Source organism: Leptinotarsa decemlineata, unplaced genomic scaffold (assembly GCF_025532065.1).
Source record: "Leptinotarsa decemlineata unplaced genomic scaffold, Ldec_3_MD MMD2_tig00026347_RagTag_RagTag, whole genome shotgun sequence".
Lineage (NCBI taxonomy): Eukaryota > Metazoa > Arthropoda > Insecta > Coleoptera > Chrysomelidae > Leptinotarsa > Leptinotarsa decemlineata.
In genome coordinates this window covers 3,867,930-3,940,018 of record NW_027412698.1, presented here as the reverse complement: position 1 = coordinate 3,940,018, position 72,089 = coordinate 3,867,930, and the positions used below count along the sequence as shown (strand labels likewise).

The 72,089-nt window shown below is 33.2% G+C and overlaps 4 protein-coding genes and 1 long non-coding RNA gene across 6 annotated transcripts in view; 4 read left to right on the top strand and 1 right to left on the bottom strand.

Annotated features, from left to right (window-relative positions):
• The first annotated feature begins 34,538 nt into the window (after positions 1 to 34,538).
• Positions 34,539 to 35,009, top strand: LOC141486214 (uncharacterized). Its single transcript, XM_074183942.1, has one exon. It carries the CDS (start codon positions 34,554 to 34,556, stop codon positions 35,007 to 35,009), a length of 456 nt encoding a protein of 151 aa, XP_074040043.1. The 5' UTR covers positions 34,539 to 34,553.
• Positions 34,593 to 37,921, top strand: LOC141486213 (uncharacterized). The gene has a single exon (XM_074183940.1). It carries the CDS (start codon positions 35,193 to 35,195, stop codon positions 36,156 to 36,158), a length of 966 nt encoding a protein of 321 aa, XP_074040041.1. The 5' UTR covers positions 34,593 to 35,192; the 3' UTR covers positions 36,159 to 37,921.
• A 4,902-nt stretch (positions 37,922 to 42,823) lies between these two features.
• LOC141486210 (uncharacterized) lies at positions 42,824 to 44,804 on the bottom strand. The gene is made up of 2 exons (XR_012467703.1): positions 43,550 to 44,804; positions 42,824 to 43,077 (listed from the first exon to the last, which is right to left on the bottom strand). It is a non-coding gene; the product is annotated as an uncharacterized lncRNA (long non-coding RNA).
• Positions 44,805 to 47,217: 2,413 nt separating this feature from the next.
• LOC141486111 (uncharacterized) lies at positions 47,218 to 51,060 on the top strand. Its single transcript, XM_074183830.1, has 2 exons — positions 47,218 to 50,038; positions 50,099 to 51,060. The coding sequence occupies exons 1-2, from the start codon at positions 49,944 to 49,946 to the stop codon at positions 50,475 to 50,477; spliced, it is 474 nt and encodes a 157-aa protein (XP_074039931.1). The 5' UTR covers positions 47,218 to 49,943; the 3' UTR covers positions 50,478 to 51,060.
• Positions 51,061 to 67,077: 16,017 nt separating this feature from the next.
• The window catches only part of LOC141486110 (uncharacterized), an 11,090-nt gene continuing 6,078 nt past the window's right edge, over positions 67,078 to 72,089 (top strand). The window contains exons 1-5 of one of the 2 annotated variants that reach the window (XM_074183828.1): positions 67,078 to 68,018; positions 68,150 to 68,418; positions 68,474 to 69,487; positions 69,774 to 69,824; positions 70,031 to 70,257. In XM_074183828.1, coding sequence (XP_074039929.1) covers positions 69,292 to 69,487; positions 69,774 to 69,824; positions 70,031 to 70,257 — 474 coding nt within the window. In that variant the 5' untranslated portion in view covers positions 67,078 to 68,018; positions 68,150 to 68,418; positions 68,474 to 69,291. Of the gene's footprint in view, positions 68,019 to 68,041; positions 68,419 to 68,473; positions 69,488 to 69,773; positions 69,825 to 70,030; positions 70,258 to 72,089 lie in introns of those variants that run through there. The other variant, XM_074183829.1, reaches the window with a different exon arrangement.

Here is a 72,089-nt window from a genome sequence, read left to right as displayed (position 1 = left end):
TTTACCATCCTTTCTCTATCATTCCCAGGTAAGGAATTTGTTCTGACATGTCCTCTCTTATTTGGATTGTACTGTCTATCCCTATTATTATTTCCATGATTATTATTGTTTTTATCATTATTGTTATTATATCTGTTATTATTGTTGTTATAGTATCTGTTATTGTTATTATTATTGTATTCATTATATCTATTATTATCACTGTTATTATTTCTATGTGGATAGTTATTATAAGTTCTGTTATTAAAATTTTGATTATTATTGTTTTGATTATTAAATTGATTTGTATTATTACTCCTATATGCCAATGTTCTTTCTAATCTTAGCAAATATTCACAAAGCCTATCCATTGTTTTAATTTCGTACATATTAATAATTTCAAAAATCTCTTGTCTAAAATGTCTGCTTATATTACCTACTATTTCCTCTTCTCTCATGTTCGGTTTTAAATATTGTGCAATGGCATATAATTGAATAGCATAATTATTAAAATTCAAACTTCTATTTCCATCAAATTTTCCAAATTGTAATTTATCTCTAATTTTGAGTTGCGCATTTTCCCCCCAATATTGTTTTATAAATAAATTCTCAAAATCTTGGAAAGTATTGATATTATTTTCTTGGCTGTTAAACCAGATAGAAGGTTGATTTAATAAATATTGTCTAATTACGTCTTTTATTTCATCTGTATTCATTTGATTTGATATTTCATTTCTAATTATTTTCATAAAACTTATCGGATGTAGTTTTTGTATATTACCATCAAATTTGTTATTTTCTTGAACACTTGAACACGTACTAATGGATCTAGTCTCTATTCTAGTCTGTCGATGATTTTCTTCTGTCTTTAATTTCATTTTCTATATTAATGATTTTATTTTTATTTTGTTCATTATTTACATTAATTGAATCATTTGAATATATTTTGTGGCTTCCTATATTTTCCTTGACTTAATTCATTTTTCCTATCATTTCCTGATTGTTTGTATTTAATTCTTCTCTAACTTCTTGAATTTTTCTACTATTATTGAAAATTGAATTATTAATATCTATGATATCTTGCTTAGTATTTTTATAAAATTCCATATTTTGTTTTTCTATTCTTTTCTCAAATTCCTTGTATAGATCCACCATTTCTTGTTTATAAGACTCTAATTTTAACTGTACCCTTTGTTCCAGCCTGTCCATATTTACTGTTACACTCTCAATACCCTCTCTCACACTGTCAATATTCTGTCTCACTTCATCTTTCACACTATCTATATTCTGTTTCACACCATCAATATTTTGTTTCTGATTCATTTCTTCTTTCATCCTAACCATAAACTGCATTATCATTTGCATTTGGTTATCCACATTCATTTCTTCTTGCATACTACTTTCACCTTGATCTCCACTCTGTCTCACTTCTTCTCCCTCACTCACTCCTGTTTCCTTTACATGTCTCAAATCCATTCTTTCTCACTCACAAAATTTTACTCTCTCTCACTCTGCTTTCGGACTTTCCAAATGTGCCTCACGTTGTTGGCGACAATTGTTATGTTGTTAGGAGATGATGGTGTTGATAATTTATAATTTATTTAATCAAATTTAATATTATTCCTCAGGTAGATACCTTATCTTGAAGATACTTCTTACCTTGATTAGCTCAGTCGGATTTCTCTAAGCATGCAGCGCCCTCTCTCTCTACAGGTAGAGTTCTTGGAAAGGTCTTGTTTGTTTTCAAAAATATTGTGCCAAATAAATTTTCAAAAAAAAATATATAATATTGAATTCCAAAACTATGGCACTAATACAATCAACCTTAACCTACCTATACCTGCGAAAATTATCTTAAAATTTAAATCATGAACATAATTACACCACAAAGTACCACTCTATAATAATTGCTGTTCTGTGGTATAACCTTGTTGAAATTAAATTGCTACAACGTTCTCTGCCTTATGACAGATTACTAAAATGACTGCTCAGTGAATGTTTACAAATTAATCATTATTATCAATTTTACAAATGGTTATCGTTCTCAAAGTGTTTTAAAATGGTAAACGAATATTCAATGAGTTTTCAAACACTGAGAAATTGAAATGTCTCTCCTGGATTCCTTCTATCAGCAAACAGGTTCAGTGATGGCGGTTTGAGTTTTATAAATGGTTTTAAATTCCTTGAAATTTTCCTTTTGGTGCAGTGAATTGATCTGGATGTTTCTTCTTTCTACTGCAATTTTTCCAATTGATACTATGGTAAGTTCAATTCTCTGCTTTCCACTATATTTTTATTTATAATTTATTCTATATGTATATTAATAATTTTGATTTATCAATTCACAATTTTAATTCAATTTTCAAACTTTCAAAAATTGTACGTGCTTCTCGTTCCAGCGTTGATCATCGTCTCCCTTGGCTTCACCTTTCAACAAACTCCACATCTCCTTGGTAACCAATTTTTAGAAAATTCTAGATGCTGTCAAAACCTTCTGATTTGTAAATTTTGGCACTTCACTCAAACTACACTTAGTTTATTTACCATTTGTACTCATAAACAAACTCTAATATCTAATATTTACAATATTAGTTGTTTTATAACAATTCATGTTCTGTATTTTACAAAATTAATTTTTGAAATTTGCATTTGGCAAAATTCATGAGCTCCTTTCCAATTCTTTCACCTAGTAGGCTAGACAATATTTTAGCTACATGGTTTTTTCATAAACTGAGTGTTTTTCCTTACACAAATTGAAACTCTTTCAAAATATTGATTTGGATAATTTGAATAAATTGTAATGTTGTTTTGTTTTCTAATATTGATCTGAATGGTTTTATTAATTTGTTTTTGCGTTTCAGGAAAATATATATCTGGTGACTGATCTTTTAAATACTGGATTGTGACATTTGAATTTCAATGGAAACCAACTAAGGAATGATTTAGTTGTTACATTGTGTGCATTACCATTTTACTGAGAACAATATATATATATATATATATATATATATATATATATATATATATATATATATATATATATATATATATATATATATATATATATATACACCGCCAGCTATCAAAGTAAGGACACAGTTCAGTCCTAACCAAGTGAGGACCGGGTGAAGGAGTTGGCTGGGAATGTTCTAACTTTCAACCTAGCCGCGGCCTCTGTTTTCCAATAGAAAATTGGAAAATATACTCGTAATAGAAAATTATTTATTTTTCTTCAATATACATCTACAGAGTGAGGACAGTACTATTCTCCTAGTGAAGTGAGGTCCGTATATATTTTTCAAAGATCCTAACAATGTGAGGACATATATACACGTACTAATTCATCATAAAGGCAGAGTGAGGTCCATTAAACGTTGCCGAGTTCTTCAGATGTGAAACAGATGGATGCAAGGTGGATAAGAGATAAATGTATATTAGCGAAGATTCATGAAAGTTTGATTGTTGCGTCGTGGAAACTACTGCGTAATTTAAGTTAGTTTTGATCAAAATAAACTAAAAAATACATGTTGTTCATGTTTTAAGTATTTCAGTTTCACAAATACATTTTTCAGAATGGACAGAGAAACATAAATAACGAGGTTTTGGACCGGTTGTGGATTCCAAAATATGAAAGTACCAAGGGACTTGGCAGGAATGAGATCAACAGTCTAGTTCATGTACCATTTTCTTCCAAAATTTTTATATAGTCTCCGAAATTTACGATCAAGGTGTCATTATATTCATATTGTCACGTATAAAGTTTAAGGATGAGTTCGAAAAGGCACTGAAACAAATTACGAAAGTCATAAACAGATTAGTTAAAAAAAATTGAGGTTTATTTTTTTTTAATATCTCGAATAGTACTCAAAATTTTCGAATTAAAAAAAAAGATCAAAAAAGATCATCGAATAAAATTTCAACTCCCGGAGCAGTACCTCTATTATTTATAATTTTTACAGAGCCCTGAAACTAGAGCCAAAAACGGCTTTCGCCCGCGGGGCGTCAATCTGACACAGCAACAAACCTTTTTTTTAATATATTAAATATGAAAATTGAGAAATGAAAAAATTCATGTAGTTAATGAAGAATAATCCGCGATAAAAAAATTGTATCTCAATTTTTCCATTAATTATGCATTTTTTAGTTAATAATTTTTTATGAACTGAAGGTTAACATAAAAACCCTATTAATTAACAAACTCAAACCCTAGAATTGTTTTCACTTCGTGAAGGTATTCTCAATAGGCTAATGAATAGATCGCCGCGCGCCGTCGCAAAAATTACAAATGGTTGAAAGCTACTCTGTAGCTAGCAGAGTCCAATTGGACTCTGTATATTTTTTTCAACCATTCGATCAGAAATAAAATTCTTTTTTCAACGATAGAACACATGTGGCCATTTCTATTTGAATATGGCGGTACTATGAAGTCAAACAACTCGATATAAAGAGAAACTAACGACGAAATTTTCTGTTTTTGAATAAAAGTCAACTATTGAAATTTTTCACTTATCAACGAACTCTTTAGGGGCTTTTGTTATATGCAAATTTTCACTTCATTGATCTCAAAAATCTAAATAGGAAGTGGTATTTTCTGAACTTCGACATCGAAGTGTACCTCTTTCACTACTAAAAATTATACTGTGCTGTCCATTTATCTGTACCGGTGAAAAGTGTAATTTTTATGAAGTTATTATCCCATAATGAGAGCTTTGACACTTTCACTTTTTCATTGGCAGAGAAAAATAAACAGATTACTATCTGCGACACCTGTTTGTAGTATAACAGAGTCATTTCGAAGTCGAAGTTCAAAAAATACTAATTTCTATTTAGATTTTCGAGATAAATGATATAAACAATGGCGTTTAAACAAAATTGACAAAAAGTACGTGGGTGAATCAAAAACTTCAATTTCAAAACTTTTATTCAAAAATTAAGCAAACTTCGACGTTAGCATCCTACATCGAGTTTGACAATATTTCTGTATGTGACGTCATGCTATATTTGATAGAAATGGCCATATGTCATTTTAATTGAGCTGAATTTTCCATTTATCCATATATTCGATCCATATATTCGATCACTTATTCAACACTCAAATATTCTTTGAAGTGAGAAATTTAACATACTCAACTGATGTGAAATATTATCAAAAATTACAGCTAATACAAGTGGTGAAACGGCACAGCAATAGTGTGCCAGCAGGTCTTGAATTCGAATCTGCCTGACTTCATATTTTTTCTCGAACGTCACTGATGCCAAAACAAAAACAACAAATGGAATAGAATGAGTTGAATCAGTAATTTCACATTCAAATACAAGACCATTTTGTTGTCTCTTTAATTTCACAATCATTGGTATCAACTGTAATCAATCATTTAGTCTGGGCTTTGTTTAGATTCGTATTGAATGGTCATCCTTTTAGTAAAATTAAGTGGTTAGGCTCATTCAATTCGGAGTATTGTCAAAATCATTGTGAAAAAAGAAGTAAATTAGTTCATAAAAAATTCTAAAAGTTATAAACAATTAAAGACCCTAAAAAGCAGTGTTCGGTTTTGTTGTTTATAGTTTGTTAACTATAAATATTTTTGAATTTTGAGAAAAAGATCATTGAATAGGAGGAAATTTACTGAAAATATAATCCCGACTCCCGAAACGGTATCTCCATTATTTATAATTTCAATTTGACGCTGAAAATAGCTGTCTGTGCACCATTTTTAGGTTGCGCACATGACCTCTAAGCGAGTACGTAACTTAAATATTTTTTTTGAGGTACTTAAAGTAAATAGAAAAATTTTAAAAATTTATGATATAATCTAAACACCATAGAGATCTGATTCCTGTTGGAATTTTTCATTAAAGTAATTTTTTCAATAATTTAGACAATTGTTAATTAACAAAATTTTCTAAAACTTCCTTTATCGTTAAAAGTAAAATAAATATTTAAATAATTACCGTGGAATTATTTCGCCTCTTGGAGCCCTTCTTAGATACATACAAAAAAAGATTGCATGATAAAACTTCTGAATATTTCATTACTTTATTAATAATAATTTTTTAAAGTAAACAAAAAAAAAACACAATAATGTTGTGAACATTTTTTTCCTAATTTATCATTATTTAATCGTTCTTATGTCGATAAAAGACATTTATAAACTGAAACAAATAATTTGTTTATAAATCTTTTATAAAGAAATGGACTATTTCAATATTAAAAAAAATCAACTTCATAGAAAACTGTCAATTATGATTTGAAAAAAAATTTCTCAATAATAATATCAATTGTTTAAATATTTTTTTTATATGTCTACTGTATCAGTTAAGACATTTTTTTTTTCTAAAATTATAACAGTTTTCTACAAAATAACAAAAAAAAATTCTATTAAAAATTTCATTGTTTATTTACTCAATAATTTGTTATAAACAAATTCGCAACAACCAAGAGCACAAAAATATCGAAGAAATTTTTTTTCCATTATTTATTCAATTTTGTAAATACACGTGCTGCAAAAGTTGCACCAGCTGATCCATTTGTTGACTTTAATGCTTATATAACTTTCAAACTATTAGAGATACGACAATAAACATTCAGATCATTTTTGTAGATACCTAATTAAATTATCTTTCAAATGTCATCTTGGATATATTTTTTAGTAATTGTTAATTTGTTGTTTTAGGCATTTGTTTATAAAAATTTCCTCAGGTTTTTACAAATTTTCAGGCTCACAGCTCAGTAAATAATGCGAATTCGGATATTGAACTTCAGACCAATTTTGTTATCGCGATGAAGATGAAAATAATGACTCTGATGATGGAGATGAGGATTTCGAATACGGCATGGTCACTGATCAACAAAATAGAATTATTAACGGAATCTTCGGAGCAGATTCAGACTCCGAATCTGAAGAAAACACAGAGCCAGATGAGACACGAGAAGAAGAATAAGAAATGGAAGAATCTAGAGATCAAGAAGAAAAAGATGAAGCAGAAGAGATAGAAGAGCAAAAAATCGAAAATCTCTCGAGTAACAAAGGAAAAAGAATAGCACGTTCACTTTCAAACCGAGATATTGCAAGTACATACTTCAAAAATTTCCCACCCAAAAAACAAAGGAAAAGACGAAATTGATAAAATAAATCGACTGCTTTATTATTCTTGATATAATAATAAAGAATATTATCGCCGCTAATTGTAATATTACGATTAAAATTTTATATTTGAAAGAAATAAACTGCTTTCAGTTATATAAATATCACATCTACTCAACAATATTGTTCTTACCTCGTGTTCTTATATTTTTTAATGAAATTGTTGCATGTCCGAAGCATTTTTTCGATTACAAACTAGAATTCAGTGAAATAGAAGTATTCAATTAGGTGGGAATTATAATAATGCACAAAATTTATCGAAATTTATCAATTGCTTATGAAAAAATGAATAAATAAACAAATAACCAACTGCAACTGTAAGATAATTTATACTTTAACAAAATTGCTCTGAAGTTCAAAATCCGAATTCGTATTATTTACTGAGCTGTAAGCCTGAAATGTTGAAAAAACTCGAGAAAATCGTTAATTTTCATAAACAAATGCTTAAAACAACAAATTAACAATAAAAAAGAATGATTTGAAGGGGTTATATTTTTAGGAGTGATTTACCAAATAAAGAATATATGCAAGATGACATTTGAAAGATAATTCAATTATCTATAAAAATTATCTGAATGTTCATTGTCGTATCTCTAATAGTTAAAAGCAAGTGTATTTTCAAAATTGAATAAATAATGGAAAAAATTGTTTATGGTATTTTTATGCTTGTGGTTGTTTTTGTAACTTTTATAGCTTTCAAAAAAAATAAAGCTAAGAGTAGAATTTGTTTATAACGAATAGTTAAGTTAATAAACGATGGAATTGTTAATGAATTATATTCTGATATTTTGTAGAGAACTGTTGATTATGATTTTAGAAAAGAAAAAAATGTCCTAACTAATAATTTAAACAGTAGATATATAAAAAAACGATTATAAACAATTAAATATTATTATTGAGATTTTTATTTTATATCATAATAATTGACAGTTCTCTATGAAGTTGTAAATTATTTTTTTAAATTTTGAAGTAGTCTATTTGTTTATAAAAAAATTATAAATAAATGAAGATAAAAATTATTTGTTTCAGTTTATAAATGTCTTTCATTGATATAAAAACGATAAAATAATGATCAATGAAGATAACATTTTTTTACAACATAATTGTGTTTTTTCTTCTTTTGTTTATTAAAAAAATTATTATAAACGAAGTATTAAAATTTTCAGAACTTTCATCATGCAATCTTCTTTTGTATTTGAGAAGGGCTCCATGAAGCGAAAAAATTTACGATAATTATTCAAATATCTATTTCACTTTGAACGATAAAGAAAGTTTCAGAAAATTTTGTTAATTAACAATTGTCTAGATTATTGAAAAATCAACTTTAATGAAAAATTTCAACGGAAATCAGTTCTCTATGGTGTTTAGATCATATCATAATTTTTTTAAAATTTTTCTATTTACTTTAACTTGAAAAAATCTGTTGAAATCTGTTCTTTCCGTTAACCAGCTGTCGCACCCCTACGAACGACAACCCTCAGAAGCCCAAACTTGTGCGAGCTGAGGATTACCGAGGTCTTACCTTTTAACGTGTGATTCCTAACACGGGTTGGACGATAGCAAGTGAAGATCGATCTTTCAGACTAGGGCTTGAACCACCGACTAATACGGCAGTCAATTCGAGTGAGTGAACAAAGCACCCACGCCGAATCGCTTGGCTACCGACCGCTTTTGGCTACCTGTAAAAAAATATTTTCAATTACGTACTCGCTTAGAGGCCATGCGCCCAACCTAAAAGTGGCGCGCGGACAGCTATTTTCAGCGTTAAATTAAAATTATGAATAATGGATATACCGTTTCGGGAGTCGAAACTCTCTATTAGTAAATTTCCTCCTCTTCAAAGACCTCTTTTTCAAAATTCAAAAGTATTTATAGTTCATGAACTAACCAACAAAATCGAACACTGCTTTCCAGGGTTTTTAATTGTTGATAACTTTTAGAATTTTCTATGAAATAATTTACTTTTTTTTCACAATGATCTAGACAATATTCCGGATCGAATCAGCCTAACCACTTAATTTTACAAAAAGTATGTCCATTCAACACGAATCTAAACTTAAAGCCCAGACTAATTCATACTAACGTAAGTATTTCTGAATTCGTGAACTCATATACTAACAAAGTCACCGACAAAGAAAGGACATCGCTATGTTGCGACATCTCCGGGTCTCACTTTGCACGCAGCAAACAAATCGAAGGCACCTTTGGAAGACACGAATGAAAATATACGGGAGGAACAGCGACCTCAAGCGTCCAACCAATGAACTGAAATATATGCGGTGAACGGGTGAAATGAGGTCCAATTTTTTTTTCGCGAAATGACAATATCTTGTGGTGAGACACTCATTAGAACTATTTAATTCACGAAACAAAGTGAGGTCCGTATATTGGTCCTCACTTTGTCGCGGACCTCACTTCAACCGTAATTTTTCAATGAAAGTGGCTCACTTCCTACTCTATATCTTGTGTTTACAAGAAAACTATCAAGATCTATTAAGTGAAACCACAAATGTGCGGCTGGCTCCTGCTGGTGGCTCCGTGCATTTGTATTTATTTCGTCTGGTAACCAAGTGTTGCCCATCCTTACACTTGGCTGCACCATACTGATGATGGGCCAAAAGCCCGAAACACGTGTCTATGGTTTGCCACTTCCTTGAGTGCTATGTCCGATTGAAAAACTCCTTTATCTTTATCAAGACACTAGATAACCTTCGTATTTATATTATTTCCTGGACCCGGATGTCACGCAGGTAGCTAAAGCTGCCTCCGTGGTGATTTTGATAGTTTTCTTGTAAACTATATATATATATATATATATAATATATATATATATATATATATATATATATATATATATATATATATATATATATATATATATATATATATATATATATAAAGGAGTCCCACTTGGTAGTGGGAGTAAAACTTTACAAAAGTATTATCTATACATTCAATTAGCCTAATAGGGGATTTAGTCAAAGTAGACAAAATACCAAAAGGCGGACCTTGACTATAGAGAAATTGTCTACGTAGATCCAGAATCTAGAAATCATATCAGGAAAATTAAAAGAAAATACGAATTTTAAATATGAAGTATAAAGTGTCTAAAATATAAAATTTTGTTGTAAAAATAAAATTCAAAATAGTGTTGTGAATTTAGAATTTTAAAAATAGTGCTGTAAATATAAAATTAAGGATAATGTTGTATATATAAAATATCATGGAAAGAGTATCGGAAGAGTAGTAAATAGTGCTGTTGATATAAAATTCAAATATGAAGTCTAAAGTATATAAAATATGGAAAAAACAGTGTTTTATATATAAATTGTAAAAATGGTGTTGCAAATATAAAATTAAAAGTAATGTATATATAAAATATCATGGAAGAAGTTTTGAATGAAGAGAGAATGATGTTTTATATATTAAATATGAATACCAAAGAAACAGTAACGAAAGAATACTTATAATGAAAGAATACTTATATTATAGAGCAATAATTTCTATGTGATTTTTTTTATAACAAATTGTAATATATGTTTTTTATATCAATATAGTGATGGATGGAAAGGCGTGACTGGGCGCTTATCCATTCCTTAATTTTTGCTTTAAATAAATGATCGGAATTATATTTTTTCATTTCATGAGGGATCAAGCTATATAATTTGGGTCCCAAGTAGACATAACTTCTTTGTAGAGTGTTTTTTTCTGGTCTTGGTATAACAGAAGAATTGATTTTGTGACGTGTACTGTAGTTATGGTTTATGGCTATCAGTGTATTTCTGTGAGTATGCTGTCGCATTATTGCTGATAGAAAATATAGTTGTCGAAGATCAAATAACTTCGTTTCGCGGTATAAATCATTAGTGAAGTAAGTGTATGTTTTCTTAAATATTATTTTGATGATCCACTTTTGTATTTTTTCCAGTTGTTTGGTATAATTATTTGTTGCCGCTCCCCACGCTAATATTCCATAATTTAAGTGTGGTTCAACTAGGGCATAATATAATATCCGTCTTGAACTCGTCTTGAAAAAACTACTTCGTAGTTTTTTCGATATGAATGCCCCATTTCAAATTACAGTCTATGAATACTCTCAAATATTTAATATGTTGGACCATCGATATTGTTTGGTTGCCATCTATTTGAAGGGTGTCATATTCTGGTAAGTTCTTCACGTATGAGGTGAAAGGTATGAAATGTGTTTTCTCGATATTCATTGTTAAAAGCAGATTTTTAAACCACTCTTGGATTATTTTTAAGTCTCTTTCAGCTTTTTTTTAAGATTGCCAATCCTCGTCTACATATATAATTGCTGTGTCGTCAGCATAACTCACCACATCTCCTTCCAAATTTAGTTTCAGCAAATCGTTGAGATAAACATTGAAAAGTATAGGCCCCGGGACTGTGCCCTGTGGGACACCATATTTTACTACTGTTTCTTCACTGAGGCTATCATTTACCCTAACTCTTTGAATTCTTTCTTGTAGATAGTTTTTTATCAGATCGTATGTTTTTCCTCTTATTCCAATACTTTCCAATATCTTTAGCAATGTATGATGGTCGACGGTGTCGAACGCTTTAGCGAGATCTATAAATATGGCCAATGTTGGTTTGGCTTTGTCAACATATTTGGATATTCTGGAAGTGACGTATACTATGGCGTCTTCCGTGGATCTATTTTCTCTAAAGCCAAATTGTTTTTCCGATATTAATTCTTTTTTTTTAATACTTTGTTAGACACGTTTTCAGTAACATTTCGAAATTTTTGCAAAATTAGAGATCAAGAAAATGGGACGGTAATTTGAAACATTTTCTTTGCATCCATTTTTGTGCAGTGGTTTGATTACAGAAATCTTGAGAGCGGATGGAAATATGCCAGTTTGTATAGACCAATTTATGATATAGACCAAGGGTTTGATGATATATTCAGCAATTAGTTTTATAATCTCGGCAGTCACGTTGTCAAGACCTGGTGCTTTCTTTTTTTTCAATTTATCCATATATTTCATCATCATTTGTCTCCCCTAGGAAAAATGAGTTCATCGATTGATTTAGAGCCTGTGGATGTATATTATTATGTTGTTTTATTGCTTCTGCCATTTTTTGTCCTATACTTGAGAAGAAATTATTAAATTCATTAGCCATCTGTTTGTTATCGGTGAGAATGTCAGCGTTTTCATCAAATATTTTATTTATAGCTTCGTCTTTCTGTGTTTTCGCTGTTATTTCATTCACACACTTCCATAGACTCAATGAGCTATCTTTATTTTTTGAAATTTCGTTCGGATAGTATTTTTTTGCCTCTTTCATTATATCATTCAATTTGTTCATGTATTTTTTATAATTTTGTATATTTTCATCAGCTGGGAATTTCATTTTTATTGCATATAATTCATGCTTAAGGTTAACTGATTTCAAGATGCCATCTGTCATCCATTTTTTTTTTCCTAAATTGAGAATTTTTTATTTTGATATTCGTTGCATTTTCTTTTATGTGTTTTTTTATTGTGTCTGTAAATATGTTGGTGGCAGTATTAATGTCACTGCATAGATACACTTCTGAGAAATGTTCTCTTTTTATAATATCAACTAATTTATTTTCATTAATGTGTTTCCGTATTTTTTTATTAATATCTTTATGTTTTATTTCAGATGATCTGAGTCTAACAACTTGAGCAAAGTGGTCCGTTATACTGGTTTGTAGAACGATTGGTATTATATCAATGACGTTTCTGTCATACTTAATGAACATATGATCTATGCAGGTCTTTGAATCTCCTTGTATTCTTGTGGCTACATTTATTACGGAAGCATAATCGTACTCACTCAAAATATTGAGATAATCATTCTTATCATCACCTAAGATATTTAGATTCATGTCCCCAGTTACGATTTGTGTATCAGCTTTTGGACAATATTTGAGGTACTCTCCCAGTTTTTCAATGAAAGATTGTATATTTGTTGAAGGTGGTCTGTATAGAGCTAGAATTGATAATTGTTTGTTGTTTGATTTCGATATTATTTCAATTCTCGTTATTTCCCCCAATTCAATCGTTCTGGATATAAAATCAATGTTTTTTCGAACATATATAACAACTACATCATTTTGGTTGTAGTGGGCTTCGTTGTATATAATATGATAGTTGTCTATATTACAGAGGGTAACATCTTCAATTTGCCATGTTTCTGAGAGAATGATAAAATCAAAATCCTGATCACACTGATATAAAAGCGACTTCAATTCATCTAAATTTTTGTTCAAGCTTCGAAATAATTTGAAATTTTGGTGAGTTTCACATTTGAAGAGTTTGTTTATTTGTTGTATATTTTCCAAACAAATTCAATTTCATCAATTTGAAAATCTCTGAGATATTTGTCCATGACTGTACTTATATTTATCCTAATTTAAACATAGCAGAAGAACAGAAAAGAAATGTGTAGTAAAAATAAGTGATCCAAAAAAAATTCCTTTAAAACGTATGATAATTTTTAGTTGAGATATAAAAAAAAATTACCCATTTTAAAATTTGTTCAGCGCGGAAGATAGTTTGAAAATTTGGTATTTTGTGCACTGAAACAGTCGTTTATTTGTTCATTTTCCTGTTTCTTTCGTTGAATGATTCCTTAATTTTTCTTTGACTGAAGATGGTTTCACGTTGATGTTTTCTTGTCTATGGTTTTTTTTTTTGTTTTGGAGGTGTCTTGTTTCGATGTAAGCTTCTCAGTACCGAGCGAAGGGATTATTTTTGTTTGTTCTTTTGTTACTATTTCATATATGTTGCTACGGTCCACTACCGGTGTCTGTGGTGCACTGTTTGCTCTTTTATCAGGCTCCTCTTCTTCTTTTACTTGCAGTTCCAATTCTTCGATGGTATATCCAATATTGTTCACGAAACGTTTATTTCCCTTTATGTAGGCCGTGTTTCTTGGAGTTTCCCTGGCTCTGCTTAGATATTTCCGCAATATTTTGTTCTCCTCTCTCTGCATGTATGCAGAGAGTTCTCAAATATCAATTTCTTTTTTATTTGGGATACCAACTCTATCAGTGGACTTTCAATCTTTCGACCAAGAGGATCGATATCACTTTCAGTTTGAGTTTTTCGTTCTCTTTCTCCAGTTCAGATACTTTTTTGTTCAGTGTCTCCAGATCAAGTCTTACTCTAGTTTCACTAGCTTGAATTGCAGTTCTCAATTCATTTTTGCTCTGCACTATCTCATTGAAAATTTGCTGCGTTGTTATTTCTCCATTTCCTAACATTGTAAGTAATATTTTTCGAATATGTTATTCTTGTGCAAAGAACTTTCGGGTTTACACTAGGACTAAGAATTTCGAGCTGGGTGCATCCAATAATGCTCTTGTAATCACTCTATCTACGGATTTTCCTGTTTGAGTTTGTCTCTTAGGCAACGGTTTGAAATACACACTTTTTTTTTACGCACACACAGATCAAAAACACAGCTTTATTGCCAGTACTTTGTATCTATCAAAGAGAGTCAAAGAGAGAGCATAGCAACGTCCGTCCTCGTTCAATACAACTCACAGTTTTTTTAAATGCCGGTTGTGTTTGAAATACAATTTACAAGTGTTATTACCTGAAATAATATTTTTATTGATAACTAATGGATATTTTTTCTGAAATAACTTTTTATATTTATATATTATAGAAAATTATGTCTGGGTTGGAAAAAACACCCTCTTCAAAAGTACCGGATTTGCAAGTTTTATAAAGTATTCTGAAAACACTTTATTGTGTGATTTTCACTAGTCTAGTGTTCTAGTAGATCCAGTGAAAATCACACGTTAAAGTGTTTTTGGAATACGATAGTTATGGATTTTCTTTTTGGCATTATTCCATGAGTTTTAATCACCTTTTCGCGGATACTTTTGACAAGGGGAGATACTTCATAGAAATAAGAATTTATTTCCTGTTTAATTTCGGAAAAAGTAATTACTGAAGTTTCACATGGACGAGAAACAGAATAAGATACGTTATTTGATTTGGTTGAATTTTGAAATGAAATGTTTGTGTTCAATGCTTGAGGAGAAGAAATATTTTCTTTGATATTATCTTGTGTGGAATGTAATATATTTTTAGATAAAGTGTTACAAAAAGTTTCATTTTTCACTAATTGCTGACACATTCTCTTCTGATATATATTTCACCTCAATTTTATCACTGTTTCGACGTACAAAATAGAACATTTTTCTACTGTTTTTCTCCGTGTTTTTCAAGTTAATATATTGACAGATTTTAGAATAAATTTATTTTTCGGAATAATGTTTCATATAAAAGATTTTTTTTAGAAATTCCATTCTTCAGAACTATATTGTTTGAAAAACATAATTTTATTCTTTTATTACTCTTGGTAAATTTTCTTCCAACACGCTTATTATTCTCATCAAGTGTTTCATATTTTAGATGCCTTTTCAACAGTTCACTGATTTGACATATATCGCGATGAAAAACATTAAAAATATATGTACAAGTTCTTACAGTGTCGATAAAAAAAATGAATAAAAATGAATTTCTGATGATTAAGTCGTTACTTTTAAGAGTTTGTAGAGAATTAAAGGACACCTGCGGAAAATTCTCATTGAGATATTCAGCTAGTTTAACTACTGGAAACTTAGTAGGTCTTCCCGACATATTGTTGTAATGAGGTGGAATGATTATAATGAATTTAAATTGTTTCAACTCATCATTGAACGTTGCTCATTTGTAGAAGGTTAGATTTCAGGTTCTTCTATTCCCGCCAGAAAAATGATCGAAGACACAAAACATCAGTTTCACTAGTCGGGTGAAGATCAATGTTTCCAATGTTACAAAACATTTCTCACGCCCTGACAGTAAAAGTGTTCACAAGGAATGAGGCTTTCATCACTCTATTGATTATATAGTAAGAAATCATTTCATTGTCGTTCCAAGATGAGTAAACATTTATTTTGTAAAATAATATGTGTGTTATATCAAACCGAGAAAAACTCAAAGGATCGAATATTTTATAAAGTGGTTTGAGAAACAATCACGTTAATGAAAAATATGAATATTTGGATATTTCATTACAGATTCTGAATATGATTTTACATTTCTTTACTATATTCTGATCTCACATAAAGCTAAACATGGACATTTTCTGCTACATGATTATCTCAACTGCATTATGACATTTATAACTATTTAGAACATTTTTAACACTCATTACTGTGGGTGGGAAAACTGTGGATTCACACTTATGAGTGTGACTTTACAGTTATGAATAAATTCACAGTTACAACAGTGAATTGTAAAATTCACATTCATTACTAAAAATTAGAGGCAGCTACCTAAAAACAGTAATCCTTTCGCACATACACATTCAACACAGTACAATAGATGTCGGTAAATGAAACAAAATTCAATGTATAACCTGACCTAGCCTAAACTTTATTCAAATAATGAGTTTACAACACGTTATATGTTTTTCAACCTTTACTTGCAATAGTTGAATATGACTTCAGTTAATATAGGTTACAGGTTAGTAAATGGTTAGAAACTGGATAGTGAAAATTGATCAACGATCATCTACTGACATGTAAGCAAAAACATGTAAAAAAATCAATTTTTATTTTTTCCACCCTTCAGTGAAAAATTAATCAACGGTCATCCACTATTAACGGAGATATAAGAAAAAAAGTCGAAAGATCATTCACCATTAATGGAGATATAAGAAAAAACATGTCAAAAAATTTCAGTTTTTATTTTTTCCACCCTCCCCGACGGCACTGCAAATTGATTTGATCTCGCACATGATATTCATGAATAATCTGCTATATTCCAGTGGAAAATTCATCAACGATCATCCACTATTAACGGAGATATAAGAGAAAATATGTCAAACAATTTCGGTTGTTATTTTTTCCACCCTCCCCGACGGCACTGCAAATTGATTTGATATCGTACATGATATCTACGAATAATATGCTATATTTCAGTAGTGAAAAATTCATCAACGATCATCCATTATTAACGGAGATATGAGAAAAAATATGTCAAAAATATCAGTTTTAATTTTTTCCACTCATATTCTGCAAATTTTTTGCAAGAAATTAAATAATAAAATATTGATAAATTATAAATTTTTCATTTCTATTACATTTAGGGCGCCCGTAGAATCTATTTAAACTATTATTTCCATAATATATTACAATCTGGAGCATACAAAAGCGTGGCTAGAAATTATGTGAAACTTGGCAACAGTGGACGTATATTCTTCTCTATCCCGATGTCGACTGTCTACACGCCAAAAAGCGTGGCTGGAAAAGCGTGGATAACTTCACACAAACACTTCGTTCCTAGTATAGTTTCAGACGAAACTCCCAATTTGAAAATCAGGTAATGTCAAAAATTGGCCCATTACCTGTTGAATGCAGAGTTTCAGCATTCGATTTTTACTTCATGTAATAATGATTACTTTATATATCATAGATATTTATTCAAGTAATAATTTTCTGCCATATTACATTTCACTTAACAGTGACATATATATTATAGAACAATAAAACTGACAATTGGCATAGATTTGAAAATCATGTTCCATCAAATCTGGGCCCATAACCTGTTGAATGCAGAGTTTTAGCATTCCACGTTCACTTCATATAATAATGATTACTTTATATATCATAGATATTTATTCAAGTAATATTCTTTTGCCATATTACATTTCACTTGACAACGACATATATATTATAGAACAAAACTGACAATTGGACTAAAATTGTACTCTAACAGTAATGAGGATCCTTGCTTTTCCTCAATCATAACCAAGAAATGTCCAAAATCAGTATTGGTGTAGGTAATTTTTCTTTGTTACTTTAGGTGCAATTCATTGATTTGTGCAAGCATAGCTTGATCATGTTTGAATTGTCCCGATAGAATACTGAGTTTTTAATATAATTTTCCTATTGCCTGGGACTGCGTAGAAGATAGTTGATGTAAGGATTTTATGAATGTTTGTGAGGAAGGAGATAGAAGATGATTCAATATAAAGTTTGAATTGTCTGCTGCCATGTTTTTGTCTGAGAAATTGCTCCCAGGGGGACCGGGGAAGTCGTCCCCAATCGACTGTTAAACTACAGAGGGCTAGCAAGCGAGAGTTTCGCTACGTAAAGCACTAATAAAAGTTATACATAAAGTTTGACTCACTGATGTTTTTCAAAGTAACACTCACACAAAATTAGCATAGTAAATGGTAACAACAACCGACTATCTAATTGTGGTTTGGTCACATTTACAATGTATCTAACATTAGGAGGGGCAGTATGGAAAAATCTGGAACCTCAGATTTTCAAATATGTCAATCAAATTAGAAAAAGTTACTGATCTTAATTTTTTTTAAGTAACGTTTCCAAATTCAGGATATTACGATTATGTGTGATAGGTACAAAAAGGAGTTGAATAGGAGAGTACAATGTGTATTATGAAGAAATGAATATTAATCATAAACCTTTCGTGTGAATTGCCTAACCCTCTTTTCATTCTAAAATTGTTTCGTAAGTGATTGAAATTATTATGAAAATCATTTTAACTTTGTGAACATGGATATGATTCGATAAATATTTATCAATTCTCGTGGATAAATGCTGTCACTGAACACTGGAAATTGTTGATCCAACTGCTATCTTGCACTGCTTCATCATTATTTATATGTACTTCATGATGAGATCTTATATAGGCTAGGTGAAGAATTCTGATGGCATTCATTATAAGATCCTTAAAATTGCTGAAGACAAAATTTGAAGTTTGAGGACTTTACTGATGAATGTGTTTATGTGGGTGGTGAATGAAAGGTACACATCAAAGAGTATACTCATATATCTTGTTTCATTGAGCTGATTTATGTATCTGAATGGTATCCCAACGATGGCTTAATCCTAAGGTGTGTGAATCCGTGCCGAGAGGAGCCTGGATAGCGAGTTTACGACTACAACTGACGTCCTTGTAAATTTAGTTCAGGAGCGACTATACAGAGGAGATGGATGTCGAATTTACGACTCCACTTGACCTCTCTGTGAATTTAATTCAGGAGCGAGTCTACAGAGGAGATGGATGTCGAGTTTACGACTCCAACGAACCTCCCTATGAATTTATTTCAGGAGCGAGTATACATAGGAGATGGATGTCGAATTTACGACTCCACCTGACCTGTCTGTGAGTTTAGTTCAGAGGAGATGGATGTAGAGTTTACGACTCCAACGAACCTCCCTATAAATTTAATTCAGGAGCGAGTCTACAGAGGAAATGGATGTCGAGTTTACGACTCCAACGAACCTCCCTATAAATTTAGTTCAGGAGCGAGTCTACAGAGGAGATGGATGTCGAGTGTACGACTCCAACTAACCTAACTATAAATTTAGTTGAGAAGCGAGAGCTCCTCAAATCCCCAACTCCTTATCCAACAACTGTACCTTAAAAAAAGGTTTGGTGGTGCAGCCAGGAACCGACTGAGTCGTCTCCTCAAGAACGGGGTACCTCATAAGACCACCTTGCACAAAAATCTTGAGCGTGGGGGGGGGATAGGTGGGGGATAGACACAAGATTTTTCATGTCTGATTCCATGTTTCCTCAAAATATCATCCAACTCTCGGTTGGCGAATTCCAGGCCATTGTCTGTTCTCAAAGTTTCAACTTCAAAGCCAGTTTGATTAATTTCAAAAATCTCTCAATTTTTGTTTTGTTTCTGACATGTTTTTCAAGAAATGTACTGTTCTATAGTTTGAGAAATCATTTTATAACAGCAAAAAATACCTTTCTCCTTCTATATATTCTGTCTCAAAAGGTCCACACAAGTCGACATGGATAAGTATTCCTATTTCTGAAGCTATACACTGTGTCCGTAAAGTATGGAACAAATTTATTTTTAGTTAAACAGGTCATTTTAAGAAATAATCCTGAAACACGTCGATTTTTGATGTGAATTTACCGTATTTTAAAATAATAATCTAATATACAGGGTGAATTACGTTCGAGTAACGACGTCACCGTCATTTTTTTTAAATGGAACACCCCCATTTTGTCTCAATTTTCGGATTACTCTAGCTGAGCTGATTCCAAAAATGTATCACATGTTGATTCCAATTGGTACAGGGTGGACAAAAATACAGTAGTTGTGTGTGTGCTAATAAAGTAACGCGTAACATTCTTTATTAGGTAAATCAACAATATTATCAAAAATACTTATTGTCTAGCGGCAATTGGTTAAAATGTAACACCCCATAGTTTGCTACATGTTTAGAGTAGGTAATAAAAATGAGCTGTTTCCAAACATGTTTGGTACTTGTGGTCTAGCAGACAGAATATGAAAGAAATAATTTCTTATCTACATTTATAAAAAACATATTCGTCTAGTTTTTTGTGAAATATCATTATTTGTTTAGTAATTTATTGATGTTCAGTGACAGTTTAGTACTACAATATTTTTGCTATTCGTGAATATTCGAATGATTGCTTAGATTTAATTGGAAGTAGAAATGGAGTTAAGTGTAAAACAAAGAATTGAAATACTTATGATGATTGGGTATGGAGACAGATCGCGAACTCAGATGGAAGTGGCAATTTGTTTAATGATAAATATCCAGAAAGATCTATAACGCGTTCAACAGTCAGTAAGCTGGAAACGAAATTTCGAGAAACTGGTACGGTTGCAAATGTACGCAAATCAGGTCGTCCCCCTGCAAATGCTGATACAGCATTAGATGCTTTACTGAGTTTTGAAGAAGATGCGCACACTTCTGTTCGTAAAGTTAGTCGCGAAATTGGTGTTGGCAAAACAACGGTACACAAACTACTGAAGCTTGAAAAATGGCATCCTTATAAAATCAAACTTGTGCAAGAATTAAACGAAGATGATCCCGATAGACGACTCCAATTTTGAGAAGAAATGATGGATAAATGTCACTGAGACCCTCTCTTGATACAAAACATTATTTTTTCTGATGAGTCCACTTTCACGTTGAATGGTGAGGTTAACCGTCAGAATTGTAGATACTGGGCAAAAGAAAACCCCCACTGGATGCGTGAGCATCATACACAATACCCTCAAAAGGTAAATGTATGTGCTGGAATTGTACGAAATCGAATTATTGGACCCTACTTTATCGAAGGTAATTTAAACGGGGCAAAGTACCTTGAGTTTTTAAGGGGGTATCTCGTACCTACTTCACGTAATTTATTTCCCAGCAGACGTAATCCTGGAGGTTTTGATGAAAGTTTATGGTTTCAATAGGATGGTGCACCTCCACATTATGCTGTAGATGTTAGAAGGTTCGTAGATGAAATTTTTCCGAACAGGTGGATTGGTAGACGTGGACCCACTTAATGGCCAGCGAGGTCACCAGATTTAAATCCTTTGGATTTTTTTCTGTGGGGTCATCTGAAGAATGTTATTTATAAAACGAAACCAGCAAATATTGAAGATGTACAAGTGAAAATTCGAACAGAAATAAACAATATTACGCAAGAAACCATACACAAGGTTCAACAAGAATTTGTACACCGTTTGGGTTACTGTCAAATACAGCAAGGGCTGCAGTTCGAACATTTAATATAAAGTCATGTATTCCAGCATATTCTGTCCGCTAGACAATAAGTATTTTTGATAATATTGTTAATTTACCTAATAAAGAATGTTACGCGTTACTTTATTAGCACACAAAACTACTGTATTTTTGTCCACCCTGTACCAATTGGAATCAACATGTGATACATTTTTGGAATCAGCTCAGCTAGAGTAATCCGAAAATTGAGACAAAATGGGGGTGTTCCATTTAAAAAAATGACGGTGACGTCATTACTCGAACGTAATTCACCCTGTATATTAGATTATTTTAAAATACGGTAAATTAACATCAAAAATCGACGTGTTTATGGAGTATTTCTTAAAATGACCTATTTAGCTAAAAATGAATTTGTTCCATACTTTACGGACACAGTGTAGATTCACTTTTATTGAACTTCAATCTATGTTAATTACCAACAATACGACCGTTACAAAAATTTCTTTTATAAATTCTATATTATTAGTTTTGAATTTTATCACACGTGATAGTATCTGAACCAAGAATTCAACCACCATCAATCGACTAAGATAGGAATCATCAAGACTCTAGTAGACTGTGCTTTCGGACTCTGTAATACAAAGAAAGGTATCGAAAAGGAACTAGGCATCATCAAAAATGACCATCAACGGAATGGTTAATCCAGAGTGATGGTGGAACATTTTTTGGCTAGAAGACAGCAAGAACCTCGCAAGGAAGATACGCTGCCACAACCAGTACTTGTACTTCCCTACATCAGAGGCTTGTCGGAAAGGATAAGATCGGAAAGGATAAGATCCAAGTATAACATCAGAACCTGCTTCAGATCTGGGAACACTATCCGTAGCAGCCCCACGAAAACCAGGCCACCAAACACCGACTGCGGATCCAAGAAATGCATTTACCGGATACCCTGCGAGTGCGGAGAATCACACATCAGTGAAACTCAGAAGCCATTGAAAGTTCACATTGCCGATCACAAGAAAAACACACAGCGAGGAGAAACCAGCAAATCAGAATTAGAAATAGCAGAGCATATTTGGGCTCATCAACATAACATCAAGTGGTCTCAAGCTGAAATCATCCACAAAGAGGAACACTGGTTTAGGAGAAAATTCGTAGAGATATGCAACATATGGAAACCTATAATTAAGCGGAACACGACCAACTCCCGCTAAAAACGATGAAGTGTATAGAGGGGATACGTGAAAGCACTATAATGATCTCTAAATAATCAGATCTCAGTCAGTAATTACCCGAAGACGATTGTGGATACTAACAATCGAAACTTGACTTGGAATCTTTTACTTTTTATGAACAGAAAAATGAAATTTTCTATGTTTTTTACCACTTCACAAAAAAAGTGGTAAAAAGATTTCTTGAGCTTTAGCATCTTTCCTTTCCCACTCAGCATAATCATTCTGGGGTTTTGGAGTTAGGCTGCGGCTATTTCATGAAGTCCTTTAGATTTCAGAATGATCTGAGTTTGAAAATTTGATCGTAGATCCTGCTTCCTGATCCATGACTGTTTTCAACAATTTCTTCTACCAGTTTTATAAAATATTCCAACCTATCACTTCTAGAAAGGTCCTGGACCAATGATCTGTTAAGGATTTTAGACTTAAACGGATGATGGCTCGAATAAAACTTGGATCGGTTTTTTCAAAATCATAATTATGTATCGTAATCTTTCGCACAACATTCTACTCAAATTCATTACAACTTCATTAATCTTATGTTTCATAGAATGACATTCGGCAGAATAGGAAAGTCACCCACTACCAACATCAAATTGCTTCATTGTTACCAACAGAAAGCTATAGCTTTTTTAGCTTGGCTACACCAGTGTAGTGAATATCCATCAATAACTAGCTTCGAGTGTTATTAGAAGAAATCAAAATCATGAACTAGTACTTGCCTAAAGTTTATAAAAGTTTAGAACATTTCTAGAACACCTGAACAGCTCTGTTATGTGTGTTGCTGGTACTGATTTCGAAACATGAAAATAATTAACCATATTAGAAATGAATTATGATAGGCTACTATGTGAAAATTTGTTGCAATAATAATGCAACACTTTCTGGAATAAAGCCATATTTCGTGAATTATATATAAATTGATGAGTAATTCAGTGATTTTGATTTGATTTTTATTTCTAATTTTGGCTGACTTCAGCTATGAAAATTACGTATGAGCTTCAATAAAACAAATGAAAATATATATTATTTCTTTATTAACACATACATTAGAAAGTATCATATGAAACTCTCTCAACCTATTCATTACCTGTTTAACATGTATTTTTAATGCTGCTATCTACTTAAATAGTTTTACTCCGTCATTAGTGCTAAAACATTACTACTTTTGATAACAAACTCTGAAAGGGCTTCATTCTTTCAACTGGTAGTGACATATTACGTTTTCAACACAAAAATATATGAGGCGCAACTCTATTGTTCAACCGTAGATTTCATTTTTCTCTTCGCAGTTTTTTATGTTATATTCATTATAATTTGTTTTACCTTTCTCATTCTGACATAAATCATCAATAAACTTTTATAAAGTAGGTTAGGTTAGATTGCTTAGTAACTGGAGAAAATGATTTTCACAACATAAACACGATTTGGAGATACATTATCCCTTCTTATCTTACACTATCGCTTCTGTACTATACAATACTTGTAAGCAGGTTTTTTAGCTTCTTTCGTGATCTTAGAAATCGAAAATATGTATGTTATGTGGTTTTCACTGAATTTATATTTTTTTAAATTACTTCATCAAACAAAAATTTGAATACAATAAAGAGATTTACAAATGTGATTCAAGATTCGACGAAGATAAATAGTCGCGAAATTAGTCAAGAATGTTCTCCCATATTTATAAGATCAGGAACTGCTGATGTAGATGTGCGTTTCTTGTATTTCTCTAGAAAAACTTCGAAATTGTGCTGAATATGCTGATACATTTCCTGGGTAACTGCGCAATGGCTGATGCAATACTTTGTTATTATAGTGCAATCCATAGAAAAAGGGGGCATTGATTTTTCTTATGTAACAAATTCCCCTTTGAAAAGAAAGTTGATGCGGTGCTGCAACTTTCAATCAAGCAGATGTTTTATTGGAGTTTAGTTCCATTTATTCCTCAGTGGGTTCCTCTAGGAGGATACTAGGTCTTCTTCCTGGAGCTGAGAGTAATTTTGGAAAAAATGCAAATGTTCTTTTAGGTAGCGGAGGTTGGTCATCATTCCTTGATGTCATTATACCAAATTACATAGAATGCCTTCTTCTTCATTTATAAACATGTCGGTTTACGAATGGTTCATTTATAATTTCATCTAAGTGATCTGAGTATTGATCTAATTTGTGTTGAACAATATTCAGATTGTCTACATTCAATTTGCTCAATTTTAAAGGTTTCAAATGTGGTAAGCTTTCTTTTTCTGGTAGTATATTTTTCCAACATTGATATGATAATAAAATTGGATGACTTTCATAAGTTACATTTTGTTCTTTCACAAGCATTTTTCAGAAAACTTTTGTGTTTCCAATAAAAGCATTACAGTTAGCTTGGAGTTTCAAGAGTGAATTGGTTTTCATAACTCGTTTTGCAACCTAAAGTTTTAAACAATTTATCGTTACAGCTGAGAGGCCTGATAATGCAAGTAGCCAAGTATTACTATAAATTTTATAGACTTTATAATCTTCTGCAAATAAAAGTGAAATTGAACACATTCTAGGAAGTTCTGAAAGTGGTCTTGAAATTTGAGCTCCACGCATTGCGTTACTTCAATTCGATACGAAATTATATTTTCGCATATATCAAGTTTATAATTCAAGTTTTTACATAAACCTAGATTTTCAAATACAGCATTGTATCATCATATTTTGCTATGAATTTCTTATTTGTAGATAAAATATGATATATCCCTGTTCGATTGTCCAAAATTAGAATAGGGTACAATCTATAAACAGTATGTAATTCGGGTAATACTAATGGCATTTTCAAAGTGAAGACTACTCTTGAATCTGCTTGAAAAGCTTGTAATTCAATTTTGTCTAGATATTTTGATATGATATGAATAAAACATGAAACTTTTTAATCTGGTTCAATTGTCTTTTCCACTCAATGTTACCCAATTCTGGAATTTTTACTACGTAAATAACATTTGCTATTTTTTACTACGATTACTCTGATCCATTCAACGACACCTTTCTTCCTGTAATCACGAACGGTCACATGTTCACCTGGTTCAAAAACTGAACATCTCTTACCTCTGGAATACATTTTTTGTTTCTCTTGAACTACTGTAACGTGATTTTTCAAATTCGTTTTTTTACCTGCTATAAGATTATCGAAACGTGTACGCAAATTTCTATTGAACATTAATTTTGCTGGATTTATCTTGGTGGTTGAGTGCAGTGTGGAACGATAATCAAATGAAATATTATTCAAACTCAAATTGAAATTACTATTTTAATTTTTTCCCAATGCATTTTTCAACGCATTCTTGGCGGTTTGTACCGCGTTTTCGTCGCTTTATTAGATAATGGGTGAAAAGGTGTAGAAGTGATATGCAAGATATTATTATTTTTCAAAAATGTTCCGAATTCGTTAGAACAGAAAGAAGTACCATTGTCTGTAACAATTTGCAGGGGTAAACCAAATCGTGCAAAACATGATCCCAAAATATCTCAGTAAATTGTAAAGAGGTTGTAACAAAATGGAAAGATGTTTTATAATTTTGCCATAGTAGTTCACTAAACCTAAAAAAGATTGAAATGAAGTTACATCGAGAATCGGTGCATTAATAATAGCGAAAGTTTCAGAATCAGAAGCATGCAAACCTTCTTTACGATGTAACTTCCAAGATAAGATATTTAGGATTGAAAAAAATTACATTTATTTAAAGAAATTTAATTCCTGCCTTTTGTTAACGTCAAAGCATTGTTTCTAAACGAAAACGTTGTTCGCTTTTGGTTTTTCCCGTCATAAGGATGTAATCCAAAAAAAACACCTTCTCTTTCATCGAAAATGGTAAAGGTTGTGCTTTAAAAAAATTCGAACCTACCTCCATACCTGATTTCAGTCTAATTGATATTGTCCCTTTGTTAAATTTACCTGAACATTGGGTTTGGTTTTTACTCTACCGTTGTTTCTTCTGGAACAGCTGCTTCGTGACGTCGATAGTTGACGGTTGTGGCAGGTGAATTTGCGTCGGCGAAATGGATCCCCGGTTCTTGCTTAACTTCAGCTGAAAGAAAGGTGGCTTGGCTGATTTGGAGGATGCAATCTGAATCACTTTCGATAACTTGACTCCTGCATTCTCTCCCTAAAGTCGGTCTTTTACTGCGCCTTCGTCATAACCGATACATATGTAGATGCAATAAATAAATCACTCGGTTCGTCTTCAAGGATTCAGGTACTCAAAATCTGTCTTCGAGATATTCTTCCAAGTTCCTTCACACGTTTTCGAAATGTATTTGACTCTATTATACTTTTCATTTCAAATGGTAAATGATTGAATATCTTCCGAATTTCAAATATTATGGAATTTTTTTGTTGAAGTTGGCTTTGGCAGAGATATATTGGCATTTTGTCGGGTTTATATATTCTTTCGGAAGGAAAAGTATTTTTTCTCATTTGAATTAGACATACTGTTTCTAGAATGAAGATGCAGTAGATTGTTAGTATTCTACTCTTCATGAAGAGTAGTCTACAGTGGTCCAAACGCTTGGCTCTACATATATATCTTATCGCCCTTTTATGTAGAACAGACACTGATTGCATCAACTGCTTGCTATATAAACCTCAGAAAGCGATACCATACATCAGATGAAACTCGATTCATGAAAAGTAAGATGTTGTTCCTGCTACTATTCCCAACTCCTTGGTGATGACCTTGATAGCGTAGCAGCCAGAAGCAAGTTTTTTGTTGGGATATTTTACATGTTCGTCAAACTTCAGAGTATTATCAATCCACAATGCCAAGTATTTGGTGCACGTGTTATTTTCGATGACATGCTTCTGGAGACTTAGCTTTCCTGAAACAAATTAAATCGAAATTATGTTAGTATTATTCACATTGAAATATAAAGAATTTGAAGCACACCAAGATTTAACTTTCTCTAAATCAGTTTCAATTATATTTCTCAGAGAGTCTGTATTATTTCCATGCCAAAGTAAAGTTGTATCGTCTGCAAACATTGTAAACTTTTCTTGTATGTCGATATTAGATATGTCATTCACATAGATAATGAACAAAATGGGACCGAGCACTGATCTTCGGAGGACTCCACAGGTGATTTTCGAAAGACTATAATTTATGTTCTGCAACTTCACCATTTGAATTCTATCTGAAAGATATTATCGGAACCAATTAATGATTGTTCTTTTGATTCTATAAAGGAATAATTTTTTCAACAGCACTCTGTGATCAACGCAATTAAAGGCTTTAGAAAAGTCGCAGAATACTGTCGCAGCCACTAAACTGCGTAACCGTGCTGCCCAGTCTTTCAGACTTTCATTCGCCATTATTCATGATTGAGAAATTTTTCTGACCAGTCCGAACACATAGAATCAAATTCCTGGATATGAACGCCTCATTGTTTTCCCGCCATTTTGATTCATACAAAATCTCAGCAATATGGAAAATCAGGAAAATCATTTTGTATTTCATTAAATTTTTCAAATTTTAAGTCTGGGAAGTCAATAGATTTTTCAATTGCGTTTCCATTCACGGTTCATGGTGAACATTTTCCTTTTTCATTTATTCTTACAAGAGCATTTGGAAGTCTAACTTTGTCTTTTTCAATAGCTAACAAAATAGCTTCTGTGTTTCGTAGTTTTGAATTTAATTTGAATATTTTTCTACTCTCCGTTCGATTTTCATGTTGTAAATGGGAATTTCGTCTGTCATCTGAATATTCATAATAGTCGTATTTACTTTCAAAGAAGCACTTACCAAAAATATCATTTATTTCAGTATATGATGTTTCAGGGTTAAGAGTGACTTCATTCTAACTTTGTTTCACTTCTGGTTTTTGGTCTTCAATCTTTTTTGTTGCTTTTCACAACGGAATTGTACCATAATTTAATTGTTGATCTTTTATATCTACTACTACTAAAATTCCGTCAAAATCGATATCGAAATCGTGTATATAAACTTTATGTTCAACTTTGTTTTTTCCAATAGATAATAATATGGATTCAGTAATTGCTACCTCTCCTTTTGTTACTCCGGTTATTTCAATATTTTTTTTAATCGTTTTGAATAATTCTCTACAGTTTTTTTTTTGAAAATTGATATTTCTGCTCAGGCATCAATTAATATTTTAAAGTTACTTAAACTGTTTATTGCATAATAAAGATTGCTCAGAATCGGTTTCGTACGAATAAATGTTCATTGTTCGAGCGGGACTCGTATTCGTCCCCATCAACATCCTGGTACCTAACGGAAGGCTAAATGCCGGACGGCCGATTACCTGAAGGTACTATAAAATTACCGGATATCATGAAATGAATCAGTGTACGTTTTGAACTAGTGCTGATTGGTTTATCGAATAATTGTGAATTTAAAAGAATTTATTCTTAGAAGTTGAGAATTTATCATTTCAACTAAACTTTTGGACACAAATGGAGGCCAGGCAAAACAATATTATTAACGGGGAAAATATTGATGCAAATCATCTTTCGCTTGTTCGAGAAGAAGCTCGACACAATGCTAATGTAGGGAAAAATATTGATGCGTATCAATTTTCGCTTGTTCGAGATGGTGAGACAGCTTTCCGTGTCGTATGGAACCCTGTACAAAAGATGGGTGATAAAGGCGATATTCCTTCCTGCGAAGTTGACACTTGTGATTATAAATGCGAACCGTGCGGTAAATGTTTCACGAAAGCGAGTTATCTACGACAACATATGAATATAATTCATGGTGAGTACAGACCGTTCAAATGTAGGATATGTGGCAAGAAGTTTGTTACTTACGAATTACTACAACAGCATTCCGGACGACATAATTCAGACAAACCATACAAATGTGAGGTTTGTCCTAAACAATACAATTATAAAACCGATCTAAAGCGGCATATGTTCCACCATACGGACGTCAAACCTCACCTTTGTGACAAATGTGGAAAAGGATTTACTAGGAAGGATCACATGAGGCAGCACCAGTTGTCACATTGATCGCTTTAAATTATATGTGATATGTAAGAAATGTAGCTCTGTAATATAATGTACAATACAACTTTGATCAAAAATTTCTACCTCTCCATCAATTCATCATTTTAACGAAACTTTCGGTATCAGTATCTTCACAGAAAATTTCCTGCGATACAACTGAAAGAGTGACCATCAATTTTGGAACGGGCACACTTGGTAAAATTGAAGGTCGCCTCTTTCAGTTGTATTGCCAATTGTATATGCAGGAAATTTTCTGTGAAGAATCCTACACTGAAGCCTGTCGGATATAATCCAACGTCCTTCGTGGTATTAGCCAGAGGAGTGGTTGTTTTCTGATAGGCGTCAGTCCATTCAACCTAGGTATATTCGAGACTAGCTTGATCTTTTGAAGTTCATTTCTTTAGATTGTTTGCTGCCAGTCTTCAAGCCTAGCCCAGTGACTACTCAAAAAATAAGAGATATGTTGGCTTTGATGACATGCCAGTATTTTTACTGAAAATGGTTCTCTCTTATATGATATCTCCTTTGATCTATCTTGTGAACCTCTCATTTTCAAATTGTAATTCACCAGATTACCTAAAGACTGGCAAGGTCGTTACGATTTTAAAAAAAGGCCGACCAACAACTGGTTAGTAATTATCATCCCATAACTATTTAAAGAGGCTGACTTCTCACTTGAAGCCAAATCATTTGATGATCGACAACCAGCATGGATTTCAGTGCTGTTCACTAATTTTATGAAAATCTGACTAACTGGGTTGGTGCGGGTGGGTGCCCTGTTGGGATATTCTGTAATCTAAGCAGGACTCTCGACTGCGTCAACCACACAACCCCAATAACTTAATTATTCAAAATTTGGAGTTGGTTTATCATTCGACTTAACCCAGCATCTGGATACCGAGCGCCCTCTCGTCGTAGCATCAACTTGTCATGGTAATGCGGGGCTCTGTCATGATGGACCGAGTCCATACAATGGGCCTCCCTGTAAATATAGTTCAAGAGCTAGTCTACAGAGGAGATGGATGTCGAGTTTACGACTCCAACGGGCCTCCCTGTAAATTTAGTTCAGGGGCGAGTCTACAGAGGAGATTGATGTCGAGTTTACAACTCTAATTGAACACCCTGTAAATTTAATTCGGGAGCGAGAGCTGTGGCGTACGCAGAATCAGAATGGAAAGATTGTCGTGGGTATCACGGTGGAAATCTTGCAACTTGGCTATCCGACTACCTTACTAACAAAGCATATACTTTGTGCTTGCCCCGCTGGGGACCGAATCAGGTCTTTAGAGTTCGGCAGAGCCATAACCTTACCATCTGAACTGAAAGATCACTCACCATATAAGCTAATCGACTTCGTTAAGAAGCTGGGTTAGTTTGGCCACAATAAACCCTTGCGGGTTGTGGTGGAGGGTCGAATAGACCCACTCACTTCGGACCTAACCAACCTTAGCATCTAAGTATACTCAATTATATGGCTTGTCTATTGTCAATAACTTGACCTGAAGACCAATGAATGAATTTAGACTTTTTTTCAGAAATATGAGATTACTTGTGATGAAGAAACAGCTGATAATGTTATATTATATACATGTCAAATCTCGACTGAGATGGGGGTCATCCACTTGTTTTAATTATGTGTTTATATCACAGAAAAATTGATACCTTGTATCACTGGTGTCTCTTACATCTCTAGTTGTGAAGATTTATCTGAAACTTATCAAATCTTAACCTTGCCGTGTTTGTATATATTTGAAGTGTGTGTTTCTGTATTTAGTAATTTAAAATCTTCAAAAACTAATAAGCAAATACACACTATCAATTGGAAGCAGCGAAATGACTTACATGTGCCATTTTCAAGGACTACTCTTTTATATAAGTCACCACTTATAATGGTGTGACGGGAAAGTTCGTACAATAGTAGTTGTTTTCTGTTGGGCGTCATTCAATCTATTGTGTAGGTATATTCAAGACTAGCTTGAACGTTTGAAGTTCATTTTTTTAGATTTGTTCACTGCCAGTCTTCAAGCCTAGCCCACTGACTAATAAAAAAAATAAGAGATCTGTTAGCTTTAATGACATGCCAGTATTTTTACTGAAAATGGTTTTCTCTTATATGATATCTCCTTTGACCTATCTTGTGAACCTCTCATTCTCAAATGGTAGTTCACCAGATTACCTAAAGACTAGCAGGGTCGTTCCGATTTTAAAAAAAGGCCGACCAACAACTGGTTAGTAATCATCATCCCATAACTATTCCCTCCATATTTTCAAAAATATTTGAATATTTCTATTTAGAGAGGCTGAATTCTCACTTGAAGCCAAATCATTTGATGATCGACAACCAGCATGGATTTCAGTGCTGTTCACTAATTTTATGAAAATCTGACTAACTGGGTTGATGCGAGTGGGTGCCCTGTTGGGAAAAAGTAATGAAAAAAATTACACCGACAGTAGCCACATCGGAAGAGTTTTTAGAATATCAACAAAAAATCGAAGCCAAAAAAAAGAAAAAAGAAAAGAAAACACTTGACAACAGAAAAAAAGCTGGATTTGTTATCGAACCCAAGCAAAACAAAAGCAAAAAACACGAGAAAAAAAGAAAACTTCGACTCTATTGAAATCCCAACGACATCGTCAGCAAATAAGAAAAAAAAGAAGATTCAATATCGAGCCTGAGCAAAAAAAACGGAAAATCCAGCGGAAAAGGAAAAACTTGATACCAGTGAAATCACAAGGAAAAATAAATTAGATGTTCCGAAAGGAGAATATGCTGTAATTATATATGAAGGAGAGTATTTTTCAGGAGTGAGCCTCGGTCCAGATGAAACGGGTTTGAAAATCAAGACTATGGCAAAAAGTGGTCCGCATTGGAAATGGCCAGAGAAAGAGGATATATTGACATATTCAGAAAATGAAATTTTTTGTAAAATTTATCCTCCGACACCTTTTAATGAACGGGGCATCTTTTCAATTCCAGAGATGAATGAAATAAAACATTCAAGTATCTGAAATTTTTATATTATCATTATTTCATAATCGAGTTGAATTTCATTGTTTTATTGCTAGTTTTATCCTGATTAGATTTTTTTTTGTTTCAATCAGAGATCAGTTTATTATACATTCATAAGCATATTCAAATGTGTTTTTTTTCTATCAAGCAAATATGTTTGTTTTTGAATATTCACCATAGAAGGTCGGTGATATAGCTTAAATGGTCAGTACTAAGGTGATCCTGGTTGGTAATAGGGACAAAATCGGTCGGTAATTTGTGAATATTTGCAAGCCGGTCGGTGAAGGGAGCGATTTGATGAATATTGCACATACTTATTAAATCTTTTATTCAGAATGTATATTTAACAATAACAATATTTCTTTGTGATTGATTAAAATAAATATATTGAAGGTAATTATTGAAATTGATACGAAGAAAAAATAATATCTAGTTTTCTTATTCGTGAATCTGTTACTGAATAAAATCTTAAGTGGTCGGTGAAGGGTACAATTACCTTAGGTACATTCAAAGCTTATGTATCAATGACAAAGTCAATCGTCAAGGCCAGAACTCCATTTTTGAAAATTTGCTATAATCAAGAAAGGAAGCACCATTGACCAAAACTGTTCAAGTGTAATCATTTCCTGAAAAAGAATAAAAAACAGTAACGATTAAACAATATTCCTGTGAAAATAAAGAAAATAATACTGTATACTCAAATACAACTTAAAACATTATTTACCTCCAATGTTGGACCTGTAATTCAAAACACTTTCCAGCTATATTACCTTCATAAAAATGTGAACATGAAATATCAAAAATAATTTCTGATATGTGACTGACTGACATCTAATCATGATTACATGAAAAATATTAGAGTAGATACGGAAGTATCTTGTACAATGTCGTAAGATTCAACTACATGTGACTCATTTTTGAAAATTTGGTATAATCAAGAGGTAATGAGAATCAACTCTGCATAAAAATTCAAGAAAGAAAGCACCATTGCCCAAAATTGTTCAAGTATAAGGTTTTCCTGAAAGGCAATAAAAACCAAAACAATAATATTCCTGTAATAAAATAAATTTTTCCGTAGGGTAAACTATACAGTGGTTGGCCCCCACGTAGTCATTGGCCATGCATTTTTCAAACGCTTATAACAACTGTAATCCATACTATCAGAATACACCGGTGGCGTTAAAACAAACCTAAACTATTCTCTATCACTAGATAATATCAAATTTCACAGTTGGCATAATTGCGCAAAAATGGCGGTAATCTCCTTTCATGGTGCATAACTCGTGTGTGAAAACAGTGTTTTGCTGAGAAAAGTTTTGCTGAGAAAAGTGTGATTTGAGGTGAGTCAAGTCACGTAATTTTGTACAAGCAATATGTGGTATAGTTGTTTTTTATTGTTTGTATTGCATTATATATTGATATATTGCCTGGAAATATTAGCAATAAACAGTTAATGGCCCCTAGGCCAATGACTATAAAATCTATTGTGCTCGAATATGATTGTTATGAACATGACAATGATCAAGTAAACAAGGATAGGTATGATTAAACTATGCAATGAAGGCGTTAAAATATATGTACACAGTTGTTGGCCGGAGGCCAATAACTATAATCAACTGGGGCCAATCACTGTATTTCTGTGCTTTTTCAGCTGTGCAAAATGCCCAAAGTTGAAGAGGGTGGTCGCTATTCCAAAAAATATAGCGAGCAGCAGCTGCAAAGTGCTTTGAAAACAATTAATGATGGGGTACCACTCAGAGAGGCCGCCAGACATTTCAGTATTCCTCGAGCAACCCTACAATTCAGGAGGAGTGATAAGTTCACAAAAATAAGTCCGGGTCCACCTCCCATACTGACCAGTACAGAAGAAGAGCTTCTGGTCAAATGGGTAGTGGAAAATGCGCAAAAAGGGTTTCCGAGACGAAAGGAAGATCTCCAGTCGGCCGTCAAATCAGTTTTAGAGAAAGTACCACGAAAATTTAAGGATAATTATCCACATGAGGGATGGTATAAAGCCTTTCTTCGACGCCACACCATTTTATCAATTCGAACACCTGAGGCTGTTTCCTCCGCTAGTTCCAACGTATCAGAGAAAGACATTAGAAAATGGTTTTGAGACATTAACATCTATTTGGTATCTAAGGAATATGATGAGATATTGATTGATCCCTCAAGAATTTTTAATGGTGACGAAACTTGTTTCAATTTATGTCCAAAGAATTCAAGAGTGTTGGCACCAAGGGGTTCTAAGAATATCTACGAGGTAGAACACGCCTCTTCTAAACAGAATATTACAGTTATGTTCACCTTTTCTGCCACAGGTCTTACAACACCACCAATGATCATATATCCGGGAAAAAGATTGAAGGCTGAAATTGCTGCATCCGTTCCACCTGAATGGGGAATAGGTATAAGCGATACGGGATGGATGAAAGCAGAAGTTTTCCAAGATTATATTTGCAATGTCCTACATCCCTCCTTGGTGAAAAATAATATTAAGTTTCCTATAATCCTTTTTGTAGATGGTCATAGCACCCACCTGACATACGAATTGAGTGATATCTGTAAAGAATTGAAAATTATTTTGATTTGTCTTTATCCCAACGCTACTAGAATCCTTCAACCAGCAGATGTATCTGCTTTCAAGCCAATCAAAAGTGGCTGGAAAAAAGTAGTTTTGAAATGGAGGACAGACAATTTGAATTGTATTCTTGGAAAAGATAAATTCGCACCCATTTTAGAGGAAGTGGTCAAAGATTATGCAAGGGAGAAGACTATAACTGACGGGTTTCGCGCCACTGGATTATATCCTTTCAATCCAGACTCGATAGATTTTTCAAAATGTTTGGGGGGACAAAATCAAAAACAAGAGGATGAAAAGTATAATAGACAGCCACAACCAATGGGCTACGAAACCTTTCAAAATATCCTAGGTGAAGAGAAAATTAAACTGTTTCAAAACTTCTGTGGAAAAACTGATGATGACTGTACAGATTTCATTCTGCTTCATAAACTGTGGAAAGAATTTCATACTGTGCGGAAAGAACCAGAGAAAAACACAAGTAGGGGAGAAAGTAACGAATTGGATCCAACTGAATATCAAGACGAATTTAATTTAACTACCATTGAAAACCAACTGGAGTTAGGACAAAATAATATACATATGAGTGAACCATCGGTACCGACAGAGCCTAATCTTGAAGATCTAGACCGGGAATATTTTGAATGGAAGAGAATTGGAAAAGACAGGTACAAAAGATATTGAAGAAAGAAAAGACGATAGAGAATAAAAAAAGAAACCTGTAAGAAAGGAAATGAGAAAATCGAACAAAAAGAACATTGTTGAATGTGTATCGAAAATGGAAAATGCAGAAGTATCGCAAAGCATGCAGCGTGTTACAAAAAACTTGTTTCAAAACGAGTCCAGGACACAATCAAATCAAAAACTCAATCAAAACACACAGTCGTTCACACTGAAAAATTCTAATTCCATAAATATCATTTCCGAAGTTATTTTCAACCCCAATGAAGAATACCCTTTGAAAAATCTGATAAAAGAAGTTGGGATATCGGAGGAGCTTAATATCAAGATATCTGTTGGACTATGCTATATTTGCGCAAATAATCTTTCACAAATTATTTTGGAATCAAGTGCCAGGAATGTGCCAGATCTTACCATATTCAATGTATGAAAAGACACAACTTACATCAATCAAATTCTGCAATTTTCCATTGCAAAACGTGTTTGAAGAAACAACAAATTGTATAAATCTTATCTAATCTAATGAAATCCAGAATTAATGACTCAACTATATATTTATTAGCACTTTGATATTCACTCACTTATGTTTTAGAGTTCCAAAATAAATTGGTAATTATGGGCCAATAACTACAATATCACATGGCCAATCTCTGTAGTATAGCGGCCAATTACTGTGGATTCGAATATTTTCATTTTGGGACGTTCAAAATATGTTTTTGTTTATTATCAGAATGATCCAATTGTGTTTAAGGAGAAGTTCAAAGTTTACTCTATAAATCAAAACATAGTGAATTGCGTTTTATGATCAAATATGACTTCTGTTCATATTTACAAAAATGACAGACCTTAAAGGGCCAATAACTACCCCAAATACCCTAGACCGATTACGCATTTCAGTATTCAAATCTATATAGGGCTTCATCCAACATGAATGCTTGAACCTCAATACTATATGTGTGTTCATCACTAACAAGCCATGATTGACAGCTTGCTGTAAGTTTCTATAGTGAACAATATATTTTCTTTTATCGTTTAAATTTGGAATTAATTTGGGAACTTTCGAATTTGCATATGGTTCATTTGGATTATAATTCGGTAAAAATGTATTGTTTGCTTTATGTTTCCTTTCACTACATTGACTGATTCCACCGCGAATACCTTTCTGAAAGAAGTGAACTATATCAATGTCAGTTAGTAATTCTAATTCAATATTAGTATATTTCAACATGGCATCCCATGATAATCCTGGTGCGGTGAAGTAATGTGCCGGATCCAATTTATATTTATCAACAGATATATTTCTAAAGTTTTCAAAAATGTCACATAATAGTTACACATCTGACTTTAAATATAAATCAGAATATTCACCCAAATTCTGACATTCGAACAAATTCCAAACAAGTTGAGCTCTCCCATAATCATTATCTGATATATGTTCACAATTGAGTTTATCATAAAATTGATTTTTGGTTGGAAGTCTTGGATGATTCAGTTTGTCGATGTCATCAACAAAATTATAGGGAAATACACCTTTCTTTCTCATTAAATTGAAATTTTCAATTTGTGGGAAATGTTTGCGCATCTCGATACACTGATCAGATGTTAAATTGGCTCCTAAATTCTCCAAAGAACTAGGCATGAATCTGAAACTATCAATGAATCTCATTTTCAAATAATTTTTCTTCACCCTACCATCTTTATCCGTATAGGAATGTGTATAGAGATGTTTTGTGAGAGAGATATATTTCTCATTAGTTTGTGGGATGACATCCACTTTATCTTTGACTTTGAAATTGGTTGATGGTGTTGTAGTACTCAAGTGATTACAATCATTTATCTTATAACGCAATAGTAATTGCTCATTGGAAAAATATAATAAACATCCATCACAAAAATATTTCTTATGTTCATGAGCTGATAATTGGCTTGAAACTTATCTTGAAAGATTTTTGATCCAACAATAATGACTATTACCGAAATCATCTGTGATAAGTAACAAATTGACATGTCTCCTAAGTCTTCTCTGAGAGTAACGTAATGGTCCAATTAATTCATACACTATTTTACCCCTTTCGAATTTACTTTCTAAACCGTACACATTAACTGAAATATCATTCTTGTCCTCAAATTTCACAATATCCTCCAAATTTACCGGAAAATTCATATCTGTTACATCTATGACAGTATTGAAATGTGGATATGATGAAACTTCTGACGTTCTATCGATTGCAGCATGTAGTGCTGATGTGATAGCCCATGCAAAACAATGCTGATCTTCATTACGGACATTAACCACGGCCTTCCAACGCTCTATATATTCAGGTAGCTTCAAATATGAACATCCACTCAGCGGGCTGTATTTATTGATGTTCACCTCCAGAAACATGATTTTTTCACAAGTCCAACCTCAAATACAAATCAAAATTACTGATACATCCAATAACTTGATAGAAATGCTTACCTGAATCACGTTCCTGGAATTCTGTTGTTTAAGCGATAATTTCATTTCGAAATCCATCAAATAAGGAATTCAAATCAGTAGATTGGTCAACTGTTCTATTCTGAGAGTTAAATGATTTGGTTCCCTTCAGTTCTTGCGTTTGCAGAATATAACTCCCAAATACTTTCATATTCACTTTGATGATTTTGAGAACCCTGATAGCTGATTCCAATAATTCAATAACTTTCTGCCTGATTTCGTTAAAGAATAACATGTAATCGGTGGAAACAATGGAAATCTGCACCCTGTATGTAGCAATCCAACGCTTGAAAGCACTATTTATAATTTCAAGACCATCACTGAATTGTACACATGCATTATTCTTATGTTGCAGACTTCTATTGGGAGAATTCACTTGAATCAATGGAATCGTCACATTACAACAATTACATGTGTACATAGGTGTTGCAGCGTCATCTAATCTCACTTGTTTCACTGATGGACCTCCTTGGCAACTCTGGAGCTGATGACGACGAAGGTTGTCACTACGAGTAAAAGATTTACCGCATTCACAAGAATACATTTTCTATGATATGTTCTCACTAACTCACTCGATGAAAACTGACATAACCAATACTCGCCCGCTTCTTGAATAGCACAGTCCTCGCCGCCTGCGCATCACCATCGGGAGTGTGGGTAGAGTCATGCTTTACGTCACTGCCATCACCACATCGAGGGAGGTAAGAGCACATCGATGGATACGCATTACTCAACCACCCGCCTTGGAGTGCACATCTAGCTCTCCTACCGTTGAACGGTTGCTGCTGGGGTAGAGCGATGCGTTACGTCACAGCCTTCTCTAAATCGAGAGAGGTGAGGGCAGACCGATGAATACGCATTACTCAGCCACACGTCGTGGAGTGAATATCTTGCTCTCTTACCGATGAACGGTTGCTGCTGTGTCGTCACACCACTACTAACTTGATGGAACATTCATTACTTGGAGGATCTTCGAAGTATGTTTGTACATAGACAAGCACATGATGAAACCCTGTACCGTACATTCCCACACACACACACACAGTCTCATATGAAAAAAAAATCACCAGACACTTCAAGGTCACATTGCCTTGACTTCACTAAACAACAACAAGAAAAAGCAATTATTACGTCATAGTTGTGGGGGGAGGCTTAGAACCGGCTCAAATCTCCTACTGTACGAATAGAATAAGAAAAAAATATCCGATTAATTTCATTTGTCGATATAAAAAATCAATAACAATTTACAGTTGTTTTTTTTATTCATAATGCACTTATCTAACCATTTTTAAAATTGAACAATCTTTAAACTTCTTTTCGTATTTTGAGAACGCATCCAATAAATTTAAAACTCCATAGCTTATCGATGAGATTTATATTTTCTTTGTGCAATGGGACAATCCCACGAAGACTGTGGTCGCACATTATAAACGAAGTCTCACGAAAGCTTTCTGATAATCTACAGATTAACTGTCAACAACTGACAGCGGAAACTGTGGATCATTTCTAATCCGAATAAATAACTGTTTAATACCCACAACACAACTTTGACACGGAAACTGTGTTTTGAAACTTTTTTAATTCAAATACTGTAAAGAATTTATAAACGCCCTAAGAAGCCATCTTATGGCGAAACACGTGTTTCGTTTTGAGAATCTGTTAGGTGAATATCTCACACTGAAGTGATTTTGAATACATAAACTTTGAAACATTTGAAATTTACAAAAAATCAAAGTTGTTAGCATGTGTTAAAAGCGAAAAAATATACGTTTCTGATTCGGTAAAAACATAAAGTTCGTACAACACTTTTTCTTTCTTTGAATTATTTTATTTTTTCATAGTCGAACAATTTTACATGCAAATATATAAATTTTATGTAAGTCCAGTTACTGCGCTGGTGGAAGACGAATCAAAATTCTGTAAAGAATTTACACACGCCCTAAGAAGCCATTGTATGGCGAAACACGTGTTTCGTTTTGAGAATCTGTTAGGTGAATATCTCACAATGAAGTGATTTTGAATACGTAAGCTTTGAAACATTTCAAAATTACAAAAAATTAAAGTTGTTAGCATGTGTCGAAAGCAAAAAAATATACGTTTCTGATTCAGTAAAAACATAAAGTTCGAACAACACTTTTTCTTTCTTTGAAATACTTTATTTTTTCATAGTCGAACAATTTTACATGCAAATATATAAATTTTATGTAAGTCCAGTTACTGCGCTGGTGGAAGACGAATCAAAATTTCACAATCCATGATGATTGTGATGAACAACAGCATGATGAGGCTGTTGTTCTCCTCATAAGAGCACACTAAGGAAACTTAATCACCTTGATGATTACTTCTGCCATGATTCCAACTAACGAATCGTAGGAATATAATAGTAGTGGTAAGAACACTGACACTATCAGTTGAACACAATCAAAACACTTTTACAACTGGGTCCATGTTCCTGGAATATCTTATATATGCTTGTACAACCCCCTCCTGTGTCATTAGAGTACCTGATTACCAGAACCAACCCTGAGCACAAATACCAACCATAAGATTACAAAAATAGGAGTATATTGAACCCATTCGCAATGCAGCAGAATCGTTCGAAAATTTGGGAGTATCATAGAATGAAAACAATCATATTCAAACATTTCACTACATTACTGAAAATTTTTCACAACACCAAACTGCTATTTTACCACCTCGACACCTTCAAGAGGAAGAGGAAGCTCAGTAAATTAGTATGCCAAACTAGTTCTTTATAGTAGTTTCATTGCTCAGTAACCAACTAGATACGTGCTTTGAGACTTACGCGGGTATAAAAATGAAAAAAACAGTTTCTGATTACCTTATCTTGAAATAACAAAATATATTTTTTCAAATGATAGCTTAACTTATGGTGATTTTGGCAAGAGTTGCAAAACTTTCTTGCATTTCGATTGTTTGAATTTGATAGCTGAAAAAATGTAGGGAAAAAGTTAGTGATGTGCCGATGTGTTAGCGGTTTTATTCAAGTCAGACTCGATTCCTGCTTTAGAACTCGCCTACTCGAATACCAATTTATTTTGATTCGAGTACGCCAGATTCGATTCCGGTACTCGAGTTAGGAAGCATCGATTCGTACTCGCTAACCCGAGTCCAACTGACTCGAGTCTCGTATTCGAATGTGTTAACTCGCTTGTACAAGCGTTTCCAATCGTACTAATAAAATAAGTAGTATAGCTAACGTGGTTCTAGATACAATGGTAACCATGCCATCGAGCTGTCCATCGATAGCGTAAGGGGTGCGGTTGTTTGGGATGAAGAAGTGTGTCAAAAAGGCCTTGTTGGCGAAGAACAATGGTGTTGACAATGTGTTCTTGAGCAACCCTTGTTCTTGTAGATCGTCAATGACCAGAGGGTTGTAAGAGATGGTCAATGACCAGAGGGTGTTGTAAGAAGAGGCCTCGGCTGGTGTAGATTAGCCGTGTCGTATTAGAGACCTTTTGGCTCAGTGAATCGTCTTCGGCCAACCCTCTTCGGCCAACCCTTTTCGGGCAACCCCAGTTCGGAAACCCTCATCAGGCGACCCCTTTTCGTTAAAGCATGTACCCAGGCGTACGCCAATGTGTTTTATTCGATGACTTTGTCGGTGCGCCAGTTGACCTTGAGACAACTTTGTTGCAGTTAATTAGGATATTTTCGTTGCATTTCGTTGGAATACTTGTTGTTTGCCTGATAATAAACCAGATTAGCTGACCTTAAGGTCATATGTATAAGTAAACATGAATACTTTGTTGCACTTAATTAGGATATTTTCGTTGCATTTCGTTGAAATATTTGCTATTTTACTGATAAAAAACCAGATTAGCTGACCTTAAGGTCATATGTATAAGTAAACATGAATACTTTGTTGCACTTAATTAGGATATTTTCGTTGCATTTTGTTGAAATATTTGTTATTTTACTGATAGAAAACCAGATTAACTGACATTAAGGTCACATGTATAATTAAACTTGAATACTTTGTTGCATTTCGTTGGAATATTTGGTGTTTCACTGATAATTAACCAGATTAGCTGACCTTAAGGGTCATATGTATGATTGAACATGAATATTGTGAAAAAGGAAATACGTAATTTATTAACGTTTATTAATTAGTAGGTATTCACAATGTATGGGTTATTTTCAAAAATTCATCTTTTTTAGACGACAATAAGTATACATAACAAATTTCTGGTAGAGCTAAATATTTTTTGAGATTAATATTTGCATATTCATAAAAATCTTTTACAGTTGTCCACCAGAAACCTCTGTAAGTTATGGATGGTTTATGAAATTGTTCAATGCTATGATGTCCGCACATTAATCGGCTTTTGAATGGAACAATGGGATGAAAGTTTTCGTGTGATCCAATAACGTATCCGCACCTATACTTTTTTCCTTTGTCCTTACATGTTACCGTAGAATCTGAAAAAATGGAAGAATAATTACAAAAATGTTTGAGGAATATTGTTCGTTTATCTTACATAACGGTATTGATTTTTCAGAGTAGAAAGCTGGATATTCATTCAAAATAATCGTATCTAGATGTACTTCCATTAATAAAAAGCTACCATTTTTCCAACTTGTATGGTGTATTGATATAAATAACTTTTGAAGTTAGGATGTTGCAAATTTGTGAAAGTAGAAGAATAATGTACAACAAATACATATTTTTATCGTTGTGCGTGTGTGTGTGTTTCTTTGAAAGCAACTCGATTACTACTACACGTAACAGTTGTATTAGGGATGTTTTATACCATATACGTCACGTGAAATCTGTTCAACTATACATTCTAAACATAATATATTCGGATAATTTGTTTCTCCCCCACATTTAGTACACTTATATTTCACTGGTACAGGCATAATGATGTTAATGATGCTATTGGTTACTTACGAATGACTCCACGATTGTCTGCATAACGTTTATCAATTCTCAGATGCTTCGGTGATTATAATTCAAAAACGGTTTTCTTTTTGCAATTTTCACAATACTGTCTTGTACTTCTTTTCGATACTTCCTTATTGTCTTTTGGAGTATCACACAGTTTGCAAAATAATACGTTTTTAATGGATTCTTTCGTTTTAAGGTTTATATTTTTTTTCTTTTTTCTCTTTACAGAGTTGTAGTAAAGTTTTTTCCATATCTTCACATGCTTTCAATAAAGTGTCCTCGAATAAATCGCTAAAATTCATCTTTTGATTTTCACTGAAACAGAAAGTGTGCAATGTTGGAGGTCAAAAAATTAAATTCCTCATGTGGTTGTTGAATGAATAATGAACAGTTGAAGCGGTTATGATGGTTATGCTGTCAGTTGTTGTCTCCTCAACTGACTTCTCGAATCCCTCTCGTTCCTTATTCTTTGTCTATAGGACCCAGAATCCCGACGTTGATGACAGGGTGGGCAAAAGTTATATTCTGATGAAAAACTTTCATAAACTCTCAAACATCTCCTGTCATTACACCGATACTTTGAAGGACCATTGACTTGAGGAAGTTCGTTTCCATTAGTGCTACTAATAATATTTTCCTGGATTGCTTTGTTCATATTGCTCTGTAAAATCACAAATCAATCGGAAAAAGAACTCAAGATAAAAACGTTTTTTCCATTGTGTTAAAATATAAGTTGTAAGTTAATCAATTGTAAAAATGAATATTACAAGTGTGGATTAAATTTTGAAACCCCAAGGCAATGTATCACTTGATAAATAATTTACAATTCGTTTGTCATCGAAAGGAGTTAATGCAACTTTTCTTTGATTTATTGTATATACCTCATGTTTTTTACTACGAATCAGATTTTCCGTTACTTCAAAATGTTCATTTCCGAATAGACAATCGTAGTAATTTTGAAAATTTATTGTTTTGAGAGAGGCTCTGGTGACACCTTTATCTATTTTAATTATCAAATTTTCCCCGTCATTCTCTCCATGTTCTACTTTTATCGCATACATTTCCGACTTTAAGCCAATGAACTCTTTCATAATTCTTCCATTGTTTTCGTCTTTCATCAAACCTAAAACTTTTTTATTTACCAATGGAATTCCGAATTGTCCTCTTTGATATGTGCAAAAATGTCATCGGTGAAAAAGTGGTAAATCAATGAATCAGTATCTGTATACAACAATTTCGCATTTTCATTGAATTTAGGTTTGATATAATCATAATGAAAGTCATATAAAATTGATATAATTATAATGAAAGTCATATAAAATAATTTTTGAAATTTCCAAAACACTGAAACCCACATAATTGGGTTTATTCAGTTCTATATTGACTCTTTTCATTTCAATGATTACCATATCATCATCAAAAATGGTCAAACTATGAAAATTCGGTTTTGATATGTGACTTTTTGCTCCGTATCTACCCTCCCACTTAGTACATAATTTAATATCTTTATATTTACGACAGTTTTCTATTGTTTTCCCAAAGATACTATTGTTCATTACCTTATAAAAAATTTTCTCAAATTCATTTTTACTGTTTTGTCTTAACATCGTATTCAAATCAATATAAGTTTTTAACCATGGTATTTGTTTAAATTTCAAAATTTCATGAACTCTGCTGATTTTGAGACCTAAACTGACTGCCTGTTTCAAATTTCTATAATGGATAACATAATTTTTTTTATCGAAAAGTGTTGTTAACAATTTTGGATTTTTTGATGATGATAAGGGTGGAATCATTTTTTGAGGACATAATGGAAGATCTTTATGAACATTTTGAAGTTCTACAGGATAATCTAAGTCAACTTCTAATATGTAACCATATTCAGAATCATTAGGTGTATTAAATATATCTTCAGAATAGAAATCAGTATTATTTTTCCATTCTGATAATTCTGATTATTTCTGATATATTCTGATAATGCTGTACCATACAAGTTATTAACATCGTAGTACATGAGATATGATGAGGGTTGATCAGGGTTAACTCGTTTTTCATGTAAATATTATTAGCTTTACCATATCTATTGCTACATTGAGATATTCCTCCTCTTATACCCCTTTCAATAAACATTAGCTCATCTACATCATCTAATAATTCCAAAGTAACCTTTGAAATGTTTAAACAACTTGCATAAGCTAGACCTGGTGCAGTGTAATATTTCAAACATTCCAAATCGTATGTTTTCATACATACTTTTCGAAATTTTTCAAAAACGTCAGCCAAAAGTAATACATCTGTTTTCAAATATAACTCCATATATTGTTGTGAATTTTGAATTTCAAAAGTATCCCATACTTTAACAGCGTGTGAATACTCATCTTCTGTTACACCACACTTTCTCAATTTATTGAAAAAGCATTCGATCGGTGGTAATTTGTCAATGTTCATTTTATCCCAACTATCAAAATAATCATATGGAAATATACCTTTCTTAGATAAAAGTTTAAATTCCTCTTGATTTTTACAGAAACTTTTTGTGATTACCTTTTCTGAATGATTTAAATATGAACTCAATTTATCTAGACTACTTGCCATGAAACGAAAAGAGTCTAGGAATCGGTATGTTATACTTGTATTGTCAATTTGTTTACTAAATGATATATATTTTTCTTTATTTACTGGTAACAATCTGACAGCACCAGAAACCTCTTTCGGTAAAGCTCTAATAATGAAATGGCTATCGTAACCAGATAAATTATGAAAAACAACAGGTATCATATTATCATTCTGATAGTTAATGTTGCAAGGGGTGGAATGGGCTGCTCCACGAAATTTTCCAGATATATGACAATGGTCCTTAAACCTTGATCTGATCCTCTGTGAATGGTTTTAGACAAATATGACAGTTAGTGGCTGAATCGAAATCGTGTTTTTGTTGAGGTGATAGCGGAATCATTGGAACCACATTGGAAAATACTGGATTTAATTCGAAAGCTAGCTGTTGTAAACGTTTGACGAACCAGCTGATACAATCGTTACCAGTATATAATTCGAATTTTTATTTTGAATTGTCGAAAGTACACAATAAGTAAAATGCTACACTACATGGAATATGTTTTTGAAATATTCGAATTTTCTTACTAGGTTTCACATCCTCATATTTTTCCAAAATGCTTTCAATGTCTGAATAAATCACAAACGGTACGGGTTCTTTATTTTTGAAGTCTGTGAAAGATAAATTTTTTTTTCAGATGGTAGAGTTATTTTGGTTTTATTCATTTTTCTACCGGTGAATATACACTGTGTCCGTAAAGTATGGAACAAATTGATTTTTAGCTAAACAGGTCATTTAAAGAAATAATCCTGAAACACGTCGATTTTTGATGTTAATTTACCGTATTTTAAAATAATAATCTAATATACAGGGTGAATTACCTTCGAGTAATGACGTCACCGTCATTTTTTTTAAATGGAACACCCCCATTTTGTCTCAATTTTCGGATTACTCTAGCTGAGCTGATTCCAAAAATGTATCACATGTTGATTCCAATTGGTACAGGGTGGACAAAAATACAGTAGTTGTGTGTTGTAATAAAGTAACGCGTAACATTCTTTATTAGGTAAATTAACAATATTATCAAAAATACTTATTGTCTAGCGGACAGAATATGCTGGAATAAATGACTTTATATTGAATGTTCGAACTGCAGCCCTTGCTGTATTTGACAGTAACCCAAACGGTGTACAAATTCTTATTGAACCTTGTGTATGGTTTCTTGCGTAATATTGTTTATTTCTGTTCGAATTTTCACTTGTACATCTTCAATATTTGCTGGTTTCTTTTTATAAATAACATTCTTCAGAAGGCCCCACAGAAAATAATCCAAAGGATTTAAATCTGGTGACCTCGCTGGCCATTCAGTGGGTCCACGTCTACCAATCCACCTGTTCGGAAAAATTTCATCTACGTACCTTCTAACATCTACAGCATAATGTGGAGGTGCACCATCCTGTTGAAACCATAAACTTTCATCAAAACCTCCAGGATTACGTCTGCTGGGAAATAAATTACGTAAAGTAGGTACGAGATACTCCCTTAAAAACTCAAGGTACTTTGCCTCCTTTAAATTACCTTCGATAAAGTAGGGTCCAATGATTCAATTTCGTACAATTCCAGCCCATACATTTACCTTTTGAGGGTATTGTGTATGATGCTCACGCATCCAGTAGGGGTTTTCTTTTGCCCAGTATCTACAATTCTGACGGTTAACCTCACCATTTAACGTGAAAGTGGACTCATCAGAAAAAATAACGTTTTGTTACAAGAGAGGGTCTCGGTGACATTTATCCATCATTTCTTCGCAAAATTGGAGTCGTCAATCGGGATCATCTTCGTTTAATTCTTGCACAAGTTTGATTTTATAAGGATGCCATTTTTCAAGCTTCAATAGTTTTTGTACCGTTGTTTTGCCAACACCGATTTCGCGACTAACTTTACGAACAGAATTGTGCGCATCTTCTTCAAAACTCAGTAAAACATCTAATGCTGTATCAGCATTTGCAGGGGGACGACCTGATTTGCGTACATTTGCAACCGTACCAGTTTTTCGAAATTTCGTTTTCAGCTTACTGACTGTTGAACGCGTTATAGGTCTTTCTGGATATTTATCATTAAACAAATTGCACACTTCCATCTGAGTTCGCGATCTGTCTCCATACCCAATCATCATAAGTATTTCAATTCTTTGTTTTACACTTAACTCCATTTCTACTTCCAATTAAATCTAAGCAATCATTCGAATATTCACGAATACCAAAAATATTGTAGTACTAAACTGTCACTGAACATCAATAAATTACTAAACAAATAATGATATTTCACAAAAAACTAGACGACTATGTTTTTTATAAATGTAGATAAATAATTTCTTTCATATTCTGTCTGCTAGACCACAAGTACCAAACATGTTTGGAAACAGCTCATTTTTATTACTCTAAACATGTAGCAAACTACGGGGTGTTACATTTAAACCAATTGCCGCTAGACAATAAGTATTTTTGATAATATTGTTGATTTACCTAATAAAGAATGTTACGCGTTACTTTATTAGCGCACACACAACTACTGTATTTTTGTCCACCCTGTACCAATTGGAATCAACATGTGATACATTTTTGGAATCAGCTCAGCTAGAGTAATCCGAAAATTGAGACAAAATGGGGGTGTTCCATTTAAAAAAAATGACGGTGACGTCATTACTCGAACGTAATTCACCCTGTATATTAGATTATTATTTTAAAATACCATAAATTAACATCAAAAATCGACGTGTTTCAGGATTATTTCTTAAAATGACCTGTTTAGCTAAAAATGACTTTGTTCCATACTTTACGGACACAGTGTATGGTTGTTCAATACTTCCTGTGAATAGAAATGGTTGAGACATTTGGTACAATAAAACTTTTTGTGATTTATGTCACCACTTTGTCCACACAACAACCGCGTCATGTCTTTTATTAGAGCAAAATGATAAATAGTTTTGAAATTATTCACATTTTCATCTAAGTCCATCAATTCCTCTTCATCACATGAATCAACATCATCGAAATCATGTTCGGTTTGAAGTATTAATAAATTAATTGTTGTTAAAAATTCAAGATTACTCAAACGGATAGGAACGATTTCCTTTTTTTCAATACCGAAAACGTTTATTGACATATTATTCATTTTCTCAAAATTTGTTATATCTTTAATTTTGAGTGGAAATTCAATCCCTTCATATTTCAATATATTAGAAAAATGTGGATATGATGATTTTTTACAGACATTAGTTGCACATGGATGAAGAACTGCCACAATAGACCAAAGAAAACAGTACGGATCATTATTTTGAATGTTAAGGACAGCCTTTTTATTTTGAATGAATTTAGGTACTTCAATATATGTGGAAATACCTACATTTATTGGTGTATAGTTATTAAGGTTCACCTTCAATTGTAAAATTTCATAAAGACTCTAACCGCTGTCTTTTGAATGCGCGCTATTTCCATAATTTAGAGGTCATCTTTTATATGATTATGTAAATCATGAACTTTAAACGTCTGTTTATGGCAATGAATTTCTTAATGGAAAAATTACATCACGTAATTGATACATGATAATGCACTCGCAAATCATGAACTTTACACGTGTGTTATGGTAACGCGGTATTGATATTTATTAATAGAAAAATTATATCACGTACTTGATACATGATAATGCACTCGTTTATCATTGCATGAACAACATACGTTCGATGTTATTCATTTTTTTCAGCACAATTTCACAGTATAAATTGACGGATCTATGTCTTTGGAAAATCATTCTAGTTACGAGTGAATCGATACAACAACAAAAATGTCAACTATTCCGACAACTTTAATTATCAATATTACAAATACAAAAATGTTGTCCGTCAATATGGCAATGGTGGTGCTTAAACAATTATTCAGGTAAGTCATTTTCAAATAATATTATTACTTGTGTTTGAACAATTTTTCATATTGTTATAGATATGGTGTGAAGCAGATCGTAAAAAAATCTGAGGACTGTATTTTAGTATATTTAAAATACAGTCCGAAGATGGTTACTTTGACTAAGAAATTTGGTAATTTGCCAGTGAAAGTAACCCGGGCAATGGCTGAAAATGAACAGGAATTGGGGTTTCTGGAAACAGCAGTGAAACGGTTCAATTTCAATATACAAGATGATGATGACGTGGACGCTATTCCATCACCTCCACCACCAAAAAAGTTGAAGGCTTCATCATCATCATCAAAAGAAATTCTACCCCTTCCAACACGATCACTATCTCCTGTCATAATCGAAGATTTTGAAGAAGAAAACTCTCAACACCCTACTTATTTCCAAGAATCCCAAGATTTTTTGTGATTGTGAAAATTTCAATTATTATAGTAAAATAAACAAAATTGAGAAACATATTTTTTTATTTCTGCAATGTAGTAAATATCACATGTATAATAAGAATGTGTGAAAAGTAAATATTTCATTTTCTATAAGAACAAGAATTCAGAATTTATTTCTTACAGTGTGAATACCAATATTTCAATAAAAAAACATTTTCTAGTGCACAATTCAAACTGTTATTTAAATGATTCATACAATGGTGTGACTTGAGAAAACTTTTCAAATTTTCTATTGCAGGACATCCTTCTTCATACAAATCGGAAATTTCATTTTGAATGAGTTGACTTAACCATTTTTTCTTTTCACAACCTTTCACACTTATAACAGCATCAAAACCAACACAATTATTGATGAACTCCGAAATTTGTTCGTAGTTGATGGTTGCTACTGTTGTTGAACTTTGCTCATGCTGCCATGACAATCCATGTAGATTATTTGTACACCAGTTCATATGTTTTTTCACATGAGGCATATATTGATTGATGCCTATTGGTAAATTAATCATTCGATGGTACCATACTCCATTTTCAACATTCAAAATTGCAATTTCTTTACATGAAAAATTTTCTTTACCATATTGAAAACCTTGCACATCGATGATAAACATGATACCACACTCAATGACACCGTAAAAATAAAGTAATATACTGATTCATACAGTATTTATAATACGAATGCTGATTACGCAATATTTCTCTTATCTATCCAACTATTATGTTTGTCATCGAATCCTAACCATTTAACGAAAACTTTCCATTCTTTCTTTTAAGTACTTTTTCTACGAGATATATATCAGGATGTTTTACTTTTTGTAATTGCTCTTTGTAAAAACCTCCTGAAATATCTTGCTTTTTATCATCTTTCAATAAATAGGTAAATAGGTTACAGGATTTGTCAATTGTACTTTTGCTATCGTGAAAATTTCTGTTGACCAGTTTGGAAAATATTTTTTATCGAAAATTCCTCGTAATTTAGATATGCGTACACGATCTCCTACTTTGAATTTATTATTGGAGTCAATTTGTTTGATATGATTGTAGGCTGTGTGAAGTAATTTATTTTCATCTTTTTTACTCATTTCAGCAGGTTTCATTTTAATGGTTCTATGAGTGGAATTGTTATATTTTTCCAAAATATGCTTCAATACATTAAGCCACTTATAGTTACCCTGAAAATTGAATTCTTTATACATCCAAGACTTCATTGTTCTATTAAATCTCTCAATTATTGATGCTTTCTTTCCACTGAACGTACTATAATCATTAATTTTATATTTTTCCATCAACTTCTTAAATTCTGAGGTGAAAAATTCTTTACCTGAATCAGTTTGTAAATTTTGTGGTGATTGTTTACGTAAAACTTCTTCCATAGCTTTGGACACAGCATTAGCTGTCTTATTCTTTAAAGGTAGTGCCCAAGCAAACTTCGAAAAACAGTTTATCACAGTTAGAATATATTTATATCCTTTATTCACTTTAGCATATGGTATCATCTCAACTAAATCATCTTAAAAAAGGTCATCGAAAACCTTAATGATTACTCTTCGTCTATTGAAATTGATTCGGGCTTGTTTATGAAGTTCTTCAATAATATCCCTTTTAACATCAGTTTGAAAGTTCATGGTATGACAGTCAGAAGAAAACTCAAGAATATTGATGAAATTTTATTAATACATACACTATATCTGTCATACATTTTTCATAAAACAATGGTACTCATTTTCTAATTCCTGGATCCTTTGGATTTTTGTTTCGATATATTTGATTTGGTGGTTTTGCTCTCCTCTTCTCAAGAATTCTGGAAGCTTTGATAATCAAACGGTTTGCTTCGGAAGACACTTTATGCTCTTCCATATCAGGACAAAGTTCTCTGATCAAATTTTTGGTATACTGTTCAATGTCAATTTGATCATATTGTTGTGTATTCATGTTTGAGATAAAACGTTATTAGTAACTAGAAATCCAATGAATCTATTTATACTTTTCTGTTATCAAAACAAGGAATAAGATTAAAATTTTCCAAGCTCTTCTTCTTCTTCTCGAAATCTTTGGTCGAAATTTTTTTGTCTATGTGATTTTTCTAGAATTGGATCCATAAAAGCTGAACTGCTCCGAATACGTCGCTGGAAGCGTGTTCGATCAATGGCAAAAAATTCCCAATAAGTTTTTCTTGCATTTCTATAGGCGAAACTCCAAGCAAATATGTAATGAACTTCATTTTTCTTTTCATCGAAAGTTATTCTATTATTACTACTCATCATAACTCACTCTAGAATTGTTTCACAGAATTTGTTAGTGGAGTGTATCTGACTAAACGATCGTGTAAAATCAAACAAAATGCTGATGTATTTGCAGGAATATTTTCACTGGCTTCGAAGTCGAGTCTTATATCTTGCACTCCTACCTTTAAGCTATCATTTTGTCTACTGCAATCAATAACAAATAGAGGTGCGATATCGTGAAACTTAGTCAATGTAAGACACGGCTCTCCAGAAGTTTTATAATAGTTGGATTCTTGAAATTGGGCGAAGAGCTCGTAAAGTAATGCAAACTGGTTTTTCTTGAAGTTCAAATTCATATTATCGTAAGGGTATACATCTGAGTTGAGGTGGAGTTTGATGTTGGTAATATTACAATGATCGAAATGACTAATATTTTTCTTGATCTGATTTTTCCTCTGAGTCTGAAAAGCTACAATGATGAATCGAGGTTTTTCCAATTGATTAGATGCTTTCACATTCCAAGAATGAGTCATTGTTTGTTGTAAAAGTGGATATTCGTGTAGTTCCCAGCTCCTGAATGCAATTCCTAAGTCACGTCCTTTTTCAATGTACTTGAGTAATCGCAATTTTTCTGTATCGGAAACTTGAACATGAGGAATTCTCCAGAGAATTTTAGTTAAATTAACTTTAGATTTTTCATTATCCTTTGTTGATATTACAGAATTTACGTCACTACTTGTTCTAATGAGTACCAATTCTTGGCGAATGTTTACGATTATTTTCTTGAAATCTTCACAGAAACCCAAAAGGTGTTTCAGGGGGATGTAGACATTGAAGTATCCATTCGAATCGAATACTTTTGGATATTCCAAATGATTCCAACAGGCATTATTATATCTGTCACATTCGCTACTTGTATAAGAGATGTATCCTTTAATAGATGATGTTATACCTGGGTTCCTCACCCTGTCCACTACCGTTACTCCTATCTCATATCTTATCTGATCGAACAGAAATGCCATACCATTATTCACAAAATTTAATGTTATACTAGGTTTATTTTCAGCATCAGTTAATCGTCCTTCGATATAAAGGTAACTTTGGGATGGCAATGTATAAATATCTTGAGTTTGAATAATAGGAATTCTAATTTCATCAGAATTATTGAATGTCGTATTTGCATAAGGTGGATGACTATGCATCTCGTAATTAGTTATAGAATCATCCATCAATACAGGTTCACCAATATTCAATGTATTAAAGCTCATTTTTGCGTTTTTTTCCTCCTTTTTCCACTATCTAGTATTTTTGTTTTTCTGCTACTTCTGCTGCTGCTGCTTCTGCCACCGCAAGAACACTTGAAAAATAATAAAATTTGTCTGAATCTTGAACTGATGTTGACTTTGAGGTTACACCAAAACTCGTAAAAAGTAGCCGTTTTGACACTTTGACACTTAAAGTACTCGAAAACCAAGTGAAAGAAGAAACTGTCGATTTTCTGATGTTAACCATTTAACAGCACTTCCTATAGTGACACATTTTCCAGGATCCTTATCAATTATACTATGTGCTGTTGTTGATGTTGTTGGAAAAGTTGTAATATTATATAAAAATACCATCAGAGCTGCTTTTTGAGATGAAGTCTTACTGTTATCGTTTCCTGTTGGAAATTGACTAAATTACCCTCTTGTTAATTTATTTTAAGGAAAACCTCATCGATATGTCTAGTGTTGATTGGTAAATAGATAACATTTGCAACTTTTTCAATAATTCGAAATCCACTTGGTACGGTGGGGTAGAACATATGTAACAAATGTACGGCACTGTCATTATTGAATGAATTCGTTATTGAATTGCATTCAACACAAATCAAATTTACTTTGGAGATATTGATTGGAAAAACCGATATATGTTTTCTATTCGGTTGTAATTTTTTTTTCTCGAATCCTAATAGAGGTGCCAATGAGTTAGGTTTTTCTAAATGAATTGGTTTATTGGACATGATTTCATATCTCAAAGTATTTCGGTTTGCATACAATTTCAGATCGATACTACTCTCAGAATTTTCCTCTTCTTTGGTTATGATATTTGAAGTTTTCGCTTTGAGTTCTTGTTTCGTACTTTCTTTCGATTTCACTTCATTCAATTGCCTCATAATTTCACTCTCTATATCAGATATTTCATATGAACCAGGAGGAATCTTAATTTTTGTAGACCCAATATAAAAAATATTATTAGTCTCATCCACATTCGGTATTGTATTGAATGTTACAAAGTCAATCAATCCTAAAACATAATTTTTCGTATCGTCCAGTATGATAGGAGGATTAATTTTAGATGAGAGAATCGAATCTCGGCCTGATAAGGTGAACGTATATGAACACATGTTAAAGGTTATCTGTAGAATGAAGAGAAAACATTGATCGCATACATGTTTATTGAGAAAGAAATTTCAAACATAGTTGTCCGCAATTAACAGAATTATATGATTGATATACAGTATGATTATAATTAATGAGACAAGGTCCATCTGAATTGAAGTATATTAAAGCTTCCAGAGGTGGTCTCAGATTACCATAACTATCAAAATAAATTATATGAGAACCATTTTTGCGGTAGGCAGTCCAATGAGTCCCAGGTCCAGATTGTTTATCGAGATTTATTATTCCTCTTTCTTTTTTTTTGGATTTTTTTCGGTAAATTATCTCTCATATAGACAGATCTGAAGAATGGAATTTTTAAATCCTTTGCATACTTTATCAAGTCGATATTGGATAACGGACGATTATGAGGAATTTTTTCCATGTTTCGCCTCTCCCTCTCAAACGGTGGTACGATTCAAAAACAACCCCAAACCAGTTTTGTAAGGTCTTAAATAAAATCCTTTCCCTAATGCAATAGATTCCATAGTTTTATTATGACGTTGAGCTTCTTCTAACTGATTTTTTGCAGATTTAGCATCAGTTACAGCTTTGGCAATTCCAGCTGCTCCCCCTGTTAGGGCACCGAGTGCACTCAACCCAGCAAAAATTGGAATCAAAGGAAGTATTCCACCTGTTTTGGGTATTCTTACAACACGTGTTGGTTTAATATTCAATTTTTTGCAGATTTCAAAGCTACCGTCACAGCTTCTCCTAAAGTCTTTGGTTTTTTACTGATGATCTGTTTTTTTATTTTTCGTGTCGCTGTCATGAAACACATCCCCTTTTTATTCCTACAAGGCAGGCAGGTCATTCAGGTCATCAAAATGAAATAAATTCCATTATTGAAGAACTGCGAGAAGCTAACATAATTGCATGAGAATTCAACAGAATTGATTAGAGAGAATGGGAGTCGAAGCACGTATGCATTTGATACACGAAAGAAATTTCGAAACTTTTGAAAGTAGAATCGAAACTTTTCATAATTGGACATATGAATTTCCAAAAGATAAACTTGCTGATGCTGGTTTCATTTATACTGGTAAAGGTGATATTGTTGCGTGTCCGCAAGGTGGAAAAGAAACTCAAGAAAAAGGAGAAGAAAAACCACCCAAAGACAACGTTCCCACAAATTCAAGTAATATTTGAAAAATATGTTTAGGAAAAGAAATGAATATATTATTTGTACCATGTAAACATATAGCATGCTGCATTGATTGTTCTATCAGATGTGATAATTGTCCAGTTTGTAGATCATATATTGAATCATTTATAAAAAATTTTATTACATAAAAATAAAACATAAAAAACGTAGCAATGTTATTTTCATTATTACACCCTACTTGTTATTGTAAATCGAATGAAACCTTGTATTCATGAGGAATTACGTATTTTCCAATTCATTTACAAAAAATATCCATATTTAATCATACATATGACCTTAAGGTCAGCTAATCTGGTTTATTATCAGGCAAACAACAAGTATTTCAACGAAATGCAACAAAAATATCCTAATTATCAGCAACAAAGTTGTCTCAAGGTCAACTGGCGCACCGACAAAGTCATCGAATAAAACACATTGGCGTACGCCTGGGTACATGGTTTAACGAAAAGGGGTCGCCTGATGAGGGTGTCCGAACAGGGGTTGGCCGAAGAGGGTTGGCCGAAGACGATTCACTGAGCCAAAAGGTCTCTAATACGACACGGCTAATCTACACCAGCCGAGGCCTCTTCTTACAACACCCTCTGGTCATTGACCATCACAACCCTCTGGTCATTGACGATCTACAAGAACAAGGGTTGCTCAAGAACACATTGTCAACACCATTGTTCTTCGCCAACAAGGCCTTTTTGACACACTTCTTCACCTCAAACAACCGCACCCCTTACGCTCTCGATGAACAGCTCGATGGCATGGTTACCATTGTATCTAGAACCACGTTAGCTATACTACTAAAATCCTATTAATACGACATTTTTGGCTTTGGTACGATGTATAGTCGCCAGCACGTCAAGCTATACAAATATGTCAAATTTCTGTAATCGATTTTGAACTTTATAGCGAAATAATAAGGTTGGTTTCCGTTTGGGAAAATTTGATGGGCTGCCCACCGTACTATCGTATATAAAAAATCAATAACAATTTACAGTTGTTTTTTTTTCATAATGCACTTATCTAAACATTTTTAAACTTGAACAATCTATAAACTTCTTTTAATATTTTGAGAACGCATCCAATAATTTTAAAATTTCATTGCTTATCGATGAGATTCATATTTTCTTTTATAAATATGAAGAAGTAGAAAGGCAAAGCTTCTCTCAACTAGTACTTGATGTATCAGATTGATGTATGAGTAATTTTTTGTGCAATGGGACAATCCCACGAAGACTGTGGTCGCATATTATAAACGAAGTCTCACGAAAGCTTTCTGATAATCCACAGATTAACTGTCAACAACAACTGACAGCATAAACTTTGGATCATTTCTAATCCGAATAAATAACTGTTTAATACCCACAACATAACTTTGACATGGAAACTGTTTTTTGAAATTTTTGTGAAGTCTTCATCGTTTAGGTTTGATTTTTCAACTCGGTATATTTCTGAAAATACTATAGACGAGAATCGATATCACTATCAAGCCTCTAACAGGTCGTAGTGGTCGATCCCTTTCAAGAATCACGACTTTGAATAACTCGATAGTTGAGAGCCGATTATACTTATTTCGACCAAGTATTTTTTCATCCTGTTTCACCAGAAAAATATCCCTCCAGTAATGATAATGAAGAGAATGAATACGAGTCATCATTATCTAGGTTATCCGATTCATTTTATTTGTCGATATAAAAAATCAATAAAAATCTACAGTTGTTTTTTTTCATTCATTATGCACTCATCCAACCACTATAGTTACTCGACCCTTTTTGATGATAAAAAAAATATCGAGAGTAAGCTTATAAACTTCATGTGAAATCTTCATCGTTTAGGTTTGATTTGTCAACTCGGTATATTTCTGAAAAAACTAATTACGAGAATCGATATCACTATCAAGCCTCTGAAAGGTCGTCAGTGATCGATCCCTTTCAAAAATCACGACTTTGAATAACCTGATATCGATAGCCGATAACACTTACTCCGAACTAGTATTTTTCTCATCCTGTTTCACCAGAAAAATATCTCCTCAGGAATAATAATGAAGAGAATGAAAACGTGTCATTATCTTCCAGGTTATCCAATTAATTTTATTTGTTCATATAAAAAATCAATGACAATTTACAGTTGTTTTTTCTATTCATAATGCACTTATCTAACCATTTTTAAACTTGAACAATCATTAAACTTCTTTTCGTATTTTGAGAACGCATCCAATAATTTTAAAACTTCATAGCTTATCGATGAGATTAACATTTTCTTGTATAAATATGAAGAAGTAGAAAGCCAAAGCTTCTCTCAACTAGTACTTAATGCACCAGAATAATGTATGAGTAATTGTTTGTGCAATGTGACAATCCCACGAAGACTGTCGTCTCACATTATAAACGAAGTCTCACGAAAGCTTTCTGATAATCCACAGAATAACTGTGAACAACAACTGACAGCGGAAACTGTGGATCATTTCTAATTCGAATAAATAACTGTTCAATACCCACAACATAACTTTGACACGGAAATTGTGCTTTGAAACTTTTTTGATTCAAATACTGTACTGTAAGAAGCCATTGAATAGCGAAACACGTGTTTCGTTTTGAGAATCTGTTAGGTGAATATCTCACAATGAAGTGATTTTGAATACGTAAGCTTTGAAACATTTCAAAATTACAAAAAATTAAAGAACAACACTTTTTCTCTCTTTGAATTACTTTATTTTTTCATAGTCGAACAATTTTACATGCAAATATATAAATTTTATGTAAGTCCAGTTACTGCGCTGGTGAAAGACGAATCAAAATTTCACAATCCATGATGAGGCTGTTGTTCTCCTTATAAGAGCACACTAAGGAAACTTAATCACCTTGATGATAACTTCTGCCATGATTACACCTAACGAATCGTAGGAATATAGTAGTAGAGGTAAGAACACTGACACTATCAGTTGAACACAATCATCACTTCCATGATCCTGGAATATCTTATATATGCTTGTACAACCCCCTTCTGTGTCACTAGAGTACCTGTTGAGTACCTGATTACCAGAACCAACCCTGAGCACAAATACCAATCATAAGATTACAAAAATAGGACTATATTGAACCCATTCGCAATGCGGCAAAATCGTTCGAAAATTTGGGAGTATCAAAATGTTATTTGAGTTGCTCATTGAATGGAAACAATCACATTCAAACATTTCACTACATTACTGAAAATTGTATGGCGAAATACGTGTTTCGTTTTGAGAATCTGTTAGGTGAATATCTCACAATGAAGTGATTTTGAATACATAAGCTTTGAAACATTTGAAATTTACAAACGTATTTATCGTAAACACTTTAAGTCGTACATACTTGTTACGACCTGTTAGCGATAGAGTGAAAGTCTGCAGCATTCGATCGTGGGATAGTCGGCAATAAGCGATCAAACGCAACATGTTACGTTTATCGCAGATCGCAAACACTAAAAATGGAAGATTTCACTGAAAAATTAATAGAACACGTGAAAAAACATGTGTTGTATGATATGTCACATGCTGACTACAAGAATGTACGCATTAAAAATGAAGTAGCTTTTTTTTCGGACACTTGATGGTCATGTGCTTTCCATCTATACTTCCTAAACAATTGGGAAAGTGCCACAAGTTTTCATAACCCAAAATTGATTTATCCCATAACTCTTTTGTGGGCTCTGCCAAATAAATTGGCTGCAATCTATCCCATATAGCTTCGCAAACTTCTTCCACAATTATGGCAACGATTGGAAATCCTAATCAAAAGCTGCGACCAATTGTTTTATATGAATCGGCAATAGCTAAAAACTTCGAAAAAAAAAGTAGGTTTTAGAATTTGGTTTTCTTTGATTACTATAACAATATGTTTTTTTTAAATTTAGTTTGATAATGAAAATAGGCTCATGTTGATTAGGAAATGTTTTATTTGCAGGCGAGGACTTGAAAAAAAGCTGGAAAAACTTAAGAGATCGTGATTCAAGCCAGAAAAGAAAAGCGGGTGAAAATTCGGCAAAGAACAATTCATATGATGTTGACAAAATTTTTCACTTTTTGAATAAAAGGCACTCGGATGTTGAAAATAACTGCGACAGCATATATTTAACTTTTCAAGGATATGCTGCAAGGGTTAAAAAACTGCCTAATCGACGCCAGACTATAATGAAATATAAAATCGCCAAAATCATAATGGAAGAGGAACTGGCTCAAGAAGCGAAAACTCAGACGGAAAGTCGACCGGGTACATGTTTTTCTAACAATTCCACTGCTTCATCTAATACATCTAATATTATGCCATATAACAACTCATCGTTAAACTCGTCCAATATACGTGAGACTGATAACAATTCTTTTGCTGCAACGTGGTATGAAGATTTTTACCATACCATCGTGTGAAATCCATACATATTTTTTTATAACACGTTATTCTTTTCAACTGAATAAAAAATTAAAGTATTACGAAATAATTATTTTATTACCTCAATGTGACTGCTAGTCGTTCTGTTGCCCCAATCGGTTTTCTAAATGTAGTTTGCTCTTTTGTAATGTCGTTCTTGATAAGATTCAATATTTCATCAAAACATTCACAGTCCATTCTAAAATATGTGTAGCATCGATTGCATCTTTCCGGAGTTCAGGGTATATCTTATGAAATTTGCCTTCTTCTTTACGTGTTTTGTTGATTTCGTGCACCCAAACATTCCGCCTAGTTATCAATAGCCTATAATATGTATGATATTTATAATATAATATGTATATTTGACCAATTTTTGCTTACCGTTGTCCTTCATTATCATCTTCATCCAATAATATTACAAGAAGCAGTGCTTCTTCTTCCAAGTCACACATTTTTAATAATGCGTCGATTGTAGGTCGATATCGCATATATGTTTGCTTTCTAACGCAATCGCTATCGCCATTGCTATCGTGATCGCGTGTATGTGTGTTCTCCGCTTTACAATCGTTGCAACTTTCCAAACTGCGTCGCAGGTATGGATGGAAAACACATATTGTTGTAGGTTCCAATAAACAGCGGCAGTGAATTTTTCAATTACAAAGGGTTTTTTTAGTATTGTTTTATTCGCCGTAGTCGACGCATATTACAATTTTATTTATGATAATATGGGATGCCAACTATCGCCTCAGCAGGGCTCGAAGAATATCGGAAAATGTCTTCGGCTTAATATTGCACAGGAACGAAATAATCTCAGGGTTTTTAGAATGAAAGACTGTGGCTTCTGCTGCGCTGGCTGGGATTCTTTATTGGGAATAAATTTTTCTTTGTTTTGATGATGACTTCACAGATTAGACTATTTTCGATCTACAACTATAAATGACCATCGATAATATTTCACATACATAAAACAATGAAAATAATCATAACAAGAGATAGTCTTATGAACTACTCACCTATAAATGACCGTGGCGACCACTATAAATCATTCAACAACAATTTATGAATTGGATAAAGCCTAAATGGTTCATATATTTTGCGAATCGAGATCAGTCGTTGATTTGCTTTACCATGATATTAGCAAGGTCATCATCTTTCAGCGAACGAAAATTCGAGAGCCTATTCCTTTTTTATAAATTTGCAACACAAAAACGCGCATTCCGATATCGCGAATAATTTTCAATCCAGTGTGCGAATTGTAGGCAACCCGTGATGTCTCTGCATGCATCACCGGTTATCACCCTTAAAAAAGTTAGAACTGATACAATAATTTGAACACAAACTCATATGAATTCAACGGAGTCTAGTTCATTACGCAACAACTGACAATAATAAATTAGCTCATCAACTCAAATTAAAACTTTCCTCAACGACAGACATATAAGGATAACTCAATTTTAATAGAAACAAGAATATATAGTAAATAAGTTCCAGTTCATCTTTGCCCCCAGGCTTCAGGAACATCAAACGTCATGGACCTGAAGACGATAGCTTATATTTTTTCAAATGAGATGCATGAAATGTGCCTCTTTCTTTTTTATTGTTTATATTTTCCAGAACATACGTGGCAGCACTTACCCTCTTCCTACTTCCTAGTTTCAGCTTTGAGGGCTGACGAAGTGTTGTTGGCTTTTAATGGTACGGTGTCTCCGATTTGGAAGTCAAAATATGGTTTACCTGGGTTTCGAAGTGCTCTACGAGCTGCTTTTCTTCTCAGAGTGGCTTCTGCAAGAACCAATTTATTTTCAACTTCCTCAGCGGTTTGAGTGACAGAAGCTTGGCTATCTGGCAGGATTCTTACCCTAGGAACACCTAGTTGTAATTCGTTTGGGGAATAGCCAGTGGACTCGTGCACAATATTATTCAAAAATTCGGCGAGTTGAGGAACTTCCCAAGCCCACCGCGCATGATTTTCATGACATTAAGTCCTGAACAACCGTCCCAATTCCCGAAGTACCCTTTCGCTAGGATTCCCAGACGGATGACGCACTGAACAGTGGCCCAATTGAATACCTGCAGACTTTAAAGTGGTTTGCCATATTAGTGAGGTGAACTGCGTACCATTGTCATGCAGTATTCTTTTAATCGGACCATATCGGGGTAGATAGTCTTTCATAACTCGATTCAACATTGCTCTTGATGTTGCCTTTTTTAGAGCATATAAGGCCACATGTTTCGTGAAAAGATTGTAGATGACAAACAAGTATGTTACTCCACCTCTACTTCGGATTAGAGGTCCATTGCAATTATGTCATCTTTACCTGTAGGGATGATGGGGACTTGTGCTGGTTGGGGTAGTTTCGAAATTTTGCTCTTTTCGCAAATATCACAGGCAGTGGCCAGTTTTTTAATCTGACGATGCATGTTTGTCCACCATACTTCATCCCTCATCATTATCCATGTTTTGTGCACCCCGAAATGACCTAAAGCCTCGTGATACATTCTAATAAAGAGTTCTACCAAGTGTTTGGGAACGCATAACAAAAAATGGTGAAGGTCATGACCCTGTTCATATAAAATTCCATTCCTCATTACAAAAAGTTCCTGTAATCGCATATCGTTAGGTAAATTATTTATTATAGTTTTCAATTTAACATCCTGAAGTTGATGTTCCATAATATCGGAGATAATCTTCTGAAAAGTGGGTGGTAATTTGAAACAAGAAAATATCTGAAAACATTTGTCTTCAGGAGACGGATATCGAACACAGGCATACCGTGACAGATCGTCAGCCTCAACGTTGTCAATACCAGAGATATGTTCAACAGTGAAATGGAATTCTTGCAGGACTAGCGCCCATCTAGTGACCCTGGGAGATAATAACCTACAAGAATTTATATAAGTCAAAGCCCTACAATTAGTATGTAGAACAAATTTAGTACCCAGTAAGTACATTCGCCACTTTTGAATGGACCAAAGGGCTGCCAAAACTTCTTTTTCAAAAATTCCGTAATTCCTTTCTCTTGATAATAATAGACGGGAGGCATAGGCGACTACACATTGTGTTCCATCTTTTACCTGATAAAGTATGGCCGCTATTCCCAAATCACTGGCATTTGATTGGACATGTCACACCAATCGGGGGTCAGGATGATGGAGAAGAGTATTTTTGACCATTTCCGCTTTGATGTTCTGGAAAGCATTCTCTTGGTGTTCACCCCAATACCAAGGGTGTTCTTTCTTGAGGAGTAGGGTGAGGGGAGCCACCATATCTGCAAAACCGTAAGCAAACATTCTGTCGTATTGACAGAATCCCAAAAATGTTTGTAGCTCCTTACGATTGGTGGGACGTTTGTAATCCCCTAGGGATTGAACACGTTGCGGGTCAGGACGCACGCCATTTGGACTTATGACATATCCCAGGTAAGGCATCTCTTGTCGGAAAAATTTACATTTTTCCAACTTGAGAGTGAGACCTGCCTCTCTCAATTTAGAAAAAATTATATTCAAATGTTGAAGATGTTGCTGTTCATTTTCACTCATGACTAAAATGTCATCTAAGTAGGTAACAAGAAAATCTTTGAGATTATTTTCGAAAATCATATCGATACAACGCGAAAATGAAGAGCATGCAGTTGCTAAACCAAATGGTAGTCGACAAAAACGGTATGTTCTAGTACCTACCATGAAGCCGAAATATTGTCTATCTTCATACTTTATGGGTACTTGCCAGTATCCATGGGTGAGATCAAGGGTACTTAAAATTTTCTTACCATGTAAGAGTTTCACAATCTCCTCAATTGGACGGGGTAACTCATAATCGGGCTCCAGAACAGTGTTAAATCGCCTCGCGTCCAGACACATTCGGACAGAACCGTCTTTCTTTTTTGTTGTCATAATGGGAGAAATATATTTTGAAGTGGCCCTTTCGATCACCCCCCAGGATTCCATTTGCGCTATTGCTGAATCGATTGCATCCCTGGGATGGGATAAGGTCTAACAAAAAACTCAGAATAATCTTTCAATCTTATTGAATGTTCATAACTTTTCACACAACCCGGTATATTTGAAAAAAGTTCCGAATTCTGCCTAAGTATATCATGAAAAATATTTTTATAACTTGAATTGATATGACTCTGTTGAATTATGAGTGAAAAATCGTTAGCTTCACGCTCATTCAGAACTTGTGATGTTTGATGAATACTTTTATTAATAAGAGCGTTCAGTTCAAATGATTCCTCAACTCCTTGATACTCGAAAAGTGATTCAGGGATTGTAAAAACTTCAGAGTCTTGCATTAGGCAGAAGGTTTTCTTTGACGAGTCCAGTTTAGCATAATGAATTCTTAAAAAATCACAACCGATGATAACTGGGAAAGAAAGCCCGGTAATAATTAAAAACTCATTTATGAAGCTTTTGTCCTTTGTCATTTTTCCAGCTCTGAAATTAATCTGTGCTTGGCAAGATACTTTTCTGGCTTTAGTTTTGAATGCTCGAATGCCGTTACAAAAAAAATGAGGTATAATATTATGATATTGTTTCAGCTGTGACCACACTTCATCAGATAATGCAGAGACACGACTGCCACTGTCAATGAGTGCAGAAAAAGTCAGTCCATACACGTGTATGTCAATGACAGGCGATCTATCCTCTGATAAAGTGTGCTCAAAATTGCATTCTTCTAGTAATTCATTTCTTGGATTATTAGCGATAATAAAATCTGCTCTTTGTACAATAGCCCCAACATTTGAGCCTAATGTTGGGAATCTCGCTCGTTTCCCTGTTCTTCTTCATAAACTTCCAAATTTGCTATTTTTGTTTTATTATTGTTATTCGAAAAAAATTTTTGTTGATTTTGGTATTTATTTTTAGAATGAAAATTATCATTTTGATTTGATCGAGTATTTGTATACTCAGAATCAAAAGGAATTTGTTGTCTTTTTCTAGAAGAATTTTTATAGAATTCATCTGCGTAACGCAACCTCTTGAGGGCTTCATTAAGCGTTGACGCTCCGTATAAAGCACCAGCAACGTTGGGTGGAAAATGAGGCGCTATTATGGCAATAAGCTCTTGCTGTGTATAAGGGGGTTGTAAAAATTGAGCTTTAGCCACCCAATGGTTGAAGTGGTCAACGAAGCAGCAACTTTAATTTATTTTGCTGCCTGGCATTCCAAAATTGATCCAGAAAAACTTTCTTGAATTCTAAATACGTATTACAGGTACTGGAGAGAGCATTCCACCATAATTTTTCAGAATTTATGAAGGAATTATTTAATACAAGCTTTATTTTATTAAATGGCACAACATGCAAATCAACGCTCCCTTCCAGATATCTTAAAAAATCCGAGGGGTGCAAGTCGCTATTTTCATCAAAAGTTGGTAAAATTTTGGCTAAATCACTGAAAGAAAATTGTTCTGTGGTATTACTTTGCGTATAGTGGTCACGTGGTCTTACATCATTTGCATTATTGGTATGTACAGGCTTATTTGTAAAACCATCATTTTGTGAATTTTCTATTACATATGCAACGATTTTACTAACTAAATTATTCAAATCTACATTATTCACACTTGGTAAGGGGGTTGGAAAAAATGATTGATATGGGGTTGGCTGAGATCAGTCGTTGATTTGCTTTACCATGAAATTAGCAAGGTCGTCATCTTTCAGCGAACGAAAATTCGAGAGCCTATTTCTTTTTTATAACTTTGCAACACAAAAACGCGCATTCCGATATCGCGAATAATTTTCAATCCAGTGTGCGAATTGTAGGCAACTCGTGATGTCTCTGCATGCATCACCGGTTATCACCCTTAAAATAGTTAGAACTGATACAATAATTTGAACACAAACTCCTAGGAATTCAACGGAGTCTAGTTCATTACGCAACAACTGAAAATAATAAATTAGCTCATCAACTCAAATTAAAACTTTCCTCAACGACAGACATATAAGGATAATTCAATTTTAATAGAAACAAGAATATATAGTAAATAAGTTCCAGTTCAATATGTAACGTATTTCGAATATTCCGCAAACCATTGCAATTGGTACCCCAAACCTCCTGCAAGGTAACGTTAGTAGGATGTTACTTGCACAATTTTCTTAGAAAAAGTGCATCTAAGAACATTCATAATCCCCCTGAAACATTTGATTCTGACTACTCTGATTCAAGTTATGATAATGGAACTCCTCCTGGCTTGGCAGATTTACCCAGAAAGAGTGCAGTGCGTGCCCACCAAGTGAGAAACACATTAAGATACTATTTTATGACACCTGAAGGAGAAGTTCCTCTGCAATACGAAATATGTTAAAATTTATCGTTTGACCACATTAATTTAGAAATAATTCGTAAGGAGGAGTAGTTTTGTTTTTTGCGATTTCCTGAGTCTTTTTAGTTGTCATGCAATTGTTCAACGTTTATTAATAAAAACCTTTTACAAACTGAAGTTTAGAAAAAGTGTTCGAAATGAAGCAGAAAACAAGTTTTTCGTAACCCTTATTAGCACTCTACGTAAAACTAAATATTGTATATACCACCGAAAGTCTTGGATTTTCCTAGTATTTTTAAAAATAATCGAATTGAATTTCGAAAATATGATGAGTTTTATCCTTTGTTTTACTTCCAAATTATGTGCTTCACAACCTTTTGTTATTTATATGCATGTATGATACGATAAATATAAAAAATGTCTATACGTTCCTCTGAATCCAACATCTCCCTGGGCTCATTTTCGTCTAGTAAGAATTTCATGGCTTCAAAAGCAAACCATTTACTTTTATACACATCTTACGTACCAGAGCCAGATTTATTGGTGTCCTTTATTTTTTTTTACTTCTGTCACCAATTGACAAATTCTTTGTTCTACTGCTTCTTTCTTGACGTGAAATTCTTTAGCAATTTCCATAGGGGCATCATGTCTCAAGTTTCTGTTCTTATAGTTTTTGGTTTTAGAATCCCAAAAATTTGTTTTTACTTGGTATGCCTCAATAAAGGCTATGACTTTATCTTGTTCCCATTCCATTTCTCCGACGAAAACACACGGCTACGATGTCACTAAGGCAAGAATTCATTGAGTACTAACGGTTTGTCGAATATCGAAAACACGTCCACACACTAAAGTCGATCGACTGCTCTTTCATGTTTACCGAAAATCGATGGAAAACAAATCGACATGTCGATCGACAAAGTCGCGTGTCACGTACACTCCAAGGCGACAACGTCCATGGAGAGAGTCGATCGACAGTATCGACTCAGTGAGGACGCAGATTAAGGGTTACGAATATGAAGCAAAATTGATTGCTGTGAATGGTGAGTTTAGTGTTGAGTTTCTATTTTGAAATATTGAAATTGATACATGTCAGAAAATTCTAAATTTGGATAATTTCAATGATGTCGTGACACTATAACGGAATGCTCATATTTTTCTTATATATTTTCAGCAAAAAACTGAGTTGAAACTAATCCAGGAAGAAGAAATTGAAAAATACATGTACCTACAGAAAAATGCAATGTCGAATACAGTTTCATAGATTTTTCTATTGGCATCGATTATGTTGATTAACAGTTCATCGAATTCATTCATCAACAAGTTTGATAACTTTATCTATTTCCAATGAAAATTGTGAACAGAATTGTGGAGATTATGAACAAGAAAATGATAATTGTGAACAAGAGAAAACAGATGCTGGTGAGTCTCCAGATATATCAGGTATGAAGGTATGTTTCGTTGAGTGTTGGTATCAATTAAATATTCATTTTTCCAGGCTCCTGTGATAAAAAGGAACATGAGGCTGAAAGACCATTAGGTTACTGTGATCATGAAATAAAACATGAGGTAAGGTTTCTCTAATCAAAATACCCATACAGGATCGTAGAAAACATAAAAAAATAACACTTTTCAATAAAATATACAACCAAGAGGCTCCATTCACAGGATACATGCTTCTTGAGAGCCAGATTATATAATATAAGATTCAAAGGAATGGAAGTTATTAGGTAGGTATTTTTATATAGTTGGTCGAAAAACTCATCAGATGTAAACCAAAAAAGTTCTAGATTCTATTGAGGACTTGTGGAAACTGGTGATTCAATTCCACGCCAAAATAATAAGTATCAAACTTTCAACAACATCTAAATGTTCATTCATCTGTTTTTGAGCAGAATCGAAAGAAGTGAATCAGTATCTTAGCTCTTCGAAATTTAAGAATCATGGATAATGGTTTTGAGGTCTTGAGTGAAAAAGATAACATTAGGAAACCATTTTTTTCATTGAAAATATCACATATTTTTCGTTTTTGATATTTGTAGTATCTACAATCGTCTTCGGGTGACGATTGTAGATACTAACAATCGAAACGTCGTGAACTAACGTGACTTGGAATCTCTGCACTTTTTATTATTTTCTTTTTTCATTCCTTTATTTTTATTTATTCAATTGTTATATTTTTACTTGTAGGTTATTTCACTATTATTTCATTTCAGGTTTATTTTTGCTCAATATAATTGTTATTTTCAGCTATTCATTTTTAATTATTCCTTTTTAGGTGTTTCAGGGATTTCAAATCATTTTATATAATAGACAATGGAAGTCCGAACTAGTGAAATTCATCATGAAACATTGTCAATCACCTTCAAACAAACATCTGATTTAGAGCAAGCAAAAAGAATCAGGAAGAAAAGTACACTTGTATTTTCCTCAGACTCGGATTCTGAAGACGATATGTATTGTGTGAAACAAATACCAGTTTTTCAACCAAAGGCTAGTCAAAATAGGAAAGGTAACTACTCTCCCATTTTCAGTCACATACTACTCGTGTTAATAGCTCAAAGAATGAAACCACATGTGGATTATCATTTCACATAAGTGTACAAGGTTATCCACTGAAGAGGTCCTCCCCTATTTTTTGTTATTTTTTTATTCAACTTCGTCATATTGTTTATTTATTTTTACTCAAAAGCAATGAGAATTTATAGGTAGACCTTTTCGATGACTAATTCTCTACATTGTACATCCATAAATAAGTGATTTCCTGATTCCTAGTATTGATAAATATATCTTTTCAGGTGTGGAGTCAAGAACACAACCCGAGATGTTGGAAGATCATTTTTTTAAAGGTAACATTTTTCTCAAATTAATCTCTGATACAAAATTTCGAAATTTTTCAGTATATCTCCCTACTGAAGAAATCTCAATCGAAATCTGTTGAAGCTAGTAGAAGTGAAGTCAGTATCTCACAAACTCAAAAAAGTTCTTCCGAATCCAACCTATTCCATGGTGAATGTGGTATGATTATTTTTATAAACATCTATTGTTTTTGCAGATGAAAATTTCAAAAGGCAAATATTGAGACAGCTCAATATTTTGAACATCAAGATGGACCAGATTTCACAAGACATTTCTAATATAAACTTGATTAAGAGCAGGCAATATGAAGATCCTGTACAACAGGAATCAATATTGGATCAATTCAAATTACCTCTGAGAACTGAAAAAGATCTCAATCTGTTCGAAGATTTTCTTCAGAATAAGGAGAATGTATCTAAAGTGGTTAGTATATTTCCCTTGTATTTATATAATATAAATTATGTTTTCATTACAACCCAAATTCGTCGAGTGCAGAATTCTCACCCTTTTGTTGTGAGCTTGAAGACCTGTCGAATTTCTCTTTCTCAGGGATCTTTTTTCAATAGAACAGCTGAACATTACAACACAAAACTCGTCGAGTGCAGAATTCTCACCCTTTTGTTGTGAACTTGGAGACCTGTCGAATTTCTCTCTCTCAGGGATTTTTTTTCAATAGAACAGCTGAACTTTGGAACTCTTTACCGAGATAGGTTTTTCCTGATGCTTATAAACTTCAAAAATTCAAAGTGACAGTTAGTTAATTCGTATCCCATGTCCCCAGATTCACGAGGTGTTCTTTGAACATTACAGGGTTTCCCTTTCACGTGAATCTATATATATATATATATATATATATATATACATATATATATATATATATATATATATATATATATATATATATATATATATATATATATATATATATATATACATCCCGATATCAATATGGCATCCATACATTGAATGCGCTGATAGGGCGTCCATCATAATTTGAAGAATTTACCGAATATATTTCATGGTAAGTACTAGAAAACTGATTTCTGTAGGCTGGCATGACATTTTTACCACCATAAAAAAATTGAGTTCACTATTGATTCGATAGTAGAGCGTCCGTCCGTCAAACATTCATAAGAACTCCTCAGTATACACCATCATCAGACATCTGATTGATAATAGGGAGTCCAATAAGTATATTTTCATACATGAAATAGATTATTGGGAATCCTTACAACGTTGCCAATATTTACCGCATTAAATGTAGGCAGCAAGTGGGTTTTAATTTCTTCACATCTGTTTTTCAACAAGCGTTGTGCCAACGACAAATTGCGTATGGATTTCAGGTAGCCGGTATGTATTTCATTTTTACATAGGTACCAAGTGATATTGACTGATCATGAAAAGTTTATTCCATAACGAAATTTTCAATATCATTCGATAATTTTTGTCTTGGTTGGCATATTTCCATTTTAACACTGTATGATATTTAAGCGAGCCGAATATAATGATAGGAGAAGTGAAACCGACACATGCATGGTGTGATTATTGAAAGTTCAACTTTAATTACAAAAAGTTCATTGTATATTTCCATTAGAAAACAGCAAGAATTCAAAGTATTCAAACTAGTTGAAGACGCCAAAATGACAGACGATAGGATAAATAATATGAATTACCAAAGAATGTAAATATTCACGGCCGTAGATGACAGTGTAAAATCTGTTTTCAGCGTTTGCGTGGTTTGCAGGTTTTTATGCCTGACGTTTCGTCTACTACTGCGGTATACATTATCAGAGGCGATGTGGTAATGGTTGCAAAGCCCGAGTTCGTGGTCGAGTTGTTGTTCCCGTTAACTGAGTTATTGAGCATTGAAAAATTTGGTTGTTGAAAATTGGACGTGCCTGAGTGTTTTGTTGAGCACAGTCATATTTACTCAGTGTCATATTTATTCCATTTGGCTGATACACACTACACAGGATAGCCATCTAGAAGGCATCAAGACCTGTCAAGATTCATTTCCGTGTATGGTATACGATTTTTCGAGTCATGCATTTTTCAATATTTCTTTAAGGACTGACCTAAATATTTTTTAATTTTTTCTAGAGTTTTTCGTTTTTAATACGCTTTTATTAGGTCGACCTGTATGTATGTATGTAACTATGTAGTCAAATCTAAGAAAACTAATTTAACCATCTTTTAAAGATCGTAGCGTTATGAAAATTGGCAGTTTTATGTGATTTTGATGACAATATGGTAGG

Excerpts from the sequence above, each read along its gene's own strand:
- LOC141486214 (XM_074183942.1), top strand. The coding sequence starts at position 34,554 with ATGCCCAAAGTTGAAGAGGGTGGTCGCTATTCCAAAAAATATAGCGAG.
- LOC141486213 (XM_074183940.1), top strand. The coding sequence starts at position 35,193 with ATGTTCACCTTTTCTGCCACAGGTCTTACAACACCACCAATGATCATA.
- LOC141486111 (XM_074183830.1), top strand. The coding sequence starts at position 49,944 with ATGTCAACTATTCCGACAACTTTAATTATCAATATTACAAATACAAAA. Across the intron at positions 50,039-50,098 it reads GTGCTTAAACAATTATTCAG|ATATGGTGTGAAGCAGATCG; the intron begins GTAAGTCATTTT and ends ATATTGTTATAG.